Here is a 72,089-nt window from a genome sequence, read left to right as displayed (position 1 = left end):
TGTGGTTTTCTTAGTTTCCTAGGAAAATGCATCCAAATATCTTGCTAGTCATGCACTAGTCTTATAGCTGTGGAGTCTTCATAGAGCAGTGCCCCTGAGTGCTCCATGCCCTCATGTCTATTAACATATCTTCAATTTATGAGTCAGGTCATACTGGTAAATGGAAGACTCCTTTATAAGAAATATTCAAAGGACATTTTGACAGGATTGCATTTCCATTTCCACTTGGAAATGCTGGCATCTGAAAGTCTGGTCCATTTAGAATAATCTTTGGGAACTTCCTTTCCTTTTATGCAGGTAAATCAGGGATAATTTAAAAGTAAAGTACCCTTAGAAAATGCAAGTCAGATGCTTTCATCTTCATGACCTCATAATTACCTTTCCATTGTGAGATCTCCTCGGGTTATGGCTACTGATTAAAAGGTGAAAGGTTGAGGAGAAAGTGAAGGGCAGGGAATTACATGCTCCCTCTCCTTTTAAAGGCACTTCCTTTACAGCAGGTATGATAAATACCAACCTTTATTCATGTTACAGATCTGAATTGGTGCCATATGATGATGAATTCCTATACAAAGACAAGGCAGGACCTGATTAAGAGTTAAAAAAAACTATGAACACAGATGGAGAGAAAGAACTTGAAATTGGAAGATGGCAGGGACAGCTGACAGCATTATGTTTCCAATGAAGAAGGGGAAAAATGTTTGGGGAAAAAAAAGAGAAAACTGTTCTTTTAGCCCCCTGACGCCCACATTTCAATCTGGAAAAAAATGAAAACTTGTTTTGATCCAGTTCTGTGTAATGTAACAGAGATGGATGAATCATATGCAGGAAGCTGTTTTGACTTCTAGCACATCAAAATAGATTTCATTCTTTCACTTTCATTTGCAAGGCTATAATCTGTAAGCTCTATGTATCTGCATGTATCTCCCTCTCAAAATCTTTCAGTCTATTGAAACTCCTATGAACATGTATGAGACCTTTCTTAGGTAAATTGTAAGGTTTTGAACCTAGTATTTCCGGACACCCATGTGAAACTGCTAACAAACAGACTCATATTTGCTCAGACACAGCCTTAAGCAAGGATTACTGTAGAAGTACTCCCAGCCCAAAGGTAATCCAGACCTTATCAAAGCTCTGAGACTCATCCTTGCAATGCAACATCTTTCCTGTTTGTTTTTTTGATGTTATTGTTTATTCCCCCCCGGAGGGTAGTATTGTAATGCAGACAGAAGCAGAAAATTAAAATTTCTGTCATGTCCTCAAGATTGTCTCCTAACTGGACAGTAAGGAGTTGGAGCAAAGGGTCTCCCCAAGACTAAAACAACAGAGTTAACTTTTAAAAAGGAGTTAAACAAAGGACTAAATGAACACATGGGCATCTTCTACCTTTGTGAACCTAGGTCCAGAGTCAGGATAATCTCTATAGAATAACTCAGGAATTATTCAAGTGATGTACAGTCACGTGGTTCTAGTCAGATGGGTAGTCTACCGAAGGATTTCGGACATGCTAAGTAATTATGTTTAAAAATAAACAAGGAAGTATTTGGGCATTTTAACAGTTCAGTGACAGAACAAAGTGGAGCAGAAGCCATCCTTCAATTACACTGGTTAACCTCATTCAACCTTTTAGTTACTTTCAGTTACTATCTGTTATTTATTTTCTATGGTTAAGAAAAATCATCATGTATATGAATTTTCACCAAAATGAAATTCATTTTGACTTTACTGAAATATATTTTTTATAAAACCTTACTAAGGCCTCTAGACAAATAATTGAATTGCCTGCAATGCCTGGCGCATCAAAATTCTTCAGAGAGAACATTTTGGAAGAGTTATTTAATTTCAAAGCCTTCTTGGGTTTTTTTGGTGTTTTTTTTTCCAATAGCCCTCTGTCATTTCATTCCCTGCTGTTTTATACTGTGGTACTGTAATCAATAGACATGAATAAAAGAACAACCATAAAGATGATTAAAGCTATTGATTCAGGGACTGAATATGCAGCTGATGACAATATTAATAGGGCTGCAACAGTGATAGCAAATAGTAGGATTTGCTAGTGGGGGTGCAAGACTGTAGCATCCATTGAGAATTATAATAAAAAATCATATTTTACTAACAGCTCTGATAACATGGGATTTACTACAGTTGGTTTTTTTATTATTATCCCAGTACTGTGATATAGGTCCTTCATTTATGTCTTGTTCCTTGTATAATGTTTACACCTCAAAAGGGGTGCAACAGAGAATACCTGTAGAATGGATTCAAGAATCTATTAAAAAAATGAAATTATTATTTATAAATTTTGCCTTGGAGTTCTAGGCCCCAGCTTTGAGGAAGTCTGGCGGCTTTACTGTAATTACTCTGTTCTTAATTCAAACACATTTTAATTTATTTGGAAGTAGTCCAATGAATTCACCCCCAGTAGCTGGTGAATTAGGCTAGAGAATTAGGCACTTTCTGTCAACAGGACTTGTTTCAACCTACTTTGCAATGCTGATACTCTAAATCAATCCAGTGAATAAAATTAATCTGATTATGGTTCAGCATACAGTGATTGTTCTGCACCTATAGCCTGTTTTTGCTGTAAAAGTGGTTCCTAAAACCCTGTTTTCTTTCTTAGCCCTGTACACAGTCATGCACAGTTTATGGCTGTTGTCAGGCTGGAATACCAGCATTGATTTTCCATGGCCAGGGACAGCACCATCTCCTCATCTTTGTTGACTGACACAGAAGACACCTGTGAAACAGAGGTTGTAGCTTAGGGGAAAACTGGGAATCTGAGTACTTTTGCAGACTTCTAAAATCTAACATTTAAAGACAGTAGATGTTCAAGGGCTGTTGCTTTTGTTAGCAACTGTTTGTGAGCATAAATTGGGAGACAAGTTTAAAATAATGTCACTTTTTTATTTCATCAACAATTTCACAATAAGAGCCAACTAAAATTTAAAAAAATCTGATTTTTATACAAGTAAGCCAAGGGAGAACATAACTCTAATTTATATTATTGATTTGCCACAGTGTTGCTTGGGAAGGGTAGAGTTAGGTTATATATGCTCTCACAGAGAGCAATGAATAGGAATCAAAGTTAGAAAAAAAAGTATGTTTGTATAGATAGATAGATAGACAGATGTGTCAGACTTCACAGAAACTTATTGTTGTATTATTTTGTAAAGGTTTATTTTAGATTTCCATGGAATGTCTCAATTAAACTTACACACATATATACACCACACTGCCTGTGCCTTAGATATGTTCTCAATACAATTGTGCACTTAAAATTACCATTTAAAACTTCTGTTATATTTATATATTCATTTGTTATATTTAGAAGACAAAAAAGTTCACTTAACCTCTTAAAAAATCTCCACTGGAGTCCTAGAGTGGAGCTACAATTTTTTGAAGGCTGCAATGTCTAAATAGACTGCTCCAGGAATGAACATTTTTTTGGCATCTACCTAATTAAGTTAAAAGTTAATAAATTCCCTTGGTTGCTCCTTTCTTCAGGAAGCATGCAAAAAATGCATTGAAGTAAGGAAGTTCAAGGTTTCGGTATCTGCTGCCCTCGGTCTTTCTCAGGAATTCTTTAGCTGATTACATGCTTCTCCTTTCAACAACATAAGCTTTGTATCCCATGTTTTGTAAAGGATCATTTCCCCAACCACCCTCTCTAAGGCCACTCTTGGTCAGTTGAAAAGTTAGCATCTGGATGTGAGTATTTCTACCACATACATTTAAAGTGCCCAGGGGAATGAATTTTCCTTTGATTTTTTTTTGACAAAAGTAATTTTTATAGGCATCCTTATGATCTTACAAATGTTTTTTCTTATGTACAAGATTTGAAAGTCTTTCAGATTTCAGTGCTTCCTTTGTAATTTTTGCTTTATTTTCTGAATTAATCCACTTTTCCCTTTCTGTTACCAATGACAGTCAATGAATAACAAACTGTAACTGAACAATAGTTACCTATAAGGTAGGTTTACTCTGGCATATTTAGAATGCTATACTTCATAATAAGATACAAGAACTGGGTTTATCCTTGTGTCAGCTCTACACTAGCGTAAATCCATTAATTTTGATTAAATTATGCCTTATGCCTAATTTATGTCAGTGTAATTGAGGAGGATTAGGGCTTAATTATAATTATACATAATTATCCATGATTATAATAAATGCCAACATTAAGTCAAAATAGTAAGGCTAAACTGTTGGGGATCCAAACTGAGATGATGAGTCGCAGTACTTGGAGATGTCAAGCACCTGCAATACATACTGAGGTTAGAATGAAAACCTAGCTCTAAATGTTGTGCTTTGGAATCCCAAAATTAAAAGTTCAAAACTGGTGCAAATTTTTGACTATGCAAAGACCACAAAACTATTTCTTGATTAATAATTTGTGCACTCAGAAGGTACAAAGGGTCAGGTTAGGTTTGTGAAGCCCTGGAGTGGGTGGGAGCATTTATCAAATGCTAAACTCCTAAACTGAAGCTTCTGAACACTTTCCTACAATTTCTTCCTATCCTTCCCTTTTGCCTCATTTGAAAACTATTCCAAAGCTTTTTCCTATTTCCTCTGCCTAAGGATCCTCATCTTGACTTGATACTGAACTTACAAATACTTAGTTTTTCTTCTATATTTTATACTCTCAATTGTGTTTCAAAAATAATAGGCTTATTCAAATGCCTAAAAATTACTCTTGCGATTAAAGGACAGAATAGTTCATTTCTTTTCACCACTATTTTATAATATTCTAAGAAGAATAATTAAAACCAAACCTGGCCTAAAGAATAAAGATTTTTCAGAGATGCAGCTAACAGATTATTTGTATTATAGTAAGAACTAAAGGACAAAGAGAAGGTGAAGGTGTATAGACTGAGGATGCAAGACAAGTCAATGGCATGACTAAAGTCCAATGGTTCGTTACCATTTTCAGAAAAATTCTCAACTTTCTTCTTTCACCACTGAGACAGAGTATGACACACAGACTTCGCCCCTGGAGATTTTCATGGAAAAGATATCTTTTGCATTTAAGAATTCTTATTACCTTTATCACTGTAAAGATCACAATTTTAGAACATTGAAAGTTCAATTTTCAGTCTGGAACTGCCACTAAGGTTTTCTTGTTCTTTGGTGTTTGATGCCATTACATCAGTTGCTTCACCTTTAGAGGTGAATTTGCTTAATGTGCCATGTAATCACTGTTGGTCTGAATTCTCTTGTTTTCACTTGCAGCTCTGCTTCACGATATTTTGAATGTTTGCACATGTTCTCCTCCTTAATATTCTGCATTAGTATAGATATTTTAAGAAAGGCAAAATATAGACATTTCTCCCAGTCTTCTTCTGAATTAGGGTGCTTCCATCCCTCGTTTACATCACTATAGTCTCTGTAGAGCTCACATTAATTAGGATATTAATCCCTAGACTGATCCTTTGTGGCAGGAGATATCAGGAAGGTCCCACTACTCACTGGAATGATCAGTGAGTATCTGAGTAAAGGATGCCCTTTATACATCACCTTCCTTTTCTTAATACAAAGAAATGTAATGCAAAGTGATTGCTGTTTGTTCTGCCTATGTAAATTAGCCATAGTCAGGGTACGTCTAATGAATGTGGTCCTTCTAGGGACATTTATTCCTTGTCAGCATCTTTAAAGTCCTGTATTGTAACTTAGGACCAGTTCTTCTCCTAGGACCAGCACTTCCTAAGGAGTATGGAGCCATCTGCCCCATTACACTGGGGGCTTTGGGGCATTCCTCTGTCTATGCTCTAGAACAGAAGTGCTAATTCCTTGCATGTGCTTCTGGGGACAAATGATGCTGTCTGAGATCTAGATGTTTAACAGCTTCCCTGAATTTAGGACAGGTGAACATGGAATGAACTGTCTGGGCAAAAGCCACAAAAATAGCCAACTTGTGATGGAACCAAGCACTCACCCTCCATCTTCCATCTGGTAGACAAAAGCTCTCATCTTTGGATTACCCATTCTGATTCCAATTTTTCTTTCATTCTTACTCTTGGGATATAGCTTAAAAGAAACTAACTTTTGCACTTGGAATTTTTTTTCAACAAATTTACATGTTTGTCTTGATCCAAGAAGAAAGGAAAAACCTCATGAAAGCTTGCAGACACATAATGAGTTTTGATTCACTTATCTATAACTATTCTGCTTTTTTTCTGACTTTGGTGATCATTTAAACCTGGAAAATGAATCTTTACATTTTAAAAATACTGAAATACAATATTCTATGCATTTAATATTTAAAATTCATTTGCAGCAGTGTTTTTTTAAGTCTCCACGTGACATTTTAGTTTAAAAGAAAATGCTTTTGTAACAGGAATATGTTCCCTTGGAAAATTCCAGGTCAGCCCATCTTAAATATTTTTTTAATTAATATGTGACATTGGCATTCCTTCCATGGCCTTGGAAGCTCTATCTCCATGAAATATTTTACCTATGAAGGCCTGGTACCTCTTTTCATGTAAACCCATTTGCATTTGAATGCTCTTTGGAGGGAAAAATGCTGCTGAGTTGCTGATTATTTTTTTAATTTTTTTTTTTTTTTTTTACAGCATCATTTACTGTTACAGAGCTGTATAAACAGTAACAAGTTTAATCTGTTACCATGGCCATTTCATAGAAAATTGTAGCTAGTTTCTAGCAGTAGTGAAAAGGTTAACCTTCTAGTAAATTAGATGGATAACAAGGGAAGCCGATTAGCAAAAAGAGGAGCTCAGTCACTGACCTTACAATGCTTCTTTATCTTTTACATTCATCTCTCAGGCTCAGTCCAACACTGCAACATAAAGCCAAAGCTATGGTACAAGTATTGTATTCCCAGAGGAACAGCGTATTACTTGTATATGCTTGGTTGCTTTTTTGCTGTGAGCTTCTGAATCATATAAGAACAAGTTTATTCATACATTTACCCCTTATTTAACATGCTTATTGAATGGGCAGGAATCTTCTTAAAGGATAGAAGTATTAAGATGTAGCTGACACAGAAAACAGATGAAAATCTTAGTGTTATCATTTTCTAAAGAAATGGTCAAACGTATTAAATGACAACAGAAAACAAGTGCAAAATGTGTTTTTATAGCTTTGAGAGTTGATACAACATCATACAAAAATATGAAATATAATATTCTTAAATAATCTGGTTTATACCAATATGGTTCAGAAAGAAGACTTAATACTATGTAAGTGGGATACTGAGCTTGTTATGAGAAAGTCACATCCTGATGAGATATTTGTCCTTGTTTTTTCTCTTATCACCCTCATGTCTTCATATCTTTTTGAATGCATTGTCTTGAGACATGTCAGTAAAGCCAGCTGGTTTTGAATCTGCCACTTTGGGATGGAAAACTAGTTTTTCAGTGACAAAACTATTCCACCCATCAGTTTGTTATACCTTTTTTTCCCCAGAAAAACAAAAGTTAGCTTTGGTAGACAGAATAAAGGAACTGTTGCTACTTGCTCTCTGCACTATTCAGCTATAACCTGCACTTGTTTCTCCCTTCTCAAAAGGTATTGTATAAAATTGTTGTACTTATGATCTGATCCTCTCATCAACTCTGTTTATTGTGTCATTTACATTTTACTAACTGGTAGTTAGCTCAGTGGGAAGCTAACAAGCCATCACCGTCATAAGCTGAATGCTGTTTACATGCAGGCTCAACAGTTGTTGGTATCCTGCAGTTATTATTCTTTACTTAGGAGAAAAATGAAATTAAAAAGAGCAGGAAAGCAGGAATATAAGAGAATATTTGGGGGAAAACCTGAGGTCAGCTTCTATTTTATAGTCTGTCTTCATGATAGCTGGTCCTTTTTTGCTTCTTGTTCCCTTGACTTCTCTCATATTAAAGTCCAGAGTTTTGGCTTTTTTTTTTTTTTAAAAAAAACCAACCTTCCACATTTGTTCATTAATGTTACCCTTCGCTTCCCCTCAGGTCCTCTACTTTGCTTTCTACAATGTATAATTATTACCTAGATTTGTACTTTAGAACATGAAAGGACCATTATTTTTTATGTATAGGATCCTATGCCTGAGTGGGGTCTCTGAGCAATGCTGTAATATTAATTGACAGTAATGAAAATCCTGATACAGTGAGGCTTAGTCAGCAGGAATTGTATTTGCCAACAAGCCAGGCCATTAATGAGCAGAATTTTCATAATAAAATAATCTCTGTTATATACCAAAGCAGGGCATAAGTGTATGCCTATACAGAAGCCTTAAACTATGAAATTGCATATGAAAATGAATGAAATAAAAATTCTTCTTGCTAGAATTACGGTGATTTTTCAGTTCCTCTGAAGTAGCTAACATGCTGGCTTCCTACCGTATCTGGGCAACACTGGCATGAGGTGATTTCAATTTAACAATATTTGCCAAATATATGTTCAATTCAGATCTTGCACATGGTGTTCCCAGCGTGCATTTGACATAACCCATGAAGACCTGGGGTAGAAACCAACACTATCTATGTACAAAGATCAGCACCAAGTTATTTTTTTAGAAGATATCTCAATCAGCAGGGGACTCTGCTAACTTTTTTTTTTCCACAATGTGCCCTCATTGCCTGTGTGTTTGAATAATCAGACATTTGAGTGATCCTTTCATCTCTTCCAGGGGGTTTGCAGGGACCCTCTGAACTAGGATGACAGGATTTGGAACCTGAGAGTTGGTGCTCTTTGTTTGTTGTGGCCTATCATCAGTCAAATCCAGTGTGTAGGTTAATAAGGCTTAAACTTTAAGGGAACGGTGAGCACCTGATTGACAAGCCTGTGAATAAAAGTGCAGTGGGAAGTTTTGTGTTTGTGAAGTTAGTATGCACGGAAACACAACTGAAGTTTAGAATGAATTGCAATCAGTTATATTAATGCAGCAAATCTCATTTGATGATTTAACACCACTTTCTGGACTGCAAATAAAATTTCAAAGTATTTCATAGATTTCAAATAAAATTCTAAAGCATTTCTGGTTTGGGCGGTGGTTTGTCTTTGCTTAACATAAGAACAATATATTTGTTTCTCTTGTTTGGTTGGGGTTTTTTTTTTGAGATACAAGTGTATAACAGAAATCCAAAAGCCACCGGGAACAGCATATAACAGTATTGAAAGTCCTACTAGCTATCAGGATAAAAAAATAGAAAGTACTGTCCTCCAGCTACTTAGAAGTTAAAGACAGTGTACAGTGCTTCAAGTTTTCCTAAACATGTGCCTCATACACTTTTTATTTTTAACAAGCAATAGGCAGTGAGTGCATGCTGTGCTTGAGACACTCTTTCAGGATTTTCAAAGGATCCTCTGGGAGCGTGGTACCCAAATCATAGTAACTTTCAATAGGATCCATATGCTTTTCATTTCCACTAGTGCTTTGAAAATCACAGCCTCAGCTGTCTTTTCCTTTATTTATAATTCTAGAGTTGGTTGAAAATTTTTGAGCTAAGCTGACTTCCACCAGGAAATGCAGTTCCGTGGAAACCAAAGCATTTGTCAGGAATCTGGCAATGCTGGCATATATATATATTTAAATAAGAAAGTCCTTTAGTCTTGATTTGATAATGTTAATAGAGTATCACAGGTATAACAGAAACTTTTATATAAACATTAAATGTTCAATACTTAATTTCTAACATTATAGTAATTCAGTATCATTGAGGCGCAACTTGGTTGAATTTTTTTCAGAATTTCTGCTCTGCAGAAGACTTGATTTTTTTGTTTTGCATCAAAATTATGAAAAAACCATGGAATAGCATGATTCCAGGAACATTTCCTCCTGAAAGGAAATTCCTCCTGTAACTCAAAATACTATCTATATTATTTGCACTGAAAAATCCAATGCTCCACACATTAGAGAATACAAAATGACTTTGTAAGTAAGTAAAGGGGGTGGGGATTTCCTACCAAAATGATTGTCAGGAAGTGAATTTTTGTATGTGCCCTTTTGACAACATTTTCAACCAGGCAGGTTTCTGAGACTTGTAATGGCATTTATTGTCAAAACCAGAAGGAAAAAATCTACTCAGTGCATATGAAATACCAAGTTCCAGAGCCAAAAAATAAGAAACAGGTCTGATTTCAAAGCATTGCCTTGTCTTTACTCACTATATGGTGCATACATAACTGCAGGACAAGTGGGGAGCTACTTCAGAACGTTTAACAGGAACAGTGTTTTCTCTATTCTTATTGAGCTCAAGGAAACCAATGGGCAAACTGAGTTAGAAAACTAGAGCACTGGAGCTGTTGTGGATAGCATCTTCTTGCATATGTTGTCTTCTGGGAGAGGGAAGCAGGGGTGGAGAAGAACAGGACATTTTCTGCTCTTGTGTGATTGGAAAGTCCATTAATTTCAGTGTCTCTGTTTGTAAACTCACTGATTTCATCCTGTGTTGCAGAGATGGAATCTGAGCACCGACTTACTGAACTTTAGGTTTCTGTAACAGACCATTTTAATAATGATTTGGGTAAGGCACTCTGAGCTGTAAAGTGCATCTGCATCCATTTCTGTCCAGGCCACATTTAACAGAAATAAAGCAACATTAATCTTGAATTTAAGACATCCTCTCTGTGGCTTACTCTTAACGGAACATAAGAAGACTGTCCAATCCAGAATATTACAGAGCTGGGTTAAAGCATTTTTCTGTAATGTAGGAGTTATGGATTCAAACTTCAGAAGAGGACGAAGTCAGGTCTTCCACTTCCTGAACAAGTAATCTAAGCAGTTTGTACTTATGGAAAGCGTTAAGGAAACACTGATTAGAGATATGATGGCACTGGAGTCCGCTAACACAAAGTCCTCTGTCCTACTGGTTTTGGATCAATCATTGGAACCAGAGATTGGTTGTGCTGTGAAGTCAGGAGATCAGTTTTCCTGTGGGGACTTCCCCATGCAGGGCTTGTTAGGAGAGGAAGCCTGTAGTTTCATTAAGGTAGACATCAGCTGTTGCTATGATCCACTTAACATATTATATACGAAATGCAAAGTTAAATTAATTAAGCTCCTTGTATTTGTCTGAAGCTACAAAGCTACGTTCACACTCCTCTTTAGAATCACAAAAATGTTATGCAAAACTTGGGCTGTCACCTTGTCTTTTAGCTACCTTTTTAAGAGAATGAGAAATGCTTGATTACACACCTCTGAGCAGAAGGGGATTCCACATTTTCTTTCTGAGTGAACACAGGCACATAATGTTCAGTCCAGTTCAGGAACTTCACTGACAGAGAGTGACAGAAGCTCAGACATGACCCTGCTTCTAGAGTTTAATCTAATGCTGCCTCAGCTCCGTTCTGCAAGTAGGATATGTGATGATTTTTCATGGGTGCCTTATTCTCTCCATTGCATATAATGGTTTGCCTTAGACAGCCTAATCTAAGCAGTCTGAATCACCCTGCTATCAAGTGTCGAGTGTCAGGTGCTTACTACTGAAGATGGCACAGAATTATTCAACAGCAGCCCTCATACTGGCCAAAATCTGCTCCTGGTCACCTGCCACATGAACATTTGAGTTGTACTTGATCCACTTGCAAAGCACGTGATTTGACAACCACAGTTTCATCTTCCAGTGCTGCTTCCCCTCACTCCACTGTGTTTTAGAACAAACCCCCCAAGGTAACATCGGGTTTCAGTAGAAGATGGTGCAAAAAATTTTCTGCTTTTTCTTATTTGGGAAACAAGACCACATCATTACCCTCATTTCTTCCTTTAACATCTATAAATGAAAAGAAGACTCTCGGGGCTGTGGGATACTTAAAATTGACTATGTTGCATTTCTTTGAATCCACGGGATTAGTCTGGGGCATTCCTCTCACCCTAAATTGGCACGGGCTAGCTTATCTGCCCGAATGCTGGCACTTGTGCTCGAGAGTCAGCGCCTTTGATTCATGAAGCTTTGGCTTTGATACAAGCATCCCTGTTACCTCTTGCACTGGCGATCTGGCACAACCCCTGTTGGTACTTCCATGAGGACGTACAATGTTCCAAGCCTCCCCCACTGCGTAGACAATTCCTTAGCGGGGCAGGCTTTCCAAACACATTGTTTCAAAGAAATGAATCACTCATTCGTGAAAAATGAAAAAAAAAGAGCACAAATACCATCAAAGCAAATTCAGGGGTTTGCCGCCCACATCACTGACATCATGCTGCCAGCCAGAGAGCACTGAATAGGACTCCTTACAGAGTCCATCAATGCCACTCTTTAAATGGCAATTGCCTGAAGGGGCTGCTGGTTTGTGATATGAGGTACTTCTTCCTTAGCAGGAGAAAGGCAACAGAGGCTGGGATTTCAGCACAAGTCCCCTCAAATGGCAACAAAACACATGGTTGCTTGGCTTGCCAGGATGTCTCTTTTTCAAAGGACTCCGCTCTGGTTTTGGAAGGCAATTAATTTATACTAGGATGAAATATTTTTTTAAAAGGAAAAGACCTGTCTGATCATCAGAAAGAACTTCTTTTATTAAACTGGAGATTAGCTGGATAAGAGAAGCAATGAGGTCTTCTTATCATTTATGGACTAATTAAAACAGACCCAAGTGAGGTCTGTCCGAGCTAATCCCGGAGCTGGTGCGCTGGGACGTGTGATACACGGATGCACTGAGCGGCCTGGACCCGAGCCAGTTCACATCTGATACTCTGTTCCCACATCAGACAGTGCTGTGCCCGAGCTAATAAGCCCTGCCAAGAAAATGCAGTGACAGGTCACTGTGGCATAGTGCTGTGTTACATATACAGTCTGGACTTAACAGCGTGAGTTTCCACTAGTCGTGGGATTTCTACCACAGGTCCGTTTTACGGTATAGACAAATTTTCAGTGATTTTGTACATTGAGGTCTTTCACACCTCTGCTTATGTTTTTACACACTCTTCTGTCCCGTAACATTGCCTTTCCACTGCTTTTCCTGTGATACTCTGTCTTGCTCGCTTCTCAGACAAGTGACTTAAGTTTGTCTGTGATGGTTCTTTTCTCTGGAACATCCCTCCTGCATTTGTTCATAGGGAGCTGCTTCTCCACACACCAGGTCTGCCGTGATGCTTGTGGAACTTCAGCTAGGTGAAGGTGACCTGGTAAGCAAACCAAAAGAGTTGGGTTATAATAAAAGACCAAAAGCGAAGCAGCTAAGGTTAAGAATTTGTCTCCTTTACATTAAGTATGGTGTAACCTTAGCTTCAGTTCTTACTTGCCTCTGATTACATCTGCACATTAGCTGCTCTGCATTTTCAAAGCAAGCAACACTTATCCTGATGTATAACACACAGAACAAGGGGACACTGACCTGCCTGGGGATTTTGGGCACTACAGCAATGCAAATAATTAAAAAATAGAAATTGAGACTGTCAGGAATGATCTTTTGCTGACCCAGAGTGGATGGATAAAGTGATCAATGATGTCTTTCCCTTCTGTAATGTCTGCCAGACAGTCCAAATTTATAATCAGCATAGGAAAACGGCTGCATATCATAACCATATGGCACTGAGAATACACATTATTGTACAGTAGCACTGCACTAATTTAAGGTCTGTCACCACTTCCATTATGGGCCTCTGTTTCCAGCAATAAGAAACTCTCACACAAGCACTTATCCCAAGCTAAATATGATCTCTGCCAGTACAGGTCTTAGATCTATAGATGCTTTAAACAATATTTTATTTAAATAGCTTGGCTATTTTGTCATTATATAAGTTAAAGAAAGGTTTCAGTTTTCCCCCCTCATTGTTCAAAATTCATTTTATTTAAGACAATAAAACTCCATGGTTTTAGAAATGGTTAGGCATATTCCATCTGCTATGGGCCACTTTTCTGATTGAAAGCAGTCATTAAGCATCTGGTGAATTTAAAAGTTACTGTATAACTACGTATATATTTAGTTATATTTACACTGAAAAAATATCGCCAAAAATGAAGCCATATCTATTTCTATGGGAACTCAAAGTTTTTGTGAAGTTATTCTACGTAAGGCTGGTTACACCACATGATCCTGTTATAGGGAAGAAAATACTAATTATTCTCCACCTGGATCAAAGTCTGTATCCTTTTTTGCACGTCTTAGCTCCCCCAGTCAGCAGAACTGGTGTGTTTCCCCCAAACTGGAAGCAGCTTTCTGGCACTGTAAATTTAGGGAAAAATCTGGAGTGGATCCACAAACATCCTACAACCTGTCATAGATATTACGCACAGTGCAAAGGTGGCATCTCCTGTGGAAAAGGGCTCCTCTGATTTCCATTTTGGATAATCTCTCCATGGCTGAGGTAAGGGTATCTCACCCACTGCATACTCACAGGTTCAGTGCTAACGTGAGAGTAGCCATCACTCAGAAAGGCCATGCTGAGGATAAATTAGCCCCAATTAATAATAAGTTGATGGAAAAATTTCACCTGAAAGTTCAGGGGACCAAATCCTTTTTTGATTCCCAGGGGCACAGAGGCTGCTACAGCTGCACCCAGGGGAGCTGCACAGGCACCTCCCCGGAGAGCATGGGGAGGAGGGAGGTGTTCAGCCCTAAGCCCCTCTCACGTAAAGGGGCTGCTGTTGCTCTCATGGGAGAGGACTGCCTCTTTTTTTTCTGCCCCAGACCAGTCTGAGAAGTGGTCAAAGCAGTGTCTAGAAAAGAATAAGAAGAGGGCAGGTTTATCTGACCATTCCCCTCACTCTTCTCCCAGCCTCCGGCTACTTTCAGCCCAGTGGTTTCCTGAACTGGATGTGTTTTTTATGTACTCATTAATTCTCAATGGATTTCTGTTCCATGAAGTTGCAGTGTCTCTCCTTTAATCCATGCAAGATTTTAACATCCAGAGTCATTCCCTTGCTGTGGAATACATCATGGTTTTGTTAGTATTTAGTGTAAGTGGGTGCTGCCCCGTGACTTCAATGTGCCTCAGCAATGCAAAAAACAACAATGATGGCATTAGTTGGCAATAGTTTTCCACGTCCCTGAGATGATTTGTTCTGATGGTCAGGGTCATTTTCCTCCCAGTCAAAACTTTATCCCCATGAGGCAGCTGCCTGATTCTTAGTGACCTTTTTTTCCACAAAAAAAGAAATCACATCAAATTGGAGTATCTTTCTCATCCGAGAACACAGGGGAATTGTCCATATGACCCCAAGTCTATGCAGAGATACCCGTGGGCTATATCCACAGGAGCCAGTAAAGTAGATCAATAGGAGTGAATCTGTAGGGGAGAAACATTTGGTGCTGAGGCCCTACATCCCAACCCTGCAGCACTCAGGAGAGGGAAGGAAGGCGGGAGGGAGGGAAGAATCCTGTGTCCTGACTGCCCCTCGGAGCTGCAGTGCACTGGGTGAACTGCTGGAACACGTCCGCCCATTTACTGTCATCCAGCACTCGCTCTCCAAGACTACTCTGAAATGCAGAGCAAGGCACAGAAAGTGGGGGCAATCCAGATATTTGGTTCAAAAGCTCAGTCATGGCCCTAAATAAAACAGTAATGCAGACACATCCATGCAGACCGGGGCACCAGCATGGCTGAGGGAGTTTAACCAGGCAGACGAGGCACCCACACTGCTTTACCTGAGCTAAATCACTGGGATCCAGCCCTCTACCTCCGCACAGCACCCTCTCCACTGTGCACGTATACACAGCGTGACAGCAGCTTTGCTCTCTTTCTCTTCTGCTGTTACAGCAGCCGATCGCACCACCTCAGCTGGCAAAACCTGGCAGAGTTTCATCAAAGTCAACAGTGTCTACCTGGGCCTGAATATCTGGGCTTTTATTCAACAAAAGGAAAAAGCTGAAAATTTCTGAGTAAAAATTATGTGAAATGCTACAAGAAGAAAGATTTCTTCAAGTAAACACATCACAGGACGGTTGGTGATAGGATTTTTCTGTTTTGTGTTGTTGATGATCTTGATGAAACAGAAGTGTTTAGAAGGAGGAGAGTTTAATATAACCAGCAATCAAGAAACACAGAGAGAGGACTTAAAGTTTTCACTGAAAGACCCGGTCTTACACCACCACTGCCATGGGATTTCAATAAACCAGGAACTAAATTCCACCCTTCGTTTTACCTTTGCTGAACACTTCCCCACAGCGCAGTTTTGATGGTTTAATCTCTCCTTCTGCTTTGCTTTAAAAAAGTGAATCAAACAGCATAAGTTATCAAAGATGCAAACCTGACCCCCTGCGACTATATTACAATGTAGCACCACCTTCTGGCTATTGAGAAATTCTTAGTGGCTACTTTACCTTTCCCGGTTTTAATGGGCATCTGTTTCTTAATTCCTTTGTTGCAATTTAAAATGAAAATATGGTGATTAGCTTTCACGGCTGCAGCTATTATAGCTATAGATGTTTTTAATAACAGCTGCTATTTTTCAAATAGAAGAGAGATTTCTAACATGGAGCAGTTGGAATTGTGCATCTCAGCCTTTATTGAAGGAGCAATGTGTATGTTCATTTTTTATGATCCGTAATCACATGCTGGTCCTGGGAAACATGCCACAAAGGCCCACATATGTAAGTAGTGGCAGCTGAAAGTGCATAATTCATGAGGGAAACATCAGGATCGGAGGAAATGGCATAAATAGCTGATTGACTTGACACATCTTATATTTTTTCCAGGATTTATTTCCTTTTAAAGATGTGAGTTGCTTTTTAAAAAAGAAATGTGTAGTCTGCCAAGTCATAAGGTTCTCTAGGTCGCTTACTTGTTTCTCTGAAAGCAAAGGCATTCTTGTGTTTTCATTCTGATTTAATTAGAATGGCTTTTTTACAGTATGTGGTCTTTGTTCTTCCAGGTCTCTACTCCTCCACAGTTTTATTCAACCCTATTGTAGGTCCACTTTGAAACAGAAAGGGCAGTCGACACAACTTCATCTCAGAAGGAAATCCTATAAATACTGTAATTGCTGTGGAGTTTAATCTGGTTTCTTAACCTTTGATTCAGTTTGGATAGGTCTTAGGGCACAAAAGAAACAAATCGGCTATTTCAGCTAAAGGCTTCATTTGGCACAAATCTGGATGAGGCTTAATGATAAAAGAAATGTTTCAAATGGAAAGACATTAGATGCTGCCCAAATTTCAGCTGGAAGAAAGAAAAAAACCCCCACAATTACAAAGGCAAATTTAGTCACATCCAGTCTCTAAGTACATTTTGTAGAAATATCACAAACAACAACGTTCTCAGGGTTTTTCTACTGGAAATAATGTGAGAAAGAACATTCTCACATTACTTCCAGTCAAAATGCCATAAAAATGCACAGTTGATAGCAAGCATTCTCATAGCATGTTAACAGGAAAGACCTCAAGAAAACATTTTCTCATGACATTTCCTCTGGAAGAGGGTGGAGCTGGAGAGCACTGCCCTCCTCCACTCCCACCAGCATGGGAACGTCTCAGGGGTGAGCTCTCCAGTGAGAGCTGCAGGGGAAGGATCGTGGAGGATGCAGAGAGGCAGGAAATCTGACGGGGTTCCCTCCACGATGAGAGCAGTTGCAAGGGAGGAAAGACTCCTCCATCCAAAAGAAAGCGCTGGAAGGAAGGTCACAGATAATTCATAGCTCAGAGTAACTCAAGGATTAATTTATTTATACATCAGTATTTTCAATACAGTACTCCCCATTAAAGTGTGTATATGAGATGGAAAGAAAGAGGGGGAAGGAAAGACACTTCGATTTACATTATTTTAAAAAGATTTTATGTGCAGACTCTCTGTGGGGTTTTTTATGGAAAATTTGGGGTGTGGAATCAAGTCCTCTGCACAAAGTCTCACTGACAGCTTGAAAGAAATGAAGTCTCAGCTTGCTCAGAGAAGAGAAAGAGCCATGGTCCCTATTAAGGAAGTGTGATAAAGTCATAGCACACCCAATCTAACTTGCCTGCTCTGAGTTGCACTTCTTATATCATGCTGGGCAGAGGACTAAATCCTCAGTTCCCCCTTGCAGGAGTCCTCTAGTTCTCTGGGGTTTTACAAAGTCAGTGATCCTCATTTCCAATGCATTTCCAATAATTCCAGCTTCTATCTCCCGTCAAACTACTGTACTTCAGCTGCCAGATAGAAGCAAAGGCCCAAAGAAAGGGCAGGACAGCTTGGTCTTTTTGAACTCTTCAGTCCATCGTCTGAGATTCACCTGTTAGACACATAAGAAAAGAAGACGTTGCTTCCCCTGAAGGGCAGTGGATGAGGGAACCCTATGTGAATAAATATGAGAAGAATAATGTCATCAACTGAAAATCAGGATCCCCCCTTTCTTCATAGCCACAAGCATATGACTCTTTCCTAGGAGATACAGATGATCTGCTCGGAGTAAAATCTTATCCTAATGTCTAAGATTAAAGATTGGTTGAAATAAAAGCAGGAAGAACAGGAACTCTATGAACTAGATGGGCCACTTTTCTGTATGAAAAGACCTTTGAGATGGAAAATGAAAGATTTATCCATGCTATACATATAGTGACGCACATACATATATCAGCTGATACTTATACTGATATAATACTCTATTTGTATGATGAATAAACCATTAATAAAATAATAGTGATCTAAAATGTCGGTACATGATATATACATATTGTATTGATTTTCAGATTTGCATTATCTTAAAAGTAATTTGTTCAGGTTCCAGAGAAAAGAAAATTCAAGGTAAAAATTTGCAAGTGTGTTTAACAGGCGACACAGCAACTCTTTAAACTTGAAATAAGTGGCATTTAGAGTTATTAACAACACAGAATTTCTCCATAGCTAATGGATTGACCCATAGGCATTTAACTAGTGACCACATCACTATCAGAAGTTACATTTCTTTGTTTTAATATTTCAGATGTTCAAGTGCTAAAAATTATTGGCCAGCCCAAGTTCTCTTAGAAATAATAGTATTTAACTTATTTGCTGCATAAACAAAATTCAACTGAGAATAGAAGTCCCTCATGTTAATAATTTGTATAGGATGAGGCAGTCCCTGACCGCTCAAATGTATAGTCTAGACTGTAAATAGTGACTGCCAAGTGAAACTGCACTGTTCTGGTTTTACAGCTGGGAAACAAAAATAGACAACAGAGAGCTGAGGTGTCTTATTAAATCTAATGGAGATTCAGAGATCTGGAGTTTGTCCTGCAGAGTGGTGGGCCAAGAGTAGTCTTCCTTCCCAGTAAGTAGTTTTTTCAGTGTGTGTGACTTAATAAAAAAATGTGTGTGGGAGTATATGTGGAATTCAATGACCTGAAGTGTTCTTTATTTGAAAGTGTTTGAAGCCTCAGCAAAATTATATAAACAAATAAACAAACAAAACTCCTCTTGCCTCAATTGTCTCTCTGATTTAGGTGCTTCTTTCATACTCACATGTTCAAATATGAACAAATTAATAGGAAACTTTCTCTCTTTGTGCAAAGAGTATAGGAGCAAAACCTTTCCTAAGGTTTCCTAAGGTTTCAAAACTGTCTTTTGAAGTCTGAGTTAATTTATTAGCTTGTTTATTTTAAGTAAATCTCCTTGCAATTCCATGCTGTTCTTTTCTGCTACATGAAGTGACAGGTTTAAAAAAAAAAAAATAGTTTTCCACCTTTGGTGCAGTAGCAGCCAGTGTGTCAGTTATATACTGCTTGGGACACAATTGTTCAATTTATAATTAGAGCTCATTTTTGTACAGAATGAAGTGGTGGTAGACAATAAAAGTAGATGTGTATACAGACATGGGTATATATCTCCTCTAGAGTGTTTCAACACTAAGTTCTCTGCCTTTGTAGTAAGGGAATAAACCCTACAGCTTTTCCAGAATCCCATTTGACTTTAGGGGGGCTTTGGTACAGTTCTATCTGCACAGACTTTTAGGGATGGGGTCCTAAAACCACCTGCAAGGTGTCTGAGAAACCCCCACATCATTTTAAAAGGCTGACATCACTCCCATTCAATTCACCCACATATCATTAAAGGGAAACCACTTCCAGAAATGCCATTACTGACATACGAATCCATTAACACTTGACCAAATAATTCTTCAGTAACCCCTGCCCCAAATTTAAAGCCCCAGATGTAGCTTGATAGTGTCAATACTAAATATCTGGAAGTCTGCAGAAGTTCCCTTTTGGCTTGACAGCTTAAGGGTAGTTCATGGAAGAGTTCAGCTTTGTTCTGCAATGCTACTTTAGGTGCTGCTCTGCTGAATGGCTCATAATTTGAAATCATTAAATGGCTGAGATAAAAAAAGAACATTTGTGAGCGCAACATAATCATATTAATAAGAAATAGAAAGACATGAGGAAGCTGTTTGGAATTTAAACCGAAGTTCTCGAATGCTATTTCTGCAGTCTCTGATGAGCTCTGATTAACAGTATAAAATTATCAAATGGAAAAAATCCAGCTGGAAATGATGACTGTGGACTTAGTGATGAATCTCTCAAGAATATGTTGTCTTCATCTTTCCAGGCATAGCAAAGCTGTGAACTGTGCAGCCAGTGATCTATCTATTGGGGAATTCTTTACCCCTTGTTTAATTAGCTAGATCATCTAGCCATACTATTTAAAATTCAGTTGCTGCTCTTTATGTCTTTTGCGGTCACTGAAAAACTTTTGTACAACATCTTATGTTCCTTTCCTGTTGGACTCATTACTGTAGTGAGGATAATTCTTCATGAAATTTTTGACAAGTCTAAATTTCCATTCACCCATTACTTCACTGACAGCAGAGGGACAGTTCATGGGAACGTTTTCTCAGCAGTATGCGGGAAGGGTCTGTATCCTGGCAGTGCAGATAGCTTGTCAGGATGCGGCTGCTCTGACATGATTAATACAAGCTCACGTTGCTGAGCAACCTTAATGAAGCTAAGGATAATCAACCCACCACTTGCACAGATCTCTGGACTTGTACTTCCCCGTGTGTTTTCTGTCATCCAAATCCTACACTGTATGAAGGTACCTGAATTAGCCCAGGAATGTGACATAAAGGAGCCAACAGAGAAAGTTGGAGAAACTGATTAAAGGATTTAAGATTTCAAAGGCCATGATCCATCTGGATTGGTTGTTGAAGAGGGTGAGGGTGTCCAGAGATGGCAAAAGAAGGATCCCCGACCCTCCTGACCCTTTAGTGAAAAGAAGGGATGAGAAGGCAAATGTTGTGTTCATTTGTTTATTTTTCTTTGTGTGATTTAGACAAGGGGAAGGGAATAGAGCTCTCTGGGTGGTCCTGAAGCTACTTTCCTCATGAAACTGGGAGAAGGGTCCCCTTTTAAGCATAGTTGTGAATGGGAGGCGGGGGGGGGGGGGATATTAAAGAATAAAGTTTTTCTGTCTTTGTAAAATAAACATTTTCCTCTAACCTTTCTTCCTGGATGCTCAATGGTTCTGCTAAAATATCTTCAGATAATTCCAGCTTCCTGGAAAAAGCTCTCCCTTCCATATTTGTCCAGGATCAGAGACCTATCACTGAAACACAAGGAAGAGCTGTAATTGCTGGCCTTTCATCATTTTGCCAAGGTATGTTTGTGGTGCAGTGACACAGTATCATCTCAATCCTGCTAAAAAGTTTTAAGTTTTATTGACTAACAAAAAAAAAAAAAAAAAAAAAAAAAGATGCACAGGATTAATTTCCCCTTCCTGGGATTTTTTTTCCCATTCACAAAATGACTGCAGCATGCCTGTGCCTCACTCACCAGAGAGGCAGTAGTGCCCCACTGTCCCATTCCTGCCCAGTATCCTTTCCAGACTCACCTGAGCTCTGTTTTTTCAGTGTTTCCCCCATTCCAGCGCTCTAAGGGAAATCGGGAACTTCTTACAATGGAAGTGGGAGAGCATCTTCCCCTGGCAAGAGCACTGCTGGGAGCGTGGCGGTCCAGGGGGACAAGGACAGGCCGGTGGACACGCTATGCACTGTCACATGCAGAAGGGCTAGGATGAATGCCTGCCTCCCACAGGTGAAGCCAACAACTGCATATGTTAGTGGGATGGCAAGGACCAAATGGGGCATGCTCATCCCTGCGATTACTCAGTGAGTGCCCTGTAGTATATAAATGCTGCAGAGCCTGGTTCAGACCTGGCAGATTTTCAAGGGCAAAGATATTCCCCATTAAACCTGTGGGAAAATAGCCATGTGAATTAATGCTTTAATTCCCAGGGGTTCTCACTGTAAATATTCAAGCTCTTTGAGAAGTAGATTTTGGTCCAAATGTGGATGTGTGATAGATATAGAGGCATGTTTCCTTAGGAAACTGAGTGCTGCCATCCCAAGAAGACAGACAAGTGGCCCCATGTATTCTACCTCTTCTTGGGCTTGGGCTGCTTCTGCTAAACACTGGGGGGAAAAAAAGTTCTGCATAACTTCAGCTCTCAAAGATTTTGGTGTGGGAAACCACGATATGCTGTGAATTCTTTTTTGTATATGTGCATGTTATCCTGGCACTCAGTGTTCGTATTGTGACATAGGACTTTTTGTAGTGAAGCGTGCTTGTTGAGATTTGAACCTTGAAATTTGATGTCTCAGATCTTTTTTTAGGGTGTCCTTCAAAAACAATTTGGGAGTACACAGACTTCAGAACACTTATTGTGTGCCATGGTGGCAGTAGTCTGAGGCACATTAGGATACATTCATCATTTATTTAATCCCATGTTAAACCATTGACTTTAGTAAAATATCACCATTTTACAGGAAGAACAATTTTGACCAGCTGTGCTAAAAGGGTTACAAAATGGCAAGTAAATAATTTCGTGAAGAGCCATTGTGCTTGTGGTTGTATAAACATGTGATGTCTATAAATCACTATATGCTATACAGTAAAAATCTTGAGCATATAGATCATTATGACACTCTGCGAAACAGCAAAACTACTGTTGTTGTCTTGGTAGATGAGTCAATGTTGAGTTGTTCATTCCCTCCTGCTGCTGGATAAAATCTTTTCCCAGGAATATAAATATCACATGGCTACATGTGAAGATTACAAAATGCAAAAATTTGTGAGTTACTCTGTTTAACATGAAAGAAAGATTTTTAAATGTATCCATAGACCATAAAGGACTTTATCACTGGTTTTTAATGAAATCAAGCAAGTTGTTTCATTGGCAAATAAAGGTAAATCTTTCATATTTCCTCCTCTCTGGGTAACAGAAATCAAATATATTGTTTAGGGTTAGGGAGTATGACAACAGCAGAGCTGAGGAGGGAGTGCAGGTATCACAGTTCCCAGTCACCTCAGTAACCAATAGAGAGGGCAGCCTGTTGCACAGTGTTGCAAAAAAACTGAGAACACATTTGTGAGTTCTGTTTAATTGAAACTCAGATGAGTCATGGACACTCGGTCCTCACTTCCTAATTCTGGAAGCAAAAATAAACGCTTATTTGAGGCCCTCTTTAAAAGTAGCCTCAAACATAGTAACCATAGCTAATTGCAAAATGACTCTTTTATTTATTGACAGTTTGCATAGTTCAGAGAAGAATTGCTAATATCACAGACCTTTTAACCAGAAACAAGCATGCTCAAGGAAGACAGCTGTTTTCAGAGTGTCAGCTGGGAAAAATGCCCCAGCCACTCTTATTTGATGAACAAACATACTTTCTTGATTGTCTACACTCATACCCATCTGTCAGGATGGCATGATGCCCAGGCAGAAGCTGGCCAAAACTTTTGCCTTGGGCATTGACACTGAGCAACAATAGGTTTAGATGGGCAGCATGCGTAACACTGCATATAAAATGTCTTAAGCTTCTTTTTCTGTGCCAAGCATGGCGCAGAAGCTTGGAAACAAATGTCTCCTCATATATCATTTGGCATTACTGAGTCCCCAAAAGCAAATATTACCTAAAAAATCCATGTTCTGGGGTCACCACTACATCACATGCAAGTTGGTGTTGGGCTCAAAGTGATTACCTTGTTAGAGAAGAATATTGCGGCTGATGCATACTGTGTGACAAGATGGTCAGAGTCACTACTTGCAAGGACAAATGCTAACCACACAGCAGGGAAATCCACTTTAGAAGCACTGAGCCAGCTGCTGTCTCAGGCAAATGGTCTTCATTTCCTGGAAAATGTGCACTCTACGAAAGGATCAGAACCTGGTTAGTGAGCAGCTGAAGAGATGTGAAAATATGGAAAGGCAGTAACGTGAAGTTTAAAAAAATGCCACATTTGCATGAGAAATAACTAGAAGACAAAAGAAGAAGAGGACTTGTCCCACTGCGTAGATTATTTTTGTAGATAGCTTTGACAGGAATGAGTTAAAAGCACTAATGCAATAGGAAGAGCGTATGTAGATGTGATGCCAGCGTTCTTAAGATGGAACTACACTATAAAGCCTTTTTTTCTTTCAACAAACCCATGGGGCAGGGCTATTAAATTTTAAAGCTAGTTTTATTTTAACAAAATCTAGAAGTAGATACTTTCGAAATAGAGAAATGGACTCACACGGAGTAAGGCAGGGTGAACTCTTTCCTGCAATCATGCTCTCAGTCTACTGACATTTAGCGTTTTTCTGAGATAGAGCAAACTCTACAGAGAGGAGCTTTAGCAGTCTCCTCCTTGCCACGACCTCCTCCAAGCCTGGCTGTCTGTGCTTTGTTCTTCTCAGCAGTGTCTTAATCTCCTCTCGAACTTCTGGCTCTTTGCAAGCTGGCTTCATTCCTACCATCTCTTACTCTCTAGAAGTTTTTTCTAGGTTGTGCTAATACGACCTAACTTTGATAGTCTATGCACACCCTATCATTCTTAAAGGAGACATAATCTTTTCCTTCCTCCACAGAGTAGGAAAAGACCCTCTACAGCAGCCATAAAGAAAGCAATGATTTAGCACAAATCAGAACACATTATAAGTAGTAAGCAAATAAAGAAGAGATTGAACTCTAACATATTTACAGAGCTCTAAATAATTTAGGTAAGTTAGGAAGGTACCTTTCTTTATTCCTGTAGTTCTTACATCTGTTTGGTACATGTGAAGGGAAAGTTAATCTGTGCCATATTTACAGGAGAGGCAAAAAAAAAAAAAATGCTGGAAATTTTCTAAAAATGAGTACTGTGATTCTGAGTCCAAATTTGTTGGCTGTAATTTTATTTAACTTATTTAACTTCTCCAAGGTGTATACCTACTCTTGCACTGCATACATATGGAAATATTATTCCAGTTCTGAACTTCTAAAAGTCTCCAGTTTTTTGGATGCTTGAGAAACTGATCTGGCAAACTTCAGTGAGAGAAAGCAAAATCTTGAATGTCAGCAGTCATATAGAAAAATAACATTATTTTTACTGGAATTTCAGTTTTGAAGATTTGATTCAAAGTTTAGAAGTTTGAATCCTCTTATCTAACCATCAGCATGTTCTTACGCTTCTGTTTCTTCTGTGGAAAACTGATCAATAACACCAATATTTCTAGAAGAAAAAAAATAATTCTTAGTGTAACTACATGGTCACTATGTTGAAGTGCTTTGTGGATAATTATACCTTTTAAATTAGTAGAGGTTTAGCTGTAGCTTTTATTGTGCTTCCATGATTTTCCTTTTCTGTGAGTATCAGAATATTCTGCTAACCTATTGCTATACCTAAGCATACTGTTTGTTTTTCAGATCAAGAGATGGTAATTGAATCCAGGAAACTAGATTTTGTGTTGATGTGAAGTTTAACTGAAATCAGTGAGGAGTGGCTACATGCAAGTACATTTGGTTGCTAGGTTGGTCACCAACCTGATTTGTTTGATGAAATGTTAAGAAAAAACCCGAACAGAAACATGTTCACCACACTGTTTTGCAAACAATTGTTTCAGCTCAGCTGTATTTCTTGTTGATTTCTGGAATTATGATCTTGTATGGTGACAAGCACAACATAATCTTTTGAATACTATTTTAAGAAGTTAATTTTCTACTTCATTATGTACACACTCGTATATAACAGTTCAGTTTCTATTGTGCCTGGGTGTCTCCTGTATGCACTGCATTACATAATGTAATAGTATTGGCCACATGCAATGCTTTCATCTTGTCCCAGGAAGGAGAATCACATGCACAATCACTAATTTACTCTGATAGGTAATGTTTTTTTCTTAGTTTTATATATAAATGTCTGTGTAGGTATATGTAAATATTGTTCTCTGGAATGTACAGAGAAGACGAGTTCAAATAAGTGAGCTTTGCATTTGAAGGCAGCTGTGAAATTAACACTGATATGTAGTTCTGCAAGTTGTAGTAATTTTGTTGTTTCACAGATTTGATTGCCCAAAATTTTATTTCTGTGGTTTCCATGGCAAAATGTTCTATTAAAAAAAAAGAAAAGGTCCGAGCAACCTTGTAACAAAAACCATAGAGCAGTAGTTTGGCTGCCCCTTGGTAAGAAATCTCTGCGGAGTCCTGTCAGACCTGAGCAGTGCTGCTCTTGCAGAGCTGTAGGCAATGAGATGAGCCCAGAACCTCTTGAATGGCTTGGCCTTGATCTTCAGCTGATACGAAATAGGAGCCCGACTATATAGTGTGGTGCCTTCTGCAACGTGGGCTCTTCTGAGCCTGCAGAGACAGCTCTGAATCTTTCAGAGGAGACTTGTTAGGAACAGACTCTAGGGAAGCAATTTGTGCACAGGCAGAGTGCTCAACTTGGTGAAGATATTGTATGCTGAGAGAAACAAGTTCATCTTTCTTTGGTGAAGATCTAATTTACAACCACCTGCTTGAGCTTAGAAGTTCTTGCTGAAATTTTTGCATAGTGCAAATTTGAATAGTGAGGCCAAGTTCACTCTGATTCCAAGAAACTGCAATTTCTTGGAAGGCAGGAAATTTAGGCTTCTTCTATCAAAGCTGAAATATGCATTTCTGCATACATATTCCTTATACATTTTCTGTCATTCCTGATTTCTACAATCAGTTAACTCATGTTTTACCATTATGTAATACAGATATATGTAGAAAAGAGATCATTTATATCTAGATAAAGCCCATAATGGGTCTCATGAGCTTCTTCTTGGCACAGGTGTCCTTGTAACTTGCTTCAGTCTCAGCCATATTCAGTATGATAACCCAATAAATTGTTGCAGAGCCAAATAATATGCTTTGACTGTCTTTTTCTTGAGTGTTCTTCCTCACTTTTAGTTTCTTTCTGAGTGTTCTTCCTCACTTTTAGTTTCCTTCTGGTTTTTTTTGTCCACTTCACTAACTTTCTGGCCACCTGACACCACTTCCTGCTTATTGTTCTTCACCCTCTTGAACTCTGCATTGAGATTTGCACACATGGACAGTGAGTACAAACAAACAGCAGCATTTTGCAGCCTTTATGCAGTGACGTCCTACCCAACTGATTAGGTCCAGCAAAACACAGTGGGGAAGCAGACCCAGGGAATACTATTAAGATGTAAGTAACGTCTTCTTAAGCACTTCTTATTGGCCTCCTTTGCAGCTGAATGGATTGTGTGGATACTCAGAGTTGTTTATATGGAGATGTACAAAAAAGACACTTCCAGCAAGCAGACAGTGATTAGACTGGAGTATATCTTCAGTGCACATTTGGTTGCAGAATAGTTGGACAAAATGATGAGTCAGTACTGGCTGCTCAGTATAGAAGACAATAGAATAATTTTGGTTGGAGAATGTATTTATTAATGTAGAAATAAATCTTGTCCCGTAACTGTAGAAACAAATAAACAAAAAAGTATAATCTCTTGAAATTAGACTACTATCTAGTCTCCCTGTAGCAAAACCAGCCCCATTTGAGGGGGTCTTAAGAAGAAACACTCATGAATCTTGGTGATTTATTGTATTCTTCATCACAATCCCTTCCTTTTCTTAAAAAATCAATATGCGACACATAGATGCCAGTTGCAACTCTGAATAGTGGATTTGGATCTGTGGATCTGAAAGCCAGACCCTGCAGCCCCAGGCAGCTTCACACCCCACTCCAGGACCTTTCCTTTTCTCCCCTCTATGTAGCTCCAGCTATGGTAGTCAGTGCTCAGTTTAGCTCTTTCAAGGCTCCTGCTTCTCAGGTTCGTACCTGAAAGTAGATAGTCCAAATTGCTTTTTGAAGATTTTGAGTCTAGAATTCTGCTTATTGAGACTTAGTAGGATTTTAGGAGTAAGAAGCTGACTTTTGAGTCTTGCACTGGATGTAATCAAGGTACTAATTATTGTCATCATCATTAACACAATTTAATTGCAGGAAAAACAGCTATGTATTTTAAAACTACAATAACATAAAGCCAGAGAGTGAGACAATTAAAGTAAAACATAAATGAAAACTGTAGCTGACAGCATTCTAAAAAAAATTACCCAACCACTCTTCACCAATACGTGTATGTGTGTGTGTGTGTGCATGCACAGAGATGATACCGTACCTCACACAGGACTGTCATTGTCTATTCATTCATTAGAGGTAATTATTTTTAATTTTTGTCCCTACTGACCTGTAGGCAGATGGTTAGCATGAATTCCATTTTTATCTGGACACCAGATCTAGCCAGACCGCAATCTGTTGGGTTTGATCACTAAACTGGCAGCTGCATTACAGACCTGCTCTTTTCTCTCTTTGTCTCTGGGGACTGCAGATTGGATGCACTGAATGTGAACTTCTGCAAAACATGGGGCTTTTTGTCATTTTCACTTTGCTTTCTTTTTATGACCATCCGGTAAATGTCAGTACAGTTAAAAGCTGATTGAATCAAACCGTACCAAAAAAGTAATTTTAGCTACAAAATTATTTTTCGTCTATATAAAAAGCAAGAAAGTAAATGAGGCTTTAAAGAGTAAATATACATGTGTATGCCAATATGAAAAGGTAATGTGATGAATTCTAAGTTGGAATAAAAAAATTCTATCTATGCATACTATTCTTATTATCTAAAAAAACGGGACAGTTTGTTGTGGGACACATTTCTGAAAAGGACCAAAGTACACAGACAATTTTTAATTGTATGGTTTGCACATGGAAAACTTGTATGATCAGTAACACCAAGCATTTCTATATAACATAATTGCATGATATACAAAAGTAGACAGCAATTTTTGTCTCAACCTTATGTCCTTGCTCTCACAAAGACTTGAGAATGTGCGTAACTTTAAACAAGTGAGCAATATCCTTATGTTAAACACATTGTATACACTATACTTATTACATTTTTTCTAAGCATGTGTGCAAATCTCAGTTGCATCTGAGTTATTTTTACTTTCTTTCGCTAGTCCTTACTTTGGCAAAATTATCTAAAGCATAATGGATGTTCTGCCTGAGTAAAGACTGAAATATCCTCTTTATCTGCTCTCTGCTCAGACGAAATAAAAGAAAAATCTTTTTTAAACATACTGATTACTGTGTTTCATTTAAAACCCTCAGAATAACTTAAATAATTTGTAGCTTAATGTAAAAGGCATCTATTTTTCAGAGTGAGCAGTTGTCCTCCCTTTATAAGATGCCAGTGATGTCAAACCCAGATTTGCTCTACTGTGGCTTTCTGATGTTTATCATAGGACAGGGATGCATGTCAATACTTCTCACAACACAATGAATTTCATTTGTTACCAGCAGGCTGTGTCACAAGTACAATTCAGAGACAAGGTCTATAATCTCATAGTACGACTTCCTGTTTTATTTATACTTAAGCAACATTTAACTTTTACCAAACTGTCATTTACTTTACCTACTTTTAAAACTTATCTCTGGGTTGTAGTGTTGCGTACATACATAGGGAGACATGATTTAAATAAAATTACATGTAGTTAAATGCCATCAGAAAGAGTAACTTCTCAGACACTTTTTTTATTTTCACACAGGTGAATATTTAACTGTGAGCCCAACAGACTATTATGGTTCCCCTAGTTTCACCTAGGAAAAGAAGTTGGATTCTTGTCTTGCTCAAGACACTCCTTATGCATTTTTCATTTTAATATCATAGATTAAAATGCATAAGCAGCATAAGGAACAGCATCCTACAAAGTCTTTTTTGTGTGTTACAGTCAGATGCACTTTCATTTAGTGCTCCCCCCGACGCTTTTCTGGCCAGTTGTACAGCTTCAGTAGGAGGGGCAGAGAAGATGCCAAATCCAGATCTTGCACTTCCCAGGCAGTCACTGTACTTCCTAGAGAAAAGATTATTTTTCCTCCTGCTAGACATCTGCCTCCAATGGGGAATTAGTTTGGCGTAGGCTGGTGAGTAAATAGCTAACAAGAAAACAGTGAGTTCAGGTACCTACCTAGTGAGTTTACCAACCTGATTTTGCTCTCCTGGTTCTCTCTCAGTTTGTTATTTGTGTAATTTTTAGAAAAGTTAGTTTCCAGAATGACTTCCTTTATTGTAAATGGAAAGAAAGAGCTATTTTTAGAAGGTGGTTTATATCCCTTAACTCTCCACTCTGCAAATGCAATTCTTTCTGGTCCTATGCCATATGAGAGAATTAAAGATTCACCAGTGAGGTTTCCTCATCCTCACTAACAATCCAGTGCAGATTGCTGGGTTGCATTGCAAAAGCATGTGTGAAATAAGATAGGCAAAAATAGATGGCACAAAGGAATTTAAAGCTTCATTAAGCATCATTGTGGTGATTACACAAGGGAACATGCGTGACAATGATTAAGCTTAATGAAAATATTCTCTCCGCGATGGCAGAAATAGATCCATATGAAAGGTTATTCAGAGTCCAGTCAAGACAGCATACATGCATTATGCCCTGGACAATTGAACCAGTCCTCTGCTTTCAAAGCTGTTTTTAAAGTCAGCAGTCAGCTTTAACAAGGCATTTCAAGTGCTGGGAATATCTAAGATAGACCCGTTATGAGAGCAGTATATTTTATGTTTCCAAGGGTGGGCTTGAATGCCAAGAGCTTGTGCAGGCAGTGTCAGAGCAGCGTGGCTGGACTCTCCTGGCCAGGTGAAGTGGTGCACACAGACTTAGCAGAAGATGCTAAGATGTGTACTGCCAAACACATTACAGTCACCCATATTCTGCTTACACGATTTGGCATTGAGAGACAGCAATCTTTTCTAGTATTTCAGCAAATCTATCATACCTGCCAACTTTTAAAATTCAGAAGTGGACGCTGCCTCTCCAGCTGCCATTTCCTAGGCAAAAAGAAACATCTGCCAACTCTGACACTCACCCGAATCATGTTGAATTTGCAAGTGCAGATGAGCTGGCCGGTGTGCGGACTGCGCATTCAAATGCACCCTGATGTATCAGAGTCACTGCACACATGAGACAGGATTGCTCTTTGCCTGCATGCCAACCTTACGCCCAGGATTCAGAGATGTTCAGTAGGTAGGGAGAAAACATGCAAATGTAATAGTGCTGGCAATAATACAATCACGTAGCAGATCACACACCACAAGCTTTCCGAGTATTTCTGGAAACAGGATTTTTTCTTTTCTTCTCCTTTATCAAGGGAGCAAATAGCGCTTTTTCAAAACAGAAAGTTTCATTGTCATGTAAGATCATAAATTCTTCGACAGTTTTTGACCCCTAATATGTCTAACAAAATGAAATTCACCTAAGACACAAGCCTTGTTTGGAGGTTTTCAACCTGAGAAGCAATATTTTCACAAAGTTTGAAGTCATTTCAGAGAGAGAAGACAAAACTGTATTCACCCTTGGGTGTAGTAACAATAATTGCTACTCTTGTATTGTAGCAATAAGCCTTCAGAAACAGTCTATAACATAGCCTTCACCTCTTCTCTTGCCTGCGCCTCTGTTGTTTGCAACCAAGTGCCCTGAAGTCACGCTTTCAAACACCAGAGCTTGAACTGCAACCTGTTTGGGGTTTTTTTTAGCAGCTTTTTAACTTCTCTGGCACTGATTACTCTCACACCATGCTGGTTATTGATCACTCACAGCGTGCCCTGCATTCGCTTGCATTGCCCCCGCAAGGCATCATACGCCGTCACTCCCCCACCTCTTCTCGTCACTCGTCCTGGGACGTCTCCTGAGATTATATTGGTGGGACCTTTCCTCTAAGCCGAATCCCCGCTGGCATCGGGAGGCTCATGCCATTTGTACCACACACATCCGCAGGCAGCAACTTCCAGGCAGAGAGGTACACGAGTGACCTCGCCTCCCGATCCGCTCATTCGGGTCCCACGTGCCCGGACAGCCACTCATCGCCCCTCCTGGCTTGACAATCTTTTGCACAGCTCCTACTTTGCAACAGCTGGTAAAGTTCGACTTGCTGTCACATGAAAGGGAGCAAGCAGACGAGAGCAAGGGCAGCAAACCGAAATGTGGGGGTGTTCAGGAAAAAGGGGGGAAAGAAAGAGGAAATTCATTAAATGAAAATCTGGCTGCTGCAAAATCTTTTAGTACATTAACCCAGCATGGGGTCTGAATCTGTGGTGTAAGAGCCCGACTGTGTCCTCTGTTGCTTCATTACTATTTTATTGATTTCAGAGGGGAATATAAATCCAGGGCAGCCTGCCTGCCTTAGCAAAACACAGGGCTGCCAAAGTTAATGTGCTAAGAGGAGGGAAATTTTGGAATCAAAACTGAGAGAAAATGAGTCTATAACGTACTGCAGTTTTTCTGAAAGGCAAAAAAGGCTCATCTCCATTTTAAATTATGCTACACTATCATTTTTGCCTTTTCCAAAGAATCTAAAGAACGTGGGGAAGGCACAATATAAAACTTCCTTTAAACAGAGAAAGCAGCAGCTTGAAACCAAAGTGATTGCATAGTTTTCCTAAAAACCAGTTTGTTACCTCTAAAATCACTTAGCACAAGGGGAGTTTATTCTCACTACTGAAATGAAATACCGGTAGAGATCCAGCACAGAAGTGCCCCAGATAAGAAGTATTATAAATTGGTATTATATTATAATTGGTATTGTATTATGAATTAATATTATAAACTGGATGTTTTCAGAAGGCTCATTGCCCTTTTTGGGGGCTGCAGTTAAAGAGAGAGTTTCTGCAGGTTTATCAACGTTGCACCCCTGGGACTGCTGAGCTCCCGCATTGAACTGAGGACCAAATTCCTCTGCCGCTTGCTAAGCAGTGCATCATCCTTGTAGCCACTTAGCCTGCTCCTAGATACACAAAAAAACCCGTAACATCCAGATTGCTACAAGAAAGTGAAGGAGCTCTGGCATTTCGACACCAAATGCTGATTGTTTTGTGAACATGTGCGGGAGTTCTTCTGTGGAAAGGAATGCAGAATTAGAGGAGTCCTTGTGGCTACTGAACTGGAGGTAAGTACGGTATTTTCCATCAGTCGTTAACCTCTTTACCCTCTGCCTTTGCTCCAGATGTTTCCTTTCCTTCCTCGAACTTCTAAATGAAGTAGCAGCATGTGAGAAACCCTGCAACAGGAGAAGCTGGAGGAATCCAACATACAAACAGCATTGTGTTATGTTGGGGCCAACGCTCACATCTCAGCAAATACAAGTACATGAAATTTTATGTATTTATTTAGAAATGGAGCAGAGGCGCAGTGCCAGCCCCAGCTGGTTATAGCAGTGCACCTTTTTCCATCAGGAGTAAAACTATTGCTTCATAAGATGTAGCAAAACCCTGTAGCAAGCATATATGGAATAAAACAGCTCCAGCAACATCTCGCTTTGTCTTCTAACAGGTTTAAGACTTGAATGTTTAAAAACCCTTTGGAAGTATTTATTTTTCTTAATTGAGGTCCTGGCAGTCTTAGAAATGCACATCCATTTTTTAACCTGGCCAAGAGCTTGCTCTCATCTACCTCCTAAATGCCACTGTTTAATCACAAAGCTGCACGTGAAAACACTTTGCTGTTTCTGGTTTGGATTTCCCATCTTTTATACCTCCTTGTTCTTATTCCAGGAAACAGAAGGAAGTTCCTATTCATCTTCCCTGCACTTTTCTCTGTTTTCCGACCATTCTGATTTTCAGATCACATCTTTTCATCAGGTTGCCCCCTGATTTGTATCTATTTAAAATACATATCCTTTCTATTACTTTTTGTAAGAATTTTTTTTTTCACGTTCTTGGCCATTACTATTGATTTTCCTTAGACTGCCTTGATTTTGCAGTAACATTTTGGAGACAGAGGAGAAGGAGAGGAAGAGAAGACAGCCTAGCTTTTGAATTGCTCCCTGGAGGACCCTGTCTTTCTCCATCGACTGTGTAGGAAACCATACTGACTTCTTATGAGATTTCTTCCCTACAGCTGTACATGAGCAGAGGTTTGTATTGATCTGTGTAAAATGGTGCCCAAAAAAACATAATAGCAGAAGATAAAAAACAGAAAAGCTTTCCAAAAATGCCAGGCTGAATTAACTAGGCCCTGCCAAGAGTTGTGCATCGATAAACTCCAAATAAAAGTATGTATATAAATTCCTTACTGCATATTTTAACATATCATTTTAAAAGCAATTAAAATAAAGGAAAACCATGCAGGATATATGCATTAATAAAAGATAATTTAATTTTAAAAGTCTGTAAAAAATAAACAAGCCTAAGTAGACTGTATCAAAATAAATGAAAATTACACAGCAAGTAGCAAAATAATTTAGCAAATAATTTTGTTTCCACAGAAATCCCACGTGAAATTGAAAATACAAATTAGCATAGCTCTGTAACTACTGTTCTGGTCCTCATTAATACATCATGTGATGTGACAAAAGGTAGTGAAATTCCATTGATTTTATCCACAAAATGTACCTAGTAGTTCATTTAATCCAGCTATTCTTATATTATCCATTAGTTTCCTCCATATCCACAGTATATAAAAATACATGTCGTGATGGCTGTAAAAAATGTAAAAAGTATGTAAAATTTATAAAAGTTTTAAAAAGTTTAGAAGCTAAAAAGTCTGCAGAAAGATGTCCTCTGAATATGTCTTCTTATTCTTTCTTTATATCTTACTCATTTTCTTATCCCTCTTTTTTTTCTGCCCCCTAAATTTGGGGCACACAAGTTGTCTAGCTGGAGAGTTCACTACTTTCAGGAAGTTCATATAAGCTGGGTTTTTCAAAAATGTTCACTGAAGAGCCAACTCTGCTATTAATGAAATAACTAAGTGTTTTTGAAAATGCCATTCTAAAAACCAGGTTGCAAAGCTTAGATTCATTAATACATACACACATCTGAGTAAAGAAAAAGTCACTGGAAACCCAAAGGAATTTGGACATTGAATTTTATTCATGAGAACCTGAATTGCCAGTTTAGCTAAGTGGGGAAGTGAAAACATGTTTTCAAATTTTTATTTATTTCCTAAATATGTATTTTACTTGTTTAAAACATGGAGTTGTGCTCATTAAGTTCTGATCTTTTTCCTACACATAAGAATATCAGCATTTATTATTGCTGTTGATAACAAAAACTCGGTAAGACCCCTGGAAAGGGTCAGCTGCAAGTATAAAAATTCTGTTTTCAAAGTCTATATGTGCCCAACAAGGTCTATTTCCTGGCTAATTACATGAAAAACCGCACACAATGGCGCTCTCCTGTGTAACTCACACAACATTGCAATTCATCATCATGGACATTGGCCGTGCATTTGACACTTTCCAGCATGAGCTGTGATATCCGAGACCCAAAAGAGGCAGAGACTGAATGTGGAATTAAAACAAATAAAACTGAGCCTTCCCCAAATTTGCACCAAGCTGTGAATGCAGAGCAGGCTACAATCAAATACTAAAAGTCAGTGCAATGAAGTACCTATGATCCCAATAAGGAGAAGGACAATCCTTATTTTTTCATAAGTTTCCTCTTTCTTTTCCACTGGGAATCATCTTGGCAACTCAAGCCCTAGAGTGAAGCCTATAAACCACTGGTGTTTAGTGACCGTCTGCACCAGTAGTTCCATTATCTGAGGCTGGAGATTGATTTTCCTTTTCCTTGTGTGTTCACTTACCCGAATGCCCCAGAGTCTGCAATGGAGCCAGCAGCATATAATGCAAAGACAGCTTTTAAGACATCAAAAGTGAAAGCATCAGGAGTATCATTATATTCTGAATCTTTTGTAGTAGCTTTTTGTCTAATCCTATTGTAACAGGAATCCACGGATGGTGGCTAGGCCCCTCCTTTACGAAGCTTAAGAGCAGAGCTCGGAGCAGAGCTTTGCTTTTCTCAGAGGAAGGTGCATAGGTCTGCCCTATATAAGCAATGGCCCTGTTATGAACAGGGACCGGCATTACGTACACCGATTTCATACAGGACCAGTAACTCAGTAGGTGTCAGGGGATGCTCATTCAGATTTGGAGGCTGGAAACCAGCAGAAGGCTATCTAAAAGAGCACCGGACCTTAACAAATATTTTTAGTGGCGTGAATAGTACTTTCAAAGTTGGGTCAAGTAGTATTGCTGCTCCTAAGCCTTTGCCAGTGATTACCGCAACTCCTCTTAGCAAGTGTTTCTTTTCTCCCTCATTGATGTGTTAAAGGCCCACACAAATACCAGGGGAAATGGACTCATTAATTGACCGTATAGGAGGAAGAGAACCGAAATCGGTCGGGCACAAAAGGCAGGTTCTGAAAAGGGCTTGGCATGCAGCGGTTGCCATTGTTCCCAGCAAACTGGTCTTAGCAGGACCTGCCAGACGCCAAGATTTTTAAGAATCTGGCCACTTATTTAGGTGCCTAAATGGGATCCGATCCTGCAAATCTGTCTCTTTGTATCTAGTCAGTTTAACTATTTAGACATTTCCTCTTCCCCACCCACCCCCCAAGAAAACCCCACAAAACAAAACTATGTGCATAGAGAAGTGCTTGGCCTTTCAAAACCTTAGACAATGCTCCCCTTAAGAGCCTAGTAAGAAAGCAAATCTCCCTCCTGTCAGTGCCAGAGCAGAACTAAAGAGTACCTTCTACAAACCTGAGACTCTCAAATTGCTTTTGTTCTCACCGCTTCTGAGACCATAAAGACACCAGTGTGCCTTTAAAGACTATCCATGTAAAAATACACAAGAAAAAACAGACACCATTCTTATGCCATTGATCATACTGTGTATTCCAAACGCACTCTTCATCCGTGGTCTACTGCACTGTAAGAGAGTCATCCATTGGAAACATACATTACTGTACCTCCATACTGTCTTTGTGAGATAGTAGATGTATGATAATACTTCCATTTAATGATGGAAATTATAAGCATTAAGGGAAAAACAACAACAAATTTGGCTTTAACCTTGTTCAACATTTAAAGTCTAAATAAGAGTTATGAATCTTAATGCATTGCTGAGTCTGGACCTATATCCACAAAATTATGTAAGAACCCAACCCACATCTAAATGTTATTTTCTGCATTTACATACAAAATACAGGCTCTCGTAACATACTTTCTAAGGCTGCCCAGGCAGGACAGTACTAAAGGACTGAAGGAACCTCTATTTATTGAAGTTCCCAAAGTGCCTAAAAATTCTATTCTCATATTTATTCCCATAAACATATCCATATTAGTACCGAGTGATTGATGCCCTGATCCTTAAAGACTTTTGGGTTCCACATTCTGCCTGAAATCAAGGCTATTGCCATATTAAGTAACTTTTAAGATTTTGCACAGTAACTCATGCCTATAACTAATTGAGATTCATAATTACGTTTTCCTCCAGTTTTCTCTTTGCAATGTGATCTAGTGATGTTCTCAGAGAACAGGAAACCTAAGCTCAATTCATTCCCCCATCCCTGAGGTTAGAAAGTGCTTTTCCCCTCACCTTCCTGCTTTAACCATGGGTGCCAAAGGACACTACTGTCTGTACCTGAAGTTCATATAATTTGGCCAGACAGAACAGGAGTGATCGCAGTGTTCAAAACACCCAAGAAGTTAGTGGGAACCAGTGCTTCTGGTCCAATGAATGGCTAAAGCCTCCTAAATTAGGAACAAAGGTGTAAACTGAATCCAGATCTACCGCTATTGCCTCTGCCAGTAATGTCTTTTCTCTGTGTTCTTCCTTACGTCATAAGAACAAAAGGGGAATGCACTTAAATTGAAAGGCAACATTTTTTTGATTGATAAAAAAAGATATATTTCATTTTTGGGAAATATGAGTTATCTGTGGAACTCATTGCCACAAGATGTTAGGGTTGGGAACTTAACAGGATTTTTAAGAAGATTAAACATCTGAATGGTGACTGGGAACATCACAGATGCATCAGACAAGATAAGTAATACATAAAGGATGTAAAAGCCCAAGCTACAGGGTGTATGCTAACTACTAACTAACAAAAATTAGGGGAAAAAATATCTTTCACTCTGGGAGAGGTGTGGCATAATTGACCATTGATTTTCTCGTACTTTTGTTTGAAACATTAAGCATTGGTCGCTGTCAGAGAAGAGATGCTAGAATAAGTAGACCTCATTCAGTCTGATCATCACTTTGGCAATAAAATACAGTAAGTAGAGTAAAACAGCTTGTTCTTTTCAAATAGATACTTCTATAGCAAAGAAAACCAGTAGCTACCCAATGCCTAAGTCAACAAAATGAAACTCCATAGTCTTGTGAAATAAAATATTTTGATTTTGCCATGAAATTTTTCTGACAGGCAAAGGGCGGAAATAATTTTCATTTATTGAGCTTCCAATTTCTTTTCTGGTTTTGAAATGGAAGAAAACCAAGAACTTTTAAAGAATGACAAGGTTATTTAACCACCTGATTCAGAGTAGGTATTTAAACCTAGATCCCCAATATCCTGTCTGAGTGCTTTAAGTACAAACCCAATTTCTTGTGTTAGAGCTCTCGTTCTTCCATAAGTATTTAAACACAGGCATACACCAGTGAAATATTTATGATAAATTTCAGTGAAAAAACATTAAAACCCCCTTTGGTTAAATAATAAAGGATCATCTTATTTTTATAAATATATTTAGTGTCAATTATCTGCTGATTATCAGTGACTTTATTAATTTTTGGTTTAATCAGATTCCATGTTTTCCTATTTTATCCCTTTTCATGTTTGTTGAAACTTGTACTTTTCTACAACGCAACATTTCTTGCAAAAACATTACATCCCTTTGGAAATTGCCTAGAAAATTGTATTGGCATTATCACACATCTTCATATATAGAATTCATATGTAGAATTTAGGCTATAAAAGAGAAACCGGAATCTTTTCTTTCCTCTGTTCAAATCCTGATCTCATATATTCATTTATTTTAAGAATATAAGAGGGAATCAAATGATCTAGTCAAATAATATTTTCTAGTTATTACTGTAGAGACCAATAACTTGTGTCTGAATAAAGCACATCTTTTGGTAAGGTTTACAGCCTTCATCTGAAGAGCTCAGGAAACACAGTATCCACTAGCAGTTTGTTCCGATGGTTAACCATCCTTTCAGAAATGTGTCTTCTTTCTCATATGAAAAGTATTAACATATGCAGAAGAGCTGAAATAGTCCATTATTATGACAAACTTCAGAACTCATTGAGTTAGAAAATGGGGTTTTTAGGTGTGTGTAAAAAAAAATCTGAATTCTGCCTTCTTAAAATGTAGAATACATGAGAACAAGTGGTACAGAAAGAATTATTTTTTCCTATGAAACAGTCTTTTACATTAGAAAATGATTAATGAATTAATAGCAAGCAAATGGATCGTATGGTTAATGAGGTCCCGGAAATGCTAGTAACACTGACTCATACATATCTACTGTCTCCATTTTCAGTGCTATAGACATTGATGAACAGCAGGTATGAATTTACTTTATAGAGACCCTCACTCGTATGTAGGCTTTACAGACATTCATTAGCATGAGGAAAGTGTCATACACGTTGCACATCGGATTCTTCCCTCAAACGCAAGGCCCTGAGAAACAGAGGGTGCTTACACTAATGAGCCTCACAGAAGGATTTATGCTGTTGTCATTGCTAAAAAAGGAGCGGATGGGAAAACAATTAATCCTCCGATAGTTACAGCAAGGATCTTAATACAATTGCTTGGCTCTTGTTCTCGTTTACACCTAACAGTAAGAAGGAACATCGACGAGAGCAAAGTTAGTTATATTCGCACTCAGGTCTCTCCCCCTTGCCAGACCGCAGTGAAGTTGCCATAGTGTAAATGTCAGTTGTGTGGTTTGATTTCATACCCTGCTGCCCACAGACAACCACATCAAAATAAATATGCATGCTATGGAGAATAGTACTTTGCCCTTTGTGGATTCCACAAATGCTGCTTGGCTGGTTTTCTAAGCCCGTGGCTGTGTATTTTTTGCAGATTGGGAGGGAAGTGTTCCCGAGCCTCTCATGGCTTCACCTTACATCTAACGGGCTGGGGACAGCTTGACTCAATCATCCACTTAGATCATAGAGACCTTATAGTAAATTGGCAAGCTGTCTTTCATCCCAGCAGATGACAGTGCGTAGTGCTCCTGCATTTCACAGCACCTCCGATTCTTCACTGTGAATGTCTTTGCTATGCCAGCTCTGATTTATAAAGTGGTATGCAAGCAGCTGCCTGTTCATATACGCTTGGGCTAAAATTGATCCAGAACAATTTCCTATGTGCCTTGTGACTTTGGCCCCTGAACTGGAAGCACATGTGGATGAGATACGGCGGCTACTCCTGTTGCCCAGGGAAGGATCATTCTGCTTCGGGATGGCAATAGCTGAGGCAGTTAGAGGATGGGACGTGTCCAGGCTGACGAAATGTCCCTCACTACAATTCAGCAAGTAATTACAGGTTCAGCATTACATGTGGATCATAAATATCTAAAACCTAGAGTCCATGTACCAAGTAACCCCACAGTTCTCCAGGTGCAAAACAGAAATCTGGTTAAGGCAAGGATAAAAATTTGACTCTTATACAGAATGTCTGTGAACCTAAAGAAGAGAAAGATCCCTTTTTCTTTTAAGACCATGTGTTTCTACAGCTTCTCTGAGGAACACACAGCTGTTTGGCTACATTACCATTTTGCCTGATGAGCATTCAATTGCCTGGCAGAGCTTGTGGGCCGAGGCCAAATTCTGCTGCGTATGTTGGTGTTTACTGTATCCTTTCTAAACTCCTTTTATGAACTATTTTACTGTGTATGCAATAATACTCTGTTTTGCTTGAAAGATTCCAGGAGCTTTCTTTTGCTTCCCCATCCTCCTGATGTAAGGAATGCCAGTAGTAAAGGGCACACAGCCTTTCCCCTTTAATCTCCAGTTAAATAAAATGTAGGAAGAAACCGGAGAGGAAAGGAGACAAGAAGACAAGAAGGGAAAGATGCAAAGGAGAAAATTAAAAAAAAAGGAAACAGGAAAGAAGTAAATACAGAAAGGAAAGAAAAAAGGCAAAAGAAAATACATGGAAAAAAAAAAAAAATTGACATACACTTGTCTGTTTAAATTCTAAAATTGCTCCACAGCCTCATAACAGGATTAATAGGTTTCAAAGGACTAATAATCACTAGTTTGACTGAATGCCTTTTAACTGGCTCTGCTTAGTCAACCTAGGAAGACTTTCTGCTCCCCTGATTGCCATACATACGATCCCTCTCTTTGTGAGCTCTAACCTTTCATGGGTCATTTTTCTTCATGCCTTTCTCTTTGCTTTTCCTTCTCTGTACACTAAGGCTCCTCTTTTCTTTCTTTCCATGCTCTGAAGTCTCTTTCCCTCACTTTCTGCTCCAATTCCCCTTTCTCTCTGATACAGAGACATAAATGTGCTGCCTGAGCACTTTACTAGGGTACTGCTGAGAACTTCCCTAAGGAGATGGCAGTATACTCCAGCACAAAGAATAAACTCTGCTAGTGCCAAAACCAAATATTGCAATTTTCTCTACTATATCCCGGCTTTCTTCATCGAGGTGCTGGACTCTCATGCCACTGTTAGTCATTTGCCTTTGGCAAAAATTTTAATTAGCTGGGTGAGGCAGAGAAATTCCACTATTACTCAAAACCTGCTACCTCGTAATCAAATGTGAACTCATTAAATTCCTCTTACAACGCTGGGTTTGGTAGCTTCCTTATCTCTAGTAACCAGGCATTTCTCATAGTTGTTATTAAGTTCACTTACAACCCTTAGTAAGAAATCCTGAAGTCAAATTGCATACTTTATATGCTAGAAATTGCATACTGAGTTCAGTTCTATCTGTGGGGAAATGTTGTACTCTTAAGCAAGCTTTGCTGATTGCACATAACTCTTCCCTTTTCTGGAATTCACTGATTTTCAGAAAGCCTGAGCAGCCTTGACTGAATGCTTGAAGACTAACCTGGACAGGCATGAAAATAACAGGCACAGGGGACAACCACTTCAGAATCAGAATTCAAAAAGTGTGCATATCTTAGCAGAAGAAGAAACAGATATAACCCTCCATTTACTGCACTGGATCGGGTATTAGAACCTTTTTGTTTTTCTTTCCTAACTCATCAAACTTTCAAAAACATTTTAATTTTGTAGGTGTGGTGCTTGCTTTTCCTAATAACAAGCATTCAGATTCAGCTAAACACTCAAATCTTCTAGTGCTTTTACTCTTTTCTTTTTCTTTTTTTTTTTTTTTTTGTTTGTTTGTTTAATTCTTCACGGTCTTCTCAGTCTATGAATTGATGCACTATTCTCCTTTTGCCAGTCTTAAGACTCCTTAAAAACAAATATATCAGGTCCATTGAGACTCCCCAGGAAGCAGGTAGCAAGTAGATGGTAGGTTCACATAGCGGTGATTCACACAAGTCTACTTCGCATGATGTGAAATTAAACACAGAACACTGAAGTTAACAGTTCACAGAGGCTCAAAACTGAGCTGGACAGTTCTTCATGTGAGAAATGAGCTGTTACACCCATATGTCCAGCTCAGGAAGCCCATGAGCCTCAGGTTGTGGAGGCTGGGAGCATATGCAGATGACAAATTACTTTGCGCTGCCTGGTCCTTGTATTCTTCCTTCTGTAGCAGGTAGAGTACTGAGCTAAATGAACTTTTGACCTCAACCATTACAAACCCATTTGTATTCTAAAGCTTTGTGCTACACGGGACTGCTCTACACACTGGGAATCTTCACCTGTCTTTCAACCAGTTTCCAGCTACTTTGCATTGACAAGGATGTTCAGGGAGGCTGGAAAGCATTTGAATTAGCTTCCTAGTGTTGATTTGACCTATAGATCTACATATAGATCTTAAATGGACTTTCTAAGAGGATTTGTTAATAACACATTTGTTCATTGACTGAAATGCCATAAGGCTGTCCTAGTAAACCTAGTAAATTGGTATATGTCTGAGCAATCAGAAAAGTGGAGAGAGATGCCTCTGAGAATAATTCCGATGTACATTAGAGATCCTTTACACCAAACTGATTTGTTGATATTAAATGTCCTCAGTGTGTACCTGCTTTCCTTACCTTGTGTAATAGAGTACTACTTTCCTTTTTTTAAGGAACTGACAAATTTCTGAGTGTACTTAAACTAGAACAATTTCCAAGCTACTTGATAATTCTTTTTCTATCTGAGCAAACAAAGTATTTGTATAGGAGCCTTAGCAAAAAAAAAATAAAAAAAAAAAAAAAAAAAATTCCCCTATGTTATTCTTAAGGACAGAGGTATTTCTATGCCTTTCTGTACTTCATTCCCATCCCAAGTCCAAACCCAAAAGGGCACTTCTGTATAAATGCACAGACACCATTACAAAATCAAGCTTTTTGACACATATAGAAATGATAAATTCTATCCTAGAAGCAGTCAAAAGACTCAAAGATCACTGATAAAAAGAAGGCATTAAAGGCAGCACATCCTTGCTATACACCAACAAGATTTTCCCTGCTGGGTGACCTACCTCCACTAACCGTCAAAAAGAATTAGTCTCAAGGGAATGTTTTGCTTATAGATTTATAAATGTTGACAATAATCCTAAATGGATGTTAGCGGAATTGACAAATCTCAGCATTTTTCTTGATGTATGTGTGCCTGGGGGAACTTTGGAGGCCCCAGCATTCATAGAAAAGAAGCAAGCCACTGACAGCTGACAGACAGGTAGCATAGCTAGAAAAGTAGAAGCTATTTGTTGACACAAATTGTGGAGTATAACCTAATAATCTAGTATTTTCTTCCACTGTTGTTTCTAGGCTCACTCAAAATGTACAGACCATACAGCATAGTTTGCTTAGTGCAACAATAAAACTGCTTACTCTATAAATGGCTTTATTGTAGAAGTTTGAATGCTCAGGAAAATAATGCAGGCCAGATTAAAGCTGGAATTAGTGCTTTACTAAGGATCTGGGGGGCAGCCGGGGGGTGCATTTTTGTTTTTTCTGTGTGTGCGTGTGTGTTTTTTTCCCTGGAGGTCAATGCACATGTTAAAACAGCCTCCTCTGGAAGAAAAGAGTTCTGAGTTTAGCTCTGTCTTCTTATCTTGACATAAGTGAAAGAAGGGGAAAAACAAAAAAAACAAGGATGCTCAGAAGTTTGATTCTAACTTTATGTTTGATTGTGGGCTAAATTTTTGCCAGGCAATTCCTAACAGGACCACTGACAGGGAAACTTGCAGGATTTACACAGGAGTCTGAAAAGGAGCTTTGATGAATTTTCCTTGATAGTCTATTAATTACAACTAGCTTTTCTACCTAGCAGCCTTCAGTTTAAATATGATTTGATAGTAAGTGGAAACCAGAAAAATGTGACAATCTGAGCTGTCATTTATGGATTTCTTTTCATAGTGAAATGAAAAACAATATTAAAAAATAGAATAGCAGTTATTTCTGTCCTATTGAGAAATAATACTTCCAAATTGCTTTAAAAAACACCTGCATAGATTGATTGCTAACACTCTACCATCCAGATTACTGGGAGTGTATTTGTAAGTGTGTGTTTAAAGGGAGGGAGAGACTCACACAGTTATGCATAACATCCCTAGGATGGAAATGTCGTTGCATGATTCGTCTCCTATTTCCTACTGCCGGAGAGCTCTTAACAGCAAATTTCGCAGTATTTCATTGAGTCCAGTTTTAAACAAAGTTAGCAACAAGTCCTCCAGCAGCCCTGGGGACCACAAGAACACATTCATTTCCTCTGTTCTACATTCCCCCATGTCTTAGGGAAAGTGATTAAGTAGTAATAGAAGTTATAGTAGTAGTATAGACCAGGTCCCATTATAGGAAGCAGTGTACATAGAGACTGATCATACTTGTAATCTTAACAGACAAAATAGCTATTTAGAGGAAGGAAGTTGAGAAAAACAAATTTGGTGATTCTGGCCAATATCATATAGAAAGTCTATGCAAATCTGGGATCTCCTCTGAATTTCTCCTTTGAGGCACACTCCTTGTGCTGCTCCTTTCTCTTTTGTCCTTTTACTCCACCCTACATTATATTTCTGACAAATATTAGTAGAGTTTCTGCATCGGCTCCCCCATGCCAGGGTTGACACTCTACCCAGGCTGACCAGAGGTTTTGCAATTGATATTCAGCGGGGCTACCCTTTCACAGTTAATGTGCTGTTGAAGGGAACTACATATTGTGTTTCATTTTTTTTCCTGATAGTTTCTCCTCTGTCACAATCATTTCTATGCTCTTTTCTGGCTTTTATCTGTTAACTATGTGTCAATAACTAAAAACAGTATTTCAGGAAAAGCCTTAACAAATCTGATGGGTTTTTTTCGTGAGGCAAGAATGTGTTTCTGAATGGAGCCCCACACGGCTGTCTTTTTAGGATGCACTGTAAACTTATGTTTAATTTCCTGTCTACTACCAGCCTTAGTCCATCAGTATTGCCCTTACTTTCACAGACTTCTATATACCATCGAATATCTGTATTTTGGATTGTTTTCCCCAAGAAGTAATAGCTTCCATTTTACAAGCTGACACTCAACATACTGCAACATATATTGGTAACATTTTACTTCTTTCTATGTTATTTTTCCCATTTCAGAAATGCTTTTTTTACTTTGTCATGAGTGTACATATGAAGACTGGTTGTAAAGACATGGACACATGAGTAAAATCCCAAGTTCCCAGCAGGTAGGTGAAGTACTTTACTTCTGGCACCACTGAACTATCCATCCCTATATACTGCCCATCCAGTTTAAAGGAACCTAATGAGTTCTCAGACTGATGCATTTTCATGAAACTCCTGACCATAGGAGGAAAATGCAATTTTTAGGAAAAAAAATGTGTGGTGAAAACGTTTGGTACGTGTATATATTGGAGAAGGATTCATAATGAGGCTTTATGCTTCACCTATTGTGTTAAGTGGTAAGCTCTCACTGACTTGTGTTTTCTAGTTACTGCATCTGACACATTTCATTCATGAGCACTTACTATGCCTCTTCTACAGGATGGGATTCATCTCACCCTTCAAAATTAGGCCTCTAATTTAAGAAAATCATATAGGCTTACTTCATAACTTGTAGAGGACAAGAAATATGTCCAGTTGAAAGTGCCTTTAAAACTGGGGGAGTGAACTGTCTGGGGTGTCCGCCAACCCCCACTGATTGTAGGGGGAGTTTGAACACTTCCTTCTCCATCAGAAGCCTAACTTAAACCAGCTATAACAGTACGAGAGGCCTCCCGCCAAACAGTGTTTGCTCTTGTTCTTAAGCGAAACATTTTTTCTTTTCACCAAACCCTTTTTGCTTTGATGCTGTTTTGGTATGCCTCTGATAGCTAACAGTCACTGGTGTTCAGCCCCTGGAGCCCCATGTGAACTAGCGAGAAAACAACTTCCTTTCTCCCATGAAGTTAATTTCAGATGCTGTGTAGCTAAATGACATAAGAAATCATCTTCATTATGGGTTAAAGTTATTATGAGAGGACTAACACAAGGATCTCTGTGTCCTTTCAAGTCTCACAGGGGCCAATACGGCAGGACTTCACCTGGTGTAGAGAGATGTCGGAATACCTGTGTTGGAACAAGGCAGGACTGTGTACGAAGCAGTGAAACCGCAGCAGCTCTCAAGCCCCATGTATTTGGAATCTTAGAGGCGGCCCTTTGCCTCTGCTTTCACTGCGATGAAAACGTTGGACACTTAGGCATGGCGTCGCATTTTTTTCTTTTTTTTTTTAAAAAGGTAATCAGTGGCAAAAGTAGTATTTCAGAGGACAGCAGCGCATTACAGAGGACAACCATTTGCAACTCTGATCCAGCATTTCATTTCTTTCTCTTATTTCCTACTGATGCTGTCTTGGCAACTCTTTCAGCTCCAGGACGTATGTTTTCCTCCCTCCCACACCACTTCTGAAGTCTCTCAACACGTGCTAGGAAAGGAGCAGGCACTGCGTCCCACCAGCTGCTGCAGGGCAGCTCTCTCCCTGTCCTCTGTCCTGCCGGGAGAGCCAGCGCACAAGGAATGCATCCGAGATTTCCTGCTGATTACGAAAGGTGAGTGATGGAGATGAAGGAACATTAGAAACGATTGCAGGAAACAGCTACCATTATCTTTCCTAGCTTCTCACAACAACAACAGTTACCTGGGGCACACCACACATTTTACATCATGTAGCAGCTAATTAGCAGAGACCACTGGTACAAATTTTGGTGCTCCTGACACTGACGGCAGCTGCAGTTTATGCAGAGATCAGCCCTGGCTTGTGTTCTTTCCACCCACTAGCTCTCTTCAAGACCTGGTTTGTAATTCAGGTTATATCACTTCAAAGAGTTTGACCTTCCCCCGTGTCATCCAGCTGCAACACACCAAAGCAAAGGCGATGGATTTACATTGAGATGGAAGGGAAATCAGTTCAGGGATTTGAATGTTCAAAGGAAATAGTTTTTCCTTCTTAGAAAATCATTCCCTATCTATTGCTGAGGGGTCCTGCCTGGAAGCACAGATGATTCATTTCTTCTACATACATAAAAACAGGATTTAGAAGATGCACAAGAGATGCTTTTCACATGTTCAGCAGAATTATTCTCAGGTGAATGTATTGGGCATCTATTGCTACTGAAACTGAGAAACAGCAGCAGTAGTGTTTCAGATTTTTAACTGATTCAAACAGTGCACTAACAGAAACAGTGCTACAAATTCCCCATTTCTTCCCAATGCCTGGGAGTCATGTGGTGAACAACTTGCATGAAAGTTTGAAGCAGCAACACAATCTGCAGAAAAAAGGACAATGGAGGCATCACAAGAACACCTTGTGGGAGAACAGTGAAGATGAATGCTGCAGTAACGCTATCTATGTCATCCTTAATAAAGAATTTCATTTAAATAAATTTTATTTTATTTTACCATTACTTTTCTCATTATATAACGCAGCACATAAATGACACAGTACTACACGAGGCTTCCCACTATCTCCTGCTGAGCTGCCAAAATCTGCTGATACCCTCCTGAATGCTATGACAGAAAAGTGAAACTTTCTTTAGTGTGCAATTCCTGCGTGCAGAAATAAGTGTGTTGATGTGCATCTAATGCAGAAGCTCTCAAAGTGCTGCCTGTGGGCCGGTGGTGATCCACAACTTTGACCGCTGATCTGAAGACTCATGTCACGTACACAGGGTTTCAGCTGACTGCTAAAGGTGCACAAGGATTTGTGCTGATGACTTACATTGGTTCAGAGTCCTAACGATTTGGGAATAACTGTTTGAGAGCTGCCACTGATCAGCTGTGAGCAAGATGCTTCACCTCTGTGTGCCTTTGTTTCCCTTCCAGCACCATCTGTTTTGCTTAATTAAAGCGAAAGCTCTTCACTGTAAAGACCTTCCCTTCACAGGCATTTGTGAAATGCTTTTCACAGTGCACCTCTGAATTCATTCAGGACACAGAGCTGCCAAGCCAACGTTGATTACTGCTATTAACAATATCTGTTTTAACTTCTCAGCTATGATAACGCTATTACTAACAACGTAGGAAACCAGAATCCTAAGAAGCAAAAAATATGAAAAACCACAGGACTCTGTGTGCTCTTTGGGGTATTGCTCTTTCAATCAAATATGAAAAGAATCCTTGCATCCAAAAATGTATGCTGAACTATCATGATCTTCTCCAGATTGCTGTGGAGTATAGCAACCTCTGGGTGTGTAGGATACTTCAAAGCACTTTGCTTCTCAAAGCATCATTTTTCACGCACTCATTTGCATGCAGTTTTGCAGCCTTGTTTTTCATGGATTTTTCAAAATGCTAATTTTTGCCTACTCTGCTATAATCTACTTAGAGTTTGGGTGGGATCTTATGCAAGGGATGCAAGGGATATACAGGGCATAATATCAGGAAGAAATCAAAGGCAAAGGCTGTTGCCTAGTTTTAGCTGCAGAAATAAAGCTGTTTCAACGCAACCTTAATTACAGTTTTGTGGTGCTTTGTCGAGCCCTGTTGATAAGTTTCCCTAGTAAACAGCTCTTTATTGTTCTTTCACATTCAGTCGCCATGGCAACTAGCATTTTAAGGTTTGATCCTGAGAGATGCCAAGCACCTGCTTCTGCGGCAGTATCTATGGGAGAGGAGGATTCGAGACATCTTACAAGATCAGTCCTTTCAATGACAACAGATTTGCTAAAGAAAGAAAAAAAAAAGCTTTTGTTGTGCTTATTTGGAAGGAACTGTGAAAAAAAAAATCACAGGTAAAACCTGGCCCCAGTTATACCTTACAAACATACAGAGTATCAGACACTGCCTGCTCATGGGTGTACTGAAATAAAAAAAAAAAAAAAAAAAAAAAGCCCAACGACCTTAAGGATCTAACTCCAAAGGAAATGCAAGTCAGAAACAGAGCCCCAGAGTGTCACTAACAAAACGCTGGAAAGATGAATTCCCTTTCATTCACTGCCAAATCCTTCATTGCCTTCTTATTGTAAAAAAAATATATTTCTCGGGAGGTCAGACCCAGGTGATAAACAGCTGAGCAAATTTTCTATTTTAGCTTCTGAATAACCCTTGAGGGACTCTCTTTTGTCTTTCCTGCTTACGTTGACCTCAAACTGTTGGTCAGAGCCTAGAGGAATCATTCAATTTAGCAAAGAGTAGCTTTTTTTTCTGTACAGCTCCATTTCCTCTGAATTTATCTTGGTGTCTCAGTAGGAAGACAGAAGGTTTGTGTCCGCAGTTAGCAGATAGTTTGAATGTAAGCAGGTGTGAACATACCGATTGCTTCCTTATCTGATGCTGCCTGAACATGTTGGACCTGAGCAGAGAATTACTTTCATACCCTCTAGTAAACGGCCAGCTGTGACTCACGCTGCCTCCTCTGACAAACCCCTTTACCTGCCAAGTCTGCAAAAGTCAGCTATTGTCCGATCCACCGAGCCCAGCTCTGCTACCGTGTGCAGCGTTGTTAATCATGGTAACGTCATCAGCTTCAGGGGGGGGATTTTATTTTCTCTGCTTCAAAACACAGGCCCGGGGTTGTTCTATGTAAATGCAGACACCCACCTGAGGGACACAAGTCACCTTCATCTGCCTTAGTGTGGTAGGAGCAAGCCAGCATCTCTAAAGGACAGTTGACATCTCAAGTGGGGTGAACCATTCTTCTACGGGTTTTAATTTCTTTTTGCCAAGCACAGAGAAAGCATGCTATGTCTATATTTGCAACTCAGGCATCTTAATCAGTGGCCCAGCTGATTAGAGGAATCCAGCTCCTGATGGCTGAAGTCCTCTGTATTTGTGCTGGCTGAAGTCATCTATTTGTGCCCACACAACATTGCAAATTTAGACATTTTATCTTCTATTAGCCCTCAGACCAAAAAAAAGTTATTCAGAACATGATGCAGAGAAAGAAGTAGCTGATTACAAGCATACTACTTGTTCATGGGGGATGGTTTTTTTTTTTATTTCTTCTTGCTTTCATAGCCCAGGTGTAACAGCAATTGAAAGGAAAATAGAGATTAGGCAATAGCAAAATTGAAATGAAGCAATATGGGTCACATTCCTTCTGATCTGCGCCTAGGAGCAATGAACATTAGAAAGTGTATCACCCTTAAAAGTGAGTACTTTCAGATAAAGGAGTCATGCAGCTACCTACTAGTCTACAGGACTGTAGAAGTTTATGAAAAAACAATATCTCAACATTTACAGTTCAGGCACAGATAGCTTAGTCCTATGTACGTGAACCATGTATATCGTCCTAGAACCATGTACAAAAGAGCAGCAAAGAGTATATGATGGAATATCTATAATCATCCAGGGTTACCATTAGTGGACTGAGTTCAAGTTGTTTGAAATATATGGAAAGACTGGTTTCATGCCCTTTGCATCAGGAGAATTTCATAGGAAATTAGCTGGCAAAAGAGTCAAATGATCTGGAAAGGATTCCCATTTTTGTCACCTACATGACAGTAAAGTAGTATGTGCCACTGTTTAAACAGTGTTTGCAAAATGCAACCCTGAAAGAGCCGAAATCCAGTGTTGATGATGAAATTAGATGCAGTTTAGGGCAGGAAGGGCAGGGTGGTAATAAAAAGCCTGTGCTATTTTACATGTCACTAGCTCGCAGGTGAGCTGCTGATGGTCAGGTTCTTCCCTCTGTGTTAAGCCCATTGTAGACTGAAGTATTCATGTATTGTGAGGTGTCAATTCAAAGACTGGAAAAGCTAGCTATACAATGCAGGCAGAGCAAAATTACACATTAGACTGTTACTATTAAATACAAAATAAGATGTGACTTAAAATAACTTCTAGCTCATCTTCAGATAAAGAAATCCATCTCGTAGCAAAGGCACGTATTCATCCTCCACAGAGTAGCATCACCTACATTATTAATACTCATACAGTAATGCAACTCTGTTAGAGACCGTGCCACCAGAGACATTAATTCAGCTGCAGCCCTGTTCTAGGAATAGAGAGGTAGGGATTCATCCATCTAGACACAAGGCAGTCACCCCAGGCTCCCTCTCTATCAGTGAAGAGAAATTGGCACTTCTAGGATTCAATCCATCTTATCTTTAAGTAGACATCTAAAAGAGGTGTGAGAAACGCCCCAGAAGTGCCCATTTGATTCAAACAGGAGCCTAGGAGATGCAGAAATTTATGCCATAAAGTTAGGTGAAATGATTTTTACCCTGAATGTCTAGTCAAGACTACCTACAGTTTGGAAGTAAAATTTTCCCTCTATTTTGAGTTTGTGCAGTATCTAGTAGACCTTAGCTCAAGACTTAACCCAGGACTGGTGCTTCAGCTCACTTCAGCAAAACAATACCTGGAATGCAATGCTGTTAATTTTCCGGTAGATTCAGATGGACTTATGCCTCAGGGCAAAGTTACAATGAGACAATTTGGTAAACAGGTTTAGTCAGCCTGTATTACCTCTTCACCCTCCCTGTTAAACTCCTTTCCAGACACAACTGCTCTCGCTTTCTCCCTTCATGATTGCTATTGATCTGCAGACATTCTCTCTAGGAGGTTGCAGCAAAAATCTGTGTATTTACTTCTATTTAGGATATTACTTTTGCTTTGTCCAGGCCACAGCCACAGCTAAAAGAAGCCTCCAGGATTATACCCAAAGGACATAAAGAAAAATAGTTGTAATACAGTGAGTATCAGATCATTTAATTGTACAAAGATCACCCTGAAGGTTCGTAGTTGTAAGAGTTGCTCAAATTCTTGTGAAGTTATTTCATGCTTCTTACACCTTTTTTTGCATGCATTTTTGCCCTGCAGCTGCCTCTAGTCTTAGACAACGTAAAATCATCGTATCAGCAGTGTGTATGTAAGCATGTGTGTGCACGTCTCTTTTTTCTCCCACTTTCTCTCTAAATATATGTTTATCTATATGCCTAGCTATATGTTTATATCTATATGTCCATGCAGAGGCCAATTTGCTGGTTATAAAAAGTAAATGGCTGACATTTCTACTAACATCCAATAGTTTGCAGAGCTATATATTGAATCTTTTGGCAACTTTCATGATCAAACTGTAGCAGTAGATTTAGTTCTAAGAAGTACCTCATCTTTACTCTGTAAATTAATCACCAGCTGGATGTGTGAGATACTGAGTGACATCCCCCTCTTCAAGAATATTACCCAGCACTTGGAGAGGAAAAGAAAGATAAAAAGGAAAGGAGACAGAGCTGTCATGCTGCGTACACGGGGGGGGACCCCACACAGCAGGTTGCAATCTGAACTGTCCCATTTCATTATGCCACTGAGGCAGACCCCTGCAGTGCATTAAGGTTTTAAAATCATTTAGGAAATATGAAGATACATTGTTATTAAATCATTTCATTACACTTCAAAAACAATATTCTGATGTCTATTTTTTTACGTAATAAAGATTGTCTTCCACCAGTGGGGACTGGCAAGTGAATATAGACTGAGTTTCTGGAATAATATGATTAGTATGGAAATGGAAACGAACTGTAAATAATACTCAGGATGATCTTTTGTTCAGCCACATCAAGGAATCAAACAAAAGCTTGCTAAGACTGACTTCCATGGTGTGCTGAAAATAGGCAAAAGTATTTTCATAGAGGATTTTGCCATATACTTGATCAGCTTAAAGTTGTTCCTACAGAAGATTTATTGATAGTATACTTTCAGTTTATCTGGTTACTTTTTGTTGAATTAAAGTGAAAACCTTGGAGACACACTTACACATGGAAATTATGGTTATCAGATAAACATCTGATTGGTGTAGTGTCACACGATATTTACTCTGCAGAAGAAGTATATATATGGCAAAACCAGTGTAAGTCATATCTGTGTTCATACAACACTGCAAAAGCACAAGAAAATCTTAATTCAGAATTCTTAATTAAAAAATCTACCTATGGAAATTTCTTTTTTATTTCAGAAAGAAAAAATTAAAAAGAAAAAGAAAGCTTGTCTTATTTTGTCTTGAAATTGCGATTTATTACTTTATAGTTATTAAAACCCAACATTTAGCCCAGTAATGGATGACTAATAAGAAGGTTTTTTTGTAAGATCTATTTACTTCTATAGCAAAAAGTATACCATGTTGATGTTAATTAGATTTAATTCTCTGCAGTGCATACATTTTTCTTAAACAACATACGCGAGCCTTCTTCAATTCCTTATCGTTGAGCACATTTCATTTATCTACATTTATTTTTTATGAGTTAGATATAAACTGAAAATGTCTCTAGGTGTGAAGAATGTCAGGAGACTCAAGATATACTATTTAAAGATTGATGAAAAATATAGAAGTGTCGTTGGAACTTCATTCATGTTTTCACCAAGAAACTTTAAAGACATGTTAGTGGAAAAAGGAAAGTCTTTAAGGACTTATGTATTCCCATCACCTCATGTGTTCAAGATACTGTACAACATAAAAGGTCTGCATTTAGACCACCTCATGACTAGACGTATTTTGAATTCTAAACTCCTGGAACTTTGTCAATGTTTTCCTCCATCAAAAGTGGTTTAGAAGAATTGGAAGCTGGGCTGCTATGGGGGAGCTACATGTGTGATAAATTCCTATGAATTACACAGTCATTTTTATTTAGTAACAAAGAAACAGACTTTCAAGAACTTAAATTTCAATAAGAATAGAGAAGCTAGCTTTTTCCTTAAAAAAAAAAAAGCCTCTGAGTTCATCTTCCTATTCTCTTCTGTGTACACCAGATATTATTTCCAACATTCAACTGTACTCATTAAGGTTTTCCTTGGACTTGGCCTGACATGTCTCTGAGACAATCTCTGATGCAACTTTCTGGAAGCTAAATTTCGTGGCTGTTATGGATGTGTCAACACTGAATGAGTCATGCACTGCCAGGAGTCTTTTCAAGGCTAAAGTCTTCATGTTGACTGTCTATCCTTCAGGGATAGCTTACTCTTTTAACTGTTTTCAACCACTATCCTAAATTGTAAATTTTAAAAAAAATAGTAATATTTTTTCATTTCTTTTCGTCACATAAAACTTTAAGGAGGAAAGAAAGAAAAATAAGTATATTGGGAAAGGGAAAGGAGGTTGGAAAAAAGGAAAAATTTGAAAGAAACAAAATGAACAGAGGCATAAAGAAAACTCTGAGAAAACAGAATTTTTAAAGGATTTGGGTTTATTATTTTTGTTTTACAGGAGTGAGAAAGTCAAGAAGCATTTCATTATTTCTGTTGAGCAAAAAGTTTTGTAAAACATTATTTTTCAGTTAGTTGCAGTAATTAGGGGGTGCTGTTGCTGGAGGAAAAGTGCAAGTCCCAGAATATACATAGATATTATTTTATCAGTAATGGCATTTCAGTTAGGAACTGTGATTTCCAAGCAAAACCAAAATGAATGAAAACAGTACTATTTTTCCAAAACTTGCATGGCTACAGCTGTATTGCTATTGAAGTGCCTCACATTGCAGTTGATTTTTGTTCCTCCCACATGGAATATACATGGTTTAAATAAACTAATGTCACTACAGTTGGATTTGCTTTTGGTGGTAGAGGACTATATTTTGTATCAATTTACCTAGCTCAGTTCATTTTTTTTTTGTGCAGACAAAGGTTAGGAGTACGTGGAGAAAAATACAAACAGAAAAGTAACTAAAAAACCCAACACCAACTAAAAAAAAATAAAAATATATTTACCTGGGAATTTGGGGGCGAGAGGGGCGAAATTAAAAGCACTTTCATTTGATGGCATTGGTTTTGCAGTCTGTAAGGGTGCATGGACTTAGATACTGTGGTTTGGAAACTAATACCTGGATACAACAAAGAGTTTCTCTTGGAGACTAGTGAACTGCTAGATAAATAATTTTCACCTAAACATTTGTTGATTATTAAGATAGGGACCTTATACTGTAGAATCTCTTCTCAAGGTATTAATTATGAGATCTTCATGTCTGATAAAGGTCTTGTGTCTCCCAGTTCTTTGACTTTACCTCTGCAGTGGTCTTTGGTCTTTGTTATACCTTAGCTGTTTTGTATGGAAGGAAACTTTGATGTTAACTACTCTTCAGTGGATGTTGATCTCTCTCCTTTGAACACAGAGGACTTAAGGCAAGGTGAGGTAAATCCAGTCCCTTGTGCAATTAAACATAAGACATTCCTTCACTATTTTTCCATTTTTCTCATTCCATTGTAATATGGCTGCAAACAATTGCTATATTACAATCAGTTGTGCAGCTGTTCTGTGTGAAATGGGTATTAAAATAAATGATACATGTACTTTCTAAACTCTTTCAGAACAAAAGCTGTTGCTGAAAGATGGAGAGATCCAGTCCTGACAGTAGGAACCATTAAAAAATAAGAAGTAAAGCTGGATACTATGCACAAGAAAAAATATCCTGCATCTAAAAAGCTTTTTGACCAAAAGAAGGAACAAAGCATCTTCCATGCTAAAATCTTCAAAGGGATTTTAGTATTTTTTGCTTTGCTGATGAGGTAAATAGGGGCAGAACAATTTATGGTAGTTTTTTTAGACTCTGCCAGAGATTCGAGCTTAGCAAGTCAAATAACATCAGACATCAAACATAGTCATCATTCCTCATTGAAGACCCCTGAGTCCTGGAGCTCTGTTACCAATCGGTACTTAAACAACTGACAAAATATCCCAGAGGAAGCCACTGTCACACCCCTCCTGCCAGCCAAAAACTAATGGTGGTGAAGACATTATTTGTTTCAGCAGGCTGAAATGGCAACGTGGAAGATTCATAGCGTACTAGAAGTCCCATACTCTTTGCTGTTGACTATACACGAGAGCACTCCAAAAGGAAGTCAGCCACATGACACTGTGTAATAGAGTTTTCAGCTTTGTCTGATTGCATTACAAACACCACACATATTGAAACACTCTGGCAGCTTCCTAGTGCTCACAGTGAGGAACCTGAACCTTTTGACCTCAAACATCTTATTAAAGCTTATGCCGGACTGTGTCTCCGCGAGGGAAAAAACAAGAAACTACTGGACTTATTCTCCTCTATAATTCATTCAAGTAAGCCCTTGCTGAGTGGAGGACCTTGGCTTTGATGTTAAAGTCTCCTAATTGGAAGGAAGTGAAGTGTTAGCCTGTCAGGCTATTAGTCTCTCATCAAATACTTTAAGAGGTATCAGAACACTGAAGTTCTCACACTAGTGCAAAGAGAGCATGGAGTGGCCTGGTTTTTGTTAAAATGTTTAAACTTTGCATCTGTCTAACAACCTTCCCCAGAATTTAATATACATGGAGTTGTTCCTTGATATTTCTGTCCTTTTATCTCCACCTTTTCCTTCCCAGAGCCTCCATCTTTCTATTGCCTATAGCACATCAGCTCCTATTAGTAGGAATGTGGGGGATAACTGGCGTAAACTATAAGATCCCAGGCTTCGTATTAAAGCCCTGATTCAAACCCAGCTATTGCATGCCTAGTGTGCTCTACCTCTCTGCTGTTTGGTTGTGGAACACCTACTTCTGCGGTGGTTTTCCTCCCAGGAAAGTCACCTCTCAGACGGGTGTCCTTACAGTAACTAACATTAAAACCCAACCATTTCTGGAGGATAACTTAGTTCTAAAGCCTCAGCCCAGGTCCAGGTTTTGTTATGTGCTTAATTTATAGTACTTCCTTACAGTAAATTAACTTAAATCTAAAAACATGTTGCTGCTCTCTTAATTACTGGTGCTTTCCTACATTACAGATTGGGTACCTAAAGAGAAGGATGGAGTGTTTCTTTCTTGGGCACATCCAACTAGTCCGAGATGAGAGTTGAATGGAGTCTCACAGGGATGTGACTAAACTCCTTCCAGGATCATGCAAAGCTGAATTCTGTGTAATTTCTGTTATTCAGGTTGGCAATAGCATCCCAAATGCCACAGTGAAGAAAATCTGTGCAATAGTATAAAATAACTACCTGAAAGGAAATTTCTAAATTGCTAGTGCACGTCCTTTGGAATTATGAAGATAGTTATATAGTCGCATCTGCTCTGTTTCTTAGTTTACAACATGAGCCTAAAGAAATTCTGTACAATCAGTGTAAATGTTTCTGTTCTACAAAGTTTTTTCCATTTTGAATTGCCTAGTGGCAAGCTTATGCAAACAAATTAGCTGTGGCATTTCATGCATATCTTCCATAATGCTAAGCATTCCCTTTGTTTTGCAAGATGATGTCCATATGAAAGCAAATGTAATGCATCTGGGCCCTTACTATTCATGTCTCTTTCCTGGCTGAATATGACCCTGTTCATGCACAATTATCCCTTTTTCATGCAAGTATTTGATTGCTAGTCAGATCTCTCACTTTACTTCATGCTTGGTTCTGGCAGCACTTTCATCTGCTTTTGGATGGGTCATGAGTTTTGTCTATTGCAACAACTTCTTTAAATTTCCCTCTACTGATTCTTTTCAGTGATCTCATCAACATAATGCCCTTTTGTAAGTCATTCCCATCTCTGAATGTCCAGTCTTTTATCATTAAATATTGTAGGGTTTCACACTCTGTAATTATTTTGATGCTTCTTTTTTTAATTGGAAAAAATCTTTTTCTTTTGATAGCTTAAGCAGTCAGGCCCAAGAATTTTTTTCTTTCAGTTTAGTAAGGTTGCTCACTATTTATATATCCAGGCTCCAAAGATATCCATGGCACTTTATCAAATATGTGTGCTTCTGGGATGAAGGTCAATTACCTGTCTGAGGTCATTAAAAAAAATCCTCTCAACAATCCTCTTCCACCCAGTCCAGCTGTCCACATGTCTGGGTGCAAGAGCTAGTGACTACACACTTTTTGCATTATTCTGAATGAGAATCACAGTTTAATTTGGTTTACTGTCATTATTTGTGTTGTCTCTTGACATCAGATATTGATATGGTTTGGACTGTTCACACAATAGGAGCACGGAAATCAAAACATTGTTTTATTCATACAGCTACTTTTTCGAACACATTTGGTTTGTCTTTGAGTAAGCAACAAGAAGCATTTACAAGTCACTGCCTGTGGTATTTCAAAAGTGGAGAACATATACCAAGTTCCCAGCTGTGCTCAAACACCACTTTTATATCCCTATATAGGCATTATACCTCCTATGTTTGTGTCATTAGCTAATGTCACTAGAGTAACATAGGTCACTGTGGAAAATATTAAACAAGATTTCAGAGTGATCCACAGAGAACTTCACAAATAATCTTTCTCTGATAATCATTCCCCTTTCAGGACACCTCTATCATGAGCTATCTTTTTGGCTAATTCCTTCTGCACTTTGTGTAACTTATGTACCATCTTCTCCAGTCCAGCTCATAATTATCACATTTTTCAATACTGAATGCCTTAGTGAAGTCCAGACATCTTAAACCTAGTCATGTCAAAAAATTACTCTCTTATCAGAAAACCAAAATAGACTAGTGATGTGGCTATGGAAAACTGAGGTGAAATTTTATTCCATTTTACATTTATATCCACTTATTTTTGCCTCTTTCGAAACTTACTCTTGGGCCAAAATCTTAGCTGGCACACGCCAGTATAAGTCTGTAATACATCTTCTTAGGAGTGATTATTAATGACTAAATACTAGGTAAAGAAATAGATGATAATTTCCCTGCACTGTCCATTACTGTGTTCCAGCTTGGGCTTCCTTGCCTTTGATTTTCCCCAGCCTGCCACACTGCCAAGTAACCAACATGTTTGTGTATATCATTTACAGAAACTATGGCTTTATAATCCCTGGAGTACATAACCCTTAGCACAAACTACTTCATCTGGATATGTGCTGACTTAGAGAAGCTGAGAACCTCTCCCTTGTGTTCAGATTTACTGCCCATCTGGAAGACACTGAAACTAGAGCTTATATAGGACTGCGTTGTAACTTAAGCCACATTAAAGAAGAAATCAGAACAGGCATATATGGAATTCCTTTCAAGCTATCTTTGCTATTAAACTGCAAACAGTTCTAATTTCCAAAATGAAGATACATCTCAGATATACCTATGAAGCCAATTCTGAGAAGGTTGGTGAACAGACTAAGAGTTACATCAGTTGCTTAGTCACTGGGAGAATGTCTTCCCTGCAACCAGAAAGTGTGAGTGTGGTCATGCATGATTGGGATACCTATGCTGGTTTAATCTCAGCTATCTGGATAAAAATCACACTATGAGAGCCTGAATTCAGCACGATTTCAGCATGAGCTTTGCAGTCTCATGGAACCCAGTGCGGCTGTATGCTGGAGGCAATATGCTCCAGGTTGTACCTCTGTGGTCTGGACTCTGCATTACTGACTCTGAGGATGAAAGCCAGCGGCAATCCCACCTCTCACTGCAGCAGGGCTGCATCTGGCACGCATACAGCCTGGTCAGCGCTGCAAGTTGTGAGATGCACGCAACGAGGACCGAGCCTTCTGAAAAGCTGCTTATGACACTCAAGCATGTCCCTCCTGAGAAGAAAGAGCTGTTACAAAGCCTTCTACCTTGGCTTCATTCGTGTTTAATTTTGTAGGATAGTAGTAAACACAGCTTGTCAAATTGCCAAACCTTCATCCAGAAAAAAGGGCCACACAGCTTTTGAAAGAAAATGTTACCAGAAAGTAATAAGGAGAAAACAATTTTGTCTGAAATTTCCCAGAAATAGTCAGCCTGAGGAGGAAACCCAGCATGGAGCATTATACAAAGGATTAGTTTGGAAAGTATGTGCGGTCTGATAATAGCTTCTTGTAGTGAAGAGTTCGACAACGGTAGTAGAGGCAGTGCCATCAGTTCTGCCTATAATTTACTATTAATAAAAATTAAAAAGCAAGACTTTCAATTGGATTAGCTGCACAGTGTATATAAAAAAAATACATTCCATAACTATAATCTTTATGACTCTTAGAGAAGGTTGTATGCTACTGCCAAAATCTGCCTTTCTTTCCCGCTGCTGCTGCAGTCATGCTACTGATGTCTGAGTGCAGAATATGGCCAATATTTGCTTGAATCTTGAGATTTCGATAGTGTGTGAAAAATTGCTAATCTGCTAGTCTGGAAACCTTTGTCCTGAAGGTCACTGGTCCTTGGCTGTATCATTCAGATTCCTAAAATCATTTATTGACTTAATATCTACTCTGTTAAATAGAATTCACCCCATTAAACAGAATCAATTTCTCTGGATCCAGAGTAAAGGATTCCTGTAAAGCTTCCTATCACTCTAGATATCTAGTTGAAAGCAGAAAGCTGCTGCTGTGAGATGTCACTTCCTACATGCTTTCTTCAAGGAGAGTCATGACTGGCTTTCTAAGGAATGATGTTTTGTTTAGCTAATGAATAAAGCTTGCTCCAGATAGATTGCAATTGTATTTTATACAACAGAGTAATTGACCATTTATTCAATGGATCACCTGAAAATGCTTGACCATAATAATAATATTTGGAGTAAATACAAAAGAATTTTAAATGCTACAGTCTAACAAATATATTACTTCATCAGAAGGGTAATTTTTGGTCTTGGCTTATACATGTCATGCCAATCCAAATGCTTTCTTAGCATTAAGTTGGCAGTGCTTCATATTTGAAAGTGCTGTGAAGACATTAACTTCAATCAGTTTTCTTATAATAATATTTTATCCTGGTCTATGGTGTCAAGTTTGCCATATTATATACTAGTATAAATGCCAGTCAGAAGATGTGGAGTGCCCTTTTTGAAGCTTAATGCAGTTTGTTGTATTTAAATTACGACTGAATTGAATGTTCTTGTGGCCATGGTTACATTCCTATCATCATGTTTTCAGAAACAATAGATTTTTAATCTCAAATATGATTCTGTAGCAGCATTCTGTGGCACTGCAATGAATGAAAAAAGTAAAAACTGATGCATATGTATAGTAAGCCATAAGAAAATAATCATTTACAACACAGAGATAGAATGGAACGGAATGGAATGGAAGAGAAAAGAGAAGAGAAGAGAAGAGAAGAGAATGTTTCAGTTGGAAGGGACCTACTACAATCATCTAGTCCAACTGCCTCACGAATTCAGGGCTGACCAAAAGTTAAAGCATATCATCAAGGGCATTGCTTAAATGTCTCTTAAACACTGACAGGCTTGGGGCATCAGCCACCTCTCTAGGAAGCCTGTTCCAGTGTTTGACCACCCTCTCAGTAAAGAAATGCTTCCTAATGTCCAGTCTAAACCTCCCCTGGCACAGCTGTGAACCATTCCCACGTGTCCTATCACTGGGTACCAGGGAGAAGAGCTCAGCACCTCCCTCTCCACGTCCCCTCCTCAGGAAGCTGGAGAGAGCAACGAGGTCGCCCCTCAGCCTCCTGTTCTCCAAACGAGACAACCCCAGAGTCCCTAGCCGCTCCTCAGAGGACGTGCCTTCCAGTACTTTCACCAGCTTTGTTGCCCTCCTCTGGACACGTTCGAGTACCTACATGTCCCTCTTAAATTGTGGTGCCCAGAACTGCACACAGTACTCGAGGTGAGGCTGCACCAACGCTGAATACAGCGGGATAATCACCTCTTTTGACCGGCTGGTTATGCTGTGTTTGAAGCCCCCCAGGATGGGGTTTGCCCTCTTGGCTGCCAGGGCACACGGCTGACTTGTATTGAACCTGCTGTCGACCACCCCCCCAGATCTCTGTCCACCTTTGCACTCTTTCCCATACATAGCACAGGAAATGCTGCAAACGCCTCTGTCAGTTTAACCCCTGTGGCAGTAAATACCTGCTGACACCTTTGTGTCCCACTCTGAGAGCTGGAGAATGCTTTCCACAATTCTGCTCACACAGAAGTTGGTCAAAGGCACTAATATCCAACAAAACTCAGAATTTGGCCTTGTGTGTTTTTTCTTAGTACTTCAGAAACAAAATGTCACATTTTAACCTCAGATATATAGCTTATCTCTTTAGATAGTATAAATGAGTATAACTCTACCAGTTTCATGAAATTACGATGTACCCTCACTGAGAATCTTGCCTTGGGATTCCAGTAAAATCAGTGGGAACGCCTGTGTTCAAGGACAGATTTTAATGACTGTTTCATAAGCGCTGACAGAAAAATGGATATCTTTTGTTCAAGTCATCTGAAAGATGAGCAAGCCAAAATGCTTTCCTTCCAGCTCAGTTTAGGAAGTGAAACGAGAACATAATCCAGCTTGGCAGTTTAAAGGCAGTGACAGTCGTGGTCAGTGGCTTTGTTTCCAGCCTCCCTTCTAAACCTGCCAGACCCCATGTGTGGGCTACCTGCTGGCATTAACATGTGACACCGACCCGGACCGTGGGATGCACACATCGGATCATGCAGGAGATGTAAAGTACTATGAGAGTTCTCTCTCCATTACTGTTAATAGCTTTTACAATTCTTACTGTCAGAACAGCTCTGATAAAAAGTGGAATAAACCAGGCAGAACAATGAAAGCAAACACAAAAAAGCCATACTTGACTTTCATTCACTAGCCTTCCCCCACTGCCCTTTAAGGACATTACTCTAAACTACTTGACCCTGGGAATTAATCAGCTTAGCTACACACCATGCCACAGTCTGGAGACTATTTAATCTTGCTTTGGTAACATGTTATAACTGTTATAATTTTCCTGTATTCTGTTACTCATTTACTTACTTGTTAATAATACATTATACTCCAGATGTTAGGAATGTGACTAGCTTACAGAAGTTTCTAATAAGCATTGTTTTCTGTGCTGCTCCTTTCAGTAATTATAAGCATGGTATAAAGAATTGTACATAACTTTGTAGTTATGATGAACCTTAGGTAGCCAACTAACTGGATAGGTAAACCTGAAGTTTAGCTGTGGTCCAGGCCCCTAGCTGGTTTGAATGGAGATAACACTGAAACAATTCCATCTCAAATCCATGGAAGAATCAGTCTCCAGGCATGTGGATTGCTGCCAAAACACAATTTCTGTCAGCAAAGTCAACACTTATTGTCCAGTGATCTCAAAGAGAGTGGATTTTTAAAATATTTTTTCATAAGTTTTCTCAAAATTGCCTCAGCAAAGGAATGTTTGGTGGCCACTCCAAGAGCTGTTATAAAAGAATGTTTCAACAATAATGAAAAAAATAAAGGGCTCATGTTCAACACTTTTGAGGAAGTGCATTTCTACATGTTTAAAACTTTTTCTTATAGAGTAGTGGCATGATGACATAGCATACCATTATGACAGTATCTACAGCGTTGTTATACAATCTTCCGAAAATTTAAGAAAGTTCCAATATTGGGGATTTGATTGTTTGTTTGGTTGTTTGTTTCCCATGTAAAGATCCTGTAGAGAAAGTATGGTGTCAACACCAGAAGTGCTTGTGATAGATTTGATTGGAGTTGCTCCCAGGCAGTGTTGTACTTTGGAAATCTGGCTGGATTTGGACTGTAATAGTTGCTTAGTAATTGTCCACCTCTCTGTTCCATGTATACATGCAATTCAATGAAACTATGCTCAGAAACTACCCAGACCACAACTGTCCTCTGCTGAGGACCTTCTTCAGGAAGGAAATCTCAAAGGCGCAGGAGCAGGCCGTCCCCATGTGCCGGAAGACGAGCCGGTGGGGAAGAAGACCGGCCTGGCTGAACAGAGAGCTTTGGCTGGAACGCAGGAAAAAAAAGGAGAGTTTATGGCCTTCGGAAGGAGGGCGGGGTGGCTCAGGAGGACTCCAGGAATGTCGTGAGGTTATGCATGGAGAAAATGAGAAGGGTCAAAGCCCAGCTAGAACTTAATCTGGCCACTGCCGTAAGAGACAATAAAAAGTGTTTCTACAAATACCTTAGCAACAAAAGGAGGGCTAAGGAGAATCTCCATCCTTTATTGGATGCAGGGGGGAAACATAGCGACAAAGGATGAGGAAAAGGCTGAAGTACTTAATGCCTTCTTTGCCTCAGTCTTTAATGGTAAGACCAGTTGTTGTCCGGGTACCCACCACCCTGATCTGGAAGACAAGGACGGGGAGCAGAATGAAGCCTCCATAATCCGAGGGCAAATGGTTAGTGACCTGCTACACCACTTGGACACACACATGTCTATGGGGCCGGATGGGATCCACCCAAGGGTACTGAGGGAGCTGTGGAAGTGCTCACCAAGCCAGTTTCAATCATTTATCAGCAGTCCTGGCTAACCGGGGAGGTCCCACTTGACTGGAAGTCAGCAAATGTGACGTTCATCTACAAGAAGGGCCAGAAGGAGGATCCGGTAAACTACAGGCCTGTCAGTCTGACCTCAGTGCCAGGGAAGGTCATGGAGCAGATCATCTTGAGTGCCTTCATGCAGCACATAGAGGACAACCAGCTGATCAGGCCCAGTCAGCATGGGTTTATGAAAGGCAGGTCCTGCTTGACTAACCTGATCTCCTTCTATGACAAGGTGACCCGCTTAGTGGAGGAGGGAAAGGCTGTGGATGTTGTCTACCTGGACTTTAGTAAAGCCTTTGACACCATTTCCCACAGCATTCTCCTGGAGAAACTGGCTGCTCATGGCTTGGACGGGTGCACTCTTTGCTGGGTAAAACCTGACTGGATGGCTGGGCCAGAAGAGTTGTGGTGAATGGAGTTAAATCCAGTTGGCAGCCGGTCACAAGTGGTGTTCCCCAGGGCTCAGTATTGGGGCCAGTTCTGTTTAATATCTTTACCAATGATCTGGATGAGGGGATCGAGTGCACCCTCAGTAAGTTTGCAGACAACACCAAGTTGGGAGGGAGGGTTGATCTGCTTCAGGGTAGGAAGGCTCTACAGGGGGATCTGGACAGGCTGGAGCGATGGGCAGAGGCCAGTTGTGGGACATACAACCAGTCTAGGTGTCGGGTCCTCCACTTGGGTCACAACAACCCCATGCAATGCTACAGGCTTGGGGAAGAGTGGCTGGAAAGCTGCCCAGCAGAGAAAGATCTGGAGGTGCTGGTTGACAGCCAGCTGAATATGAGCCAGCAGTGTGCCCAGGTGGCCAAGAAGGCCAATGGCATCCTGGCTTGTATCAGAAACAGTGTGGCCAGCAGGAGCAGGGAAGTGCTCATCCCCCCCATACTCGGCTCTGGTGAGGCCACACCTCGAGTCCTGTGTTCAGTTTTGGGCCCCTCACTACAGGAAAGACATTGAGGTGCTGGAGTGTGTCCAGAGAAGGGCAACCAAGCTGGTGAAGGGCCTGGAGCACAAGTCTTATGAGGAGCGGCTGAGGGAACTGGGGTTGTTTAGCCTGGAGAAAAGGAGGCTGAGGGGAGACCTTATCGCTCTCTACAACTACCTGAGAGGAGGTTGTAGCGAGGTGGGGGTTGGTCTCTTCTCCCAAGTAACAAGTGATAGGACAAGAGGAAATGGCCTCAAGTTGCGCCAGGGGAGGTTTAGTTTGGATACTAGGAAAAAATTCTTCACTGAAAGGGTTGTCAAGCATTGGAACAGGCTGCCCCGGGGAAGTGGTTGAGTCTTTAAATACCTGGAGGTATTTAAAACACGTGTAGGTGTGGCACCTAGGGACAGAGTTTACTGATGGGCTTGGCAGTGTTAGGTTAACGGTTGGACTTGATGATGTTGAAAGTCTTTTCCAACCTGAACGATTATATGATTTTATGAGAAGTCAACCTCAAAGTGCCAAAGGACCTACTTTACTTGGCAGAAAGGCAGTACTGATCTTAGAAGAGGCAATGATTGGGCACCAGTACCTGACCATCAGATTGGTAAAAAGCAGAAATAAATGCAATTAAAGTCAGTGGATTTACACTAGTAGGTAATACATTTCAGAAGAGAATCAAATCTTGACTGTAGATATATCTGGAGAGACAGGTATGTGTTGTATATAGTTTTACCAGTATAATTCTGCTTTCTCTCTTGCTTCTCTGTCAAGTATATCCTTGGCATCTGGCTCCAGTTTTACAATAGGCAATCCACTGTTTCTTCCTCCCTAGTTTGTGCGTCTCTAGCTATGTGACCCCATTTCAGTGAGCTCAAAGAAATGTAGATCAGTTCATAGGCTATAGCAGAATTGATATTTCTCATCCATAGTTCCCTTGCAATTTAACATATAAACATCCTCTCAAGACAGTTTCCCGGGGGGGGGGGGGGGAGGGTGAAGCCATGTAAAGTGCTTACTGCATCTGAGAGAAACACATCTGGTGAGGCCATAGAGTGCATTAGCTCACCAAGGTGATGAAGTGAAGTTTGAAATGACATTTAAGTGCCATGAGGGACGGCTGCAAAGGAGAGCTACTGACTGGGTAAGGCTTTTTCTTTCAACACACTGAAAAGGTTTTGTTATTCTTGCTAACCTGCTGCTACCCCAATGGGAGAAGGTTTATTAATATCTAAGAAAAAAAAAAAGGTGGATCCTCTGTTTTAACACTTTTCACTGTAGCTATATGATGCAAATGTACTCATGCCTTCAAGGTGGTGCTGGGTTTGCCTGATGGAAACATGTCACAACCACAACTCTGATGCCTCAATGGAAGCAAATCACACCCTTGATTCTGCCCTGTTTAGAGAAACACTGAACTGTAATAATATGAATAGTCCCATTGTCAAAAGGAGAACTCTGACACCTTTCCTCTCTCTGGCTTGATTTATTTTCCTTTTAAAAAGAGTTTTTTCTTTATATATTTTACAATATAAGATAAAAGAAATAAGAAATAATAAGACATATAACAAAATCAGTATTTTCTTTATATAAAAAGAATAATGATACTTGTCCCATTTGCAAATTGTTTTGAGACAGACCACAAAGAACAAAAGCTACACAATATCCACATACACTATTTAAAGGACAAGTAATAATCATATTAAGCATTTCTTTAGGTTTGGCAGAATCAAGTACTGAGTACCTTCTCCTGACTTACTCTTGCCCAGTGACAGTTGATAAGAGAAGGAGAGAAACTGGGTTAATTCTTTCAATCCTTTCTTCATTAGTCCATGACTCCATGACAGCTTAGATTAACCTAATATGTGGTCCCATTGGAGTTCATACAATTTGCTACATTACTTAATTCGGTGAAGAAATGTTTTGCATGCATCACATAGAAATGTTTCTGTCTACAGAGCTGACTGCATTACAAATTCAGTGATCTGAACCTAAAGTGATGCCATAGTGTGCTACACTTTTAAATAATTTACAGGTTAGAACATTTGCTGCTGACAGACCAAATAGACACAGAAACCTACTAAGGACCTTTTTCCCCTTCTACAGTATATTCTGAAGTACTGATTAATTTGCAAAGACCTAATATATTATCACTTTTAAAAGTTTATTGTATTCTTTTGGAAATCCACACTGAGTGATATCTTGGTTCTCTGAAATGAATGCCAAAAATCAGACCAATTTCACAAGTCCAGGATTTTGTTATGGTTTTACATAAGTAATTGCATATTAATGTAATTAGTATAAATGTGTTGTTAGATGTTCTATATAGAACTCAAACTGGTTTAGTACCAACTTCAGAACTATTTTTAACAAATATTGCAGGGATACCTTCACTACACTTGTGTTTTCCAATACCATTTACTTTGTATTTTCAAGTAAAATTCAGCATCAACTCTGCAGCATCACCAGTTATGTTTCTAGCTTGCCTAAAATGAGTAAATGCAATTTTATAGCAAACACTAAAGATACAAACAGTGCACTGACTTCTCCTGGGAGGATATACTGAAATGAATTTGCAAAATGAATTATGAGAAGTAGTGAGATTGAAATAAACAGCAAACCCTGAATTTTTACAAATCCTCATAGTATGGATATGTGTACTTCTTTCCTAGAACAGAATTCCTAGCAACTCATCTTTGAAAATTTCAGAGTGAGAGTTTTCTTAGGAATAGTGTTTCCATATATAATACTGAACTTAAAAATGGAAGTGGAATTCCTACAAATAGACCCCTTGGACAGGTCTGTACATTGAGTTATGCAGTTCTGCCATTACTGTGCAATCAAGTCCTTAGCAAGGGCTTTGGTACTTGGCCCTTTATAATTTATTTAATGTCCCTACTCTCAATAGGGCTATAAAGGTAATTGTTTAGGAGCATCTCAAGTGGAAATCAAATCTTTTCAGTTTCCCAGAAATATATTAATTTGTGGCACGTCAAGGAAAATATTCCTGTAGAGTTGGAAAACGTGCTCATTCTTGTAAATACCTTTATGAGATGGGCTACTTTATGTTTTTGAGGTGAGAAGCAATTGTCACAAGAAAATCTGACACTCACTTTGAACACAAAAAAATCTACAAATCTACAAAATCTACAAAAAATTAGTTAAAGTCACCCAGACAGTGTCAGAAAATATTAGATTCAAAGGTAAGTGTGAATCTGTACAAGTGGAGGAACATTTTCATTGTGGCAAAACACCATTCCAACTCAACAGCAATTTATATCATTGTGTTATGTGCTACTGCTGTTTATCAGTAGGACCATGTATGTAGAAAAGATGCCAGGCAAGTGGAAAAGCTGGAGGCTGAATTGATTGAGAACTGCTAAGAGAAGGGAATAAACGCTGCATGTTGATGACAACAGTTGTTGAGATAGCTCTGATAATTAACTTAATTTTACGTGAAGAAAACCCCAAAGTGCGATTTGACGATGCAGTGATGTATGTTTGCATAGCTGTGTATTTTGGAAGCCATGGGTGAATCCAAGGATTTGAACAAAGACCTTTAACTAGAAATGAATTCTAATATTGTACTTAAAAGAAAACAAACCGATTGCTGAACAGACAATCAGGAAAGGATCATGGGATCATGCAGGCTGGAATGGACCTCCAGAGGCATCTGGTCCAATCTCCTGCTCACAGCAGCGGCAGCTATGGAGTCAGACCAGGTTGTGCAGGGTGTGAAAACCTCCAAGGAAAGAGCCTGCACAGCCTCTCTGCGCAGCCTGCTCCACTGCTTCACCATCCTCCAGGGAATTATATTCTTGCTGAAAATATTGGTTTATTAAATTGATGCTGTGTTACTGAGGCAGCAGTCACCTGTTTCACGGGTGAATACCAGATCCATGAGTGTAGAAACGGGGCTGGAGAAGTTCTCAGTTGTTTTCAGAACAGAGACGATGTAATACGGCACAAGAAGAAATCCACTTTTTTGCACAGGGGGAAGGGAAGATCATTACAAATCCATGGACGAAATCAGCTGATAAATTTAAACTGAAAAGAAATGGTAGTAACCATTTAAAAAGCTTCAATTCTTTTGAGGAAACTGCTTGGCCTAATTTCAGGCAGTACGATCCATTAGAAATCCTCAGAGATAGGGAGCGCCAAGCCAACCACTTCAGGAAGATATTTAAACAAGGCCCTGTGCCAGTAAGTGACTCAGTAAGCCACAGGTTTTGTGTGGGGGTTTTTTTCTCTCAAAATGTTAAGTCACAGACAAAGTGCAGAAAGCTGTAGCAGAGATGGAAGGAACTGGGAAATATCTTCATTACAGCTGAGTGAGGATTTTTCTGTGGGAAAATCTTACACTTTTCTGCAAAATTTAATGCTTTAATTTTGTCCTAAGAAAGTTGAAGCAAAAACTTTTATATCAAATGATATCATAATGTGGTTTGGTTTTGTTTTCCAGGTTGTTTTTTTTTTATGTGGCAGAGATCAAGACTTTCATTTCCAAGTTCAGCTTTGCTCCCTGCACCTCTTGTGGCACTCCATGAGAGCTGTGATGGCTGACGGAGCCAGGGTCCCCACCTTACCTGCATTTCCCACACTGGTCACCCAGGTGATCAATTCAAGGACATACAAGTCAGATAGGCAGAAGCACAAAAGACCAGGATACAGGTTTAACTGTATATCTACCCTTTCTGCTCACAAGCACTGCTGAGCAGGGTAGACCTACTTTAGGCACCCACTGTGCGACAGATGGAGGTTTGTGATGCTCTAAGCCACTGTTCCTCCTCTGCATTGCACCTGAGACACAATAAAGATAGCCAAAAGACACAGAAGTGTGGCAAAAACTGTCCATGTCTGTTCAAGCAACCTGTTTCCTCCACTGTAGCTTCCTTTACAGTTGTGGGCTTCATTTTGTCATGTTTGTACTGTAAAGGAGAGATTTCGGTGGAAGATGCTAGAGGTCTGTCTGTAGCAAGCAGTTGCGAGATCACAGCCAGGCAGATAAGAGGGTGAGCTGATGACACCTTTATCAGTAGATGCCACAGACTTCATACCTGTGAGGCCCAAAGTCCTTTGGGCGAGGAGTAGAGAAGGTCAGATGGTACTGTCAGTATGACCTGGAGATCTGCCTGTGTCCAACCTGCTGAGGGGACTGCTGGAAATTAATGCAACCTGCAGTCAGGTGTAAGAAGGAAGCACAGATTTTCTGTGAAAGCTTTCTGCCAAGCGCTGATGTCTCTGGGGTTATTTAGGTCTACAGTACCATTAGTTTCTGCCTTTCAGAGTTCAATAAATAATCAAAAGATCTACCCAAACTGCAGATATTTCAGAAGAAAAATAACCCTACTTTTTCCATTCCATTGCTCTCCATGTACGTCAGATTCCTGCAGAATGGTCTTAACACACCATAGTTGCCAGTTATCGCTATAAGATAAAATTGTGAGAGCTCTTTTGTATTTGGCCTAAAGCAGAAGGAACAAACATAATTGTGTAATTATGATATCACAGAAGATTGTCCTCCTCATCCAAGTTTCCAGCTTTCATGGATTTGGTTAAAAAGAAAAAAACCCAACCACTTTAACATCTGACTTGATGTATCTTTTTGAAATCTGAAACATAATTTCTTCATTTGATGCTGAGGATTATAAAGGTATTACAGTATTTAGGGAAAAATGAAGATGGACTCTCAACTTTTAAAACATCACAATTTTTAAAACTTCACAACTTTTAAAACATATAGGTAGCCGAACTGCATGCTAGTGGCCCATGAGTGTGGAGGGCAGGAAAATGACCCAAAGTTCTTTCTACCCCATGCAGTAGTCAGTGCGGCACTCGGCCAACAAAACTAACCCTAACTGAGAAAAAGTCAGGTCTTTTAGGAAAAAGACTGACTTTCAGTTTTCATCTCAGAAATAACTTGGCTCCTGCTGCTCCTTATATGGTTCTACTTTGCACTGACTTTTACCCAAGCTGCATTACAAGATGTTAATTCTTCTCAAAGGCATTCACATAAACCAATCAGGGATAAGAATGCAATTGCAAAAATCTAAAGGATATTTAACAATTTACTTGATATTAGTTATTCTTCAAAGCGATTGTCATTAGCATGGGAGAGAGGTGATTTTGTTTTAATTATATTTGCAATGATTAAAAAGAAGAAAGTCTAAATGAGTGCTATACACACTTGATACTTTCAAAGGGCCAGTTTCAAAAAGCTGAAAACAATTATGAACCAGATTAGGCAGGAGGCAGATTTTAATTAAAAACATATGAATAATAATCAGAAATTGTTTAAGAATACTTTAATAGGTATTCAGAAATCCACATTCTCACATCTGCGAAAGGCCACAGTGGTTGAAACCACAAACTGACTTTGACAGGAAGTGAAAGCAGCTCCACACACATATATGCAAAAGTTCTCTCACACGTGTGTGCACACATGAGCAAACTGAGTGTGTACAGAATGTAAAAAAGAAGAAATTATTAATAACAGTAATTAATTTGATATTAATATTCTAGAATTTTAGAACTAATAAGAAAGACACAGGTAGAATTCTTGACCATCAAATTTAAGGAAATTAAGGTC

The sequence above is a fragment of the Aquila chrysaetos genome, chromosome 15, assembly GCF_900496995.4.
Source record: "Aquila chrysaetos chrysaetos chromosome 15, bAquChr1.4, whole genome shotgun sequence".
Taxonomy (NCBI): Eukaryota; Metazoa; Chordata; class Aves; order Accipitriformes; family Accipitridae; genus Aquila; species Aquila chrysaetos.
The sequence above is the reverse complement of the archived record's forward strand: the minus strand, read 5'-3'. Positions refer to the sequence as shown.